Here is a 70,965-nt window from a genome sequence, read left to right as displayed (position 1 = left end):
ACTAGAGCCTATGCAAATGAGTGACTGTTTATTTAGAGGCTTTTCTCCATGGTGTACAGCTGCAAGGTTGGAGACAACTCATTTGGAGATTTAGTTTCAATAGAATAACAACATTTTTTTTAAAAATAGCTTTTGATTTTTAAAGTATTTTCCACTGAGCCGAGGCTGGGGTGAGGAATCATTGGCTTGCTGGTGTAGTGTGGGCAAGAAGGGGGACAGGAGAAGCCTTGGTCTGGGTTCCCTTGTGATTTGGACTCGCTAAACTCAGCCCAGCCTCCCCTGGCTCATATCCAGGCCTTGCGGGAAGGAGATCGGGGAGCCCTGGTGCCCGGTTTGTGGGGTGAAGATGGAGAGACCGGGTAGAAGAAAGGGAGTGACCTCTCCCGAGCCTGGCTGTGTTCGGGGCACTGTCTGGACCTGAGTGCAGGTGACCTCATTTCATCCACACAGCAGCCCCAAGGAGGTTTGTGCTGCCGCCGCTGATCACATGAGAAGACTGAGGCTCAGGAGAAGCCTTAACAAACCTTTTCTAGGAAAAGCCAGATAGTAAATAGTTTAGGCTTTGCAGGCAACTGCTCGATTCTGTCCCTTGTACTGTGAAAACAGTCATAGATGATGTGTAAACAGATGGGCACGACTGTGTTCCAGTCAAGCTTTATTCACAAGAACAGGCGTCGGGTTAGATTTGACGCGTGAATGTTCAGGATGATTGACTTGCCATCTTCAGGTTTAACGGAGGAAACATTGTGGTGCAAAAGAACAAGGAGATGGCACTTGGATTTGACTCCTGTCTCCCCCACTTATCAGCTGACCCTGGGCAGGTTTCAGAACGTCTTTGTGCCTCAGTTTCTTCATCTGCAGAATGGGGAGGATGTCCATCATACCCACCGCACAGAGTGAGTCAGTGTGGAATGAGCAAGGCCAGCAAGGTGTCTGGCGTGAAGTTGGCACTCTCCGACCCTCCCGGATTTGAGCCCGGGCAGTCCGACTGCAAAGCCAGAGCTCTTCTTCCTACAGATGGGTGGGGCAGCAGCCCTGCCTCACTGCCCCTTCGAAGAAGCTCCTGTCCAGCTTGGAGGGACTTCCTGGTCACCGGCTCCTAAAGGAGGTAGGAGGTGGGGGAGCAAAGCAGGAGACTCACCCCCAGCCTCCAGGTCACTCCCCTCAGCCCCCTCCCCCAGGGACCTGCCCTCAATGACCTCCACCCTCGCCTGCAATTCGTCTTCAAAAGTGTATGTGCTTCTGTTGAACCCTCTAGCTCATCTCTGATTTCTCTTGGTGAGGATGCGGCATGGGGAGTGCGGCTGGGGTCTGTACTAAAATGTATCCGGGTCTTGCCTCCCAGGCCATAGTATGTTTTCCCACACTGCCCATCCCCCTTCTCCAGGGGACCCCTTTAGTCTGGCGGGACCTTCCGCTTTCTGAGACGGAGGAACCAGGCAACGGGCAGTCCCCACCCAGTTGCCGCTGTGTCATTGGGCCGTTGGCAGGTGGGTGTGCTCGGGGCACCTGCAACACAAGGATTTATGGGGTGGAGTGAGGGGGAGCCGGGCTCGTGGACTAGCTGCGTGCGGCGCCATTTAGCACAGGGAGGAGGAAAAGAAAATCACGAATGGAATGCCGTCCTGGAGACTCGCTACCACACCCCCATATATTTCTGCCTAAAAGAGTTTTTATACAGCTAGGCTCTTGCTCAGCAGGGCCGTTGTGTGTTTACAGATGGGAGTTTAAAGGAACGCCTATTATAAAGTCTCAATTAGCCGAACCCTAATTTACGAGCATAATTTGCTTTTGCCATTAGAGCAGAGCTGCCCTGGCTTGCTGGAAGCTGTGAGCATCTGGAGTGCACTAGCAGGGGGATGCTGGGCTCCCACTGACAACGGGGTGGTGGGGGGATGGTGCGGGGCGGGGGGAGGTTTCTTGGGAGCAGACAGGGTCCCGAGGGTATCCCCAACCTGGGGAGGTTACCTGGTGCGAAACTTCACACTAGTTTTCAGATCCTTATGACAGCCTTGGGGATAGCTTCTGATAGTCCCTCCAATTTGCAAGTGAGGAAACTGAGGATCAGAGACATTAAATAACTTGTATGTGATCACACAGCCCGTAGGTGATATAGCTAGGGCCTGAGTCCAGAGCTGGGGACCAGAAGTGTAAAGTCTTAGCCCAGTTCTCGGCACTGTTAGGGACTCAGAAGTATGATAGACCTGGGCCCCAGTCCCAGCCTCCCCGCTCACGGCTGTGTGACCTTAGGAAAGTTACTTAACCACTCTGAACCTCATTTTCCCTATCTGTTAGATGGGGATGATTGTAGAGACTATCTCATCAGACAAGTGATGGGTAGAAAGGGCTTAGCCACGTATTAGTTTCCTAGGGCTGCCAAAACAAATGACCACTAACTGGGTGGCTTAAACAGAAATGTATTGTCTTACAGTTCTGAAGTCCAGGAGTTTGGAATCGAGGTGTCAGCAGGGTTGGTTCCTTCTGGAGGCTCTGAGGGACAATCTGTTCTGTGCTTCTGTCCTAGCTTATGGTGGCTGCCGGCTATCCTCGTGTTCCTGGGCTTGTAGAAACGTGGCCTGGATCTCGGCCTCCAGCCTCACATCACCTTCACCTCCGAGTGCCCGTGCATCTCTTCTGTCTCTTATAAGGACATGTGTCATTGGATGTAGGGCCACCCAGTTAAGCTAGGACCATGACATCTCAAGCTTCTTAGTTTAGTTACATCAGTCAAGAGCCTTTTTCCAAATAAGTTCATATTCATGGGTTCCAGGTGGACATATTTTGGGGAGGCCACAATTCAACGCCACTACAGCCCATAAAAGGGCCTGTTAGGAACCGGGCCGCACAGCAGGAGGTGAGCGGCGGGGCGAGTGAGCGAAGCTTCGTCTGTACTTACAGCTGCTCCCCACTGCTCGCATTTCCCCCTGAGCTCCGCCTCCTGTCAGCATTATGGTGAGTGGTATAATTATTTCATTATCTATTACAACATAATAATAATAGAAATAAAGTGAACGTAATGAAGAAATAAAATAAACGTAATGCGCTTGAATCATCCCGAAGCCATCCCCGCACCCCACCCTGGTCCGTGGAAAAACTGTCTTCCACGAAACCAGTCCCTGGTGCCAAAAATGTTGGGGACCACTGGTTTCTCTGGGGCCTCCAGGCACAAGGTCTCAGGCCAGCTGGGCGGGTTGAGGGGCAGTGCCTCCGAAAGCCGGCCTGAACAGCATTCCCCGGCCAACTGGGAGCCCAGGCACAGGGCTGGAGCCCCTGTCACCACCATCAGACCTCCTCATCTCCCAGCATCTTTATCTTCATTTCTGACAGATCTGTGGCGGGCCCGGGCCCTGACACTTGCTCTTCATGTCTCTCACTCCTGGATCCTCTCATGAACTGCAAACAGACACTCTCGTGCTCCAGGGGAGCCCTCGAAGGAGGTCACAGGCGCTGTGTCCATGCAGCAAAGAAGGTTTCGGGAAGGCAGATAATATCCATCCCGCATCAGCCCCCCTCGAGCCCAGGAGCCGGTGTCCCTGCCTGTGCTCTCCCCTGGGGAACAGTGGAGGGACTCCCCAGACAGCCTCGGCCCTCCCCCTCCTTTGCTCGTTGCTTTGGAAACTTCAGGGGGTCCCTGCCCCACCTCTCCCCATCCCCAGCTCAGCTGTCTCCAAACCTGGTTCATGACTCACCAGGAGGGCTTATGGAAAATGCAGGTTCCCAGGCCCCCCATCCTAAGCACTGGAACTCAGCAGGTAGGGTGGACTCCCCTTGATTGGATTATCAGGCTGCTTTGGGAATTGCTGGGTTAGGCTGGGACCACCCCCCAAAGCTCTGCTCACCAGCTCTGTCCTCGTCTCCTGCCCTGACATCACTCCCCTCTGGGAGACGTGTGTCCTCCACGCTCTGTCTTGAAAACGACTGATCTGATCCAATTCCTTCACTTTACAACTCAGTGAATTTAGTCCAGAGAGAGGAAGGGACTCGTGCAAGGTCACTGGGGTGGAGCTGAACTAGAACACGGCTCCCCCATCCCCTAATTCATGGCCCCGTGTCCCTGGAGGCTCATGACCTCCACTCCTATTTGCTGCTGCTCCAGCCCTAGTTGGGCTGTGTTTCAGGACGGAGATGGAGGGAGCCCCCCGCTTCTTCCCACCTCCTGCACTGTTCAGTTGACTCCCCCGTCCCCCTGTCTATCCACAGCCAAGCTAATAAAATCCTGCACTTTCCATAGACGGTTGGGTCCCGCCAAGCCCTCTGGCTGCTTTAGTTTCTTCTTGGTTCTGCAAGGAGGCAGGAAAAAGGCAAATGCTGATCCCTCTGTTGGTGAAGGGAGAAAATGAATAGCAGCTCTCGTCTCTGAGGTCTTTTTCATGCTCGAAAATCCCTGATCTTGTCCTAGATCCACCTGCAGGGATTCAAGATGGGCTCTTCCACCCCTGCGCTGATTTGCTGACGCCATCAGGTTTGTGGCAGGCACAGGACCAGGTCCCTCAGGGGAGGTGGGGACACCGGACTGGGGGGCATGAAGGAGCAAGGGGTGCCCTTCCTGGTGAGGGGGTGGATGGTCCTTCTGTGGCCCGTGAGAAGGGATTGAAGGTGTGGGCTTGGCTCACAGAGGGCCCAGAGCCCGTCACAGAACGTGCGTGGCATGTGCGGGGGTGGGGTGGGGGAGGACTTTGGGCAAAGGGGCTGTCAGCTCAGGGTCCGTGTGTCCAGGGCCTTTGGTCCAGGGCCTTCTCAAAGCAGAGAGGTGTGAAGCGGGCCTAGGGAAGGAAGGGATGGCAGCTTAGGGGGCTGAGGGCCTGAAATGAAATATGAACGAGCCTTTTCATTCTAGTAACTCGGTAGCTGGCATTGAGGGCAGTGCTGGCTGGAGGCCACAGGGTTTGTCCAATCTGATAATGACCATTTTCAGTGACACTCTCTCCGTCACCTCTGGTCTCTCATTTTGTGAGTTTCCTGCAGGGAGACAGGGGGATGGGGTAGAGGCCCTGAAGACAACTGGGTCCCTGGAGAAGAGGCCTGGGAGCGAGTAAGTTCTGCTCGGAGATTTGGCAGGGGTGTCCTGACGTCAGACCAGGGAAGGATGGGGACAGTTCCTGCCCTGTTTACCTGTATCCTGGTGCCCATCACAGTGCCTGGCATGCAGGCTCAACCAGGATTTGCCAAGTGGAAGAATGAATAACGGTTATACATGATTTCTTAAAAAACCTGCTCTCTGCCAGGATCTAACTTATCCTATGCATTCGTATTAGTGGGCACCAGTTTAATTCAATCAGCCTGTAGTTATTGAGCACCACTATGTACCAGGCAAAGTTTCTGCGGTCGAAAGCTCACACCCCGGTGCTGAAGGTTCTCTGCTCACAGGGGATGTTTCAGAGGCAATTTCTTTTTTTTAAAAAAATTTATTTATTTACTTACTTACTTAATTGGCCGCATCGGGTCTTAGTTGCAGCATGCGGGATCTTTTGTTGCGGTGCGTGGGCTTCTCCCTAGTTGTGGCGTGCGGGCTCCAGAGTGCGCAGGCTTAGTAGTTGCGACATGTGGGATCTTAGTTCCCCAGCCAGGGATCGAACACACATCTCCTGCATTGGAAGGCGGGTTCTTAACCACTGGACCACCAGGGAAGTCCAGGAGGCAATTTCTTAAAGCAAAGAAACTAGTGGAGTGGAAGCAAGTGGAGTGTGTTGGATGCTGAGGTAGGTGGGTGGGGAAGAGATCTCTAGCTGAGGAAGGGGGAAGAGAGACTTCCAAAGTGCTACCTTGGTTGAGCCTCACCTGGATCTGGACCAGGCAGGGCTGGCTGATGAGACCCCAGTGACTCATTCCAATTTGCACTTGGAGTTGGCGACAGGGCCAGCGCCCCGACTGTTGAGTTGAGATGAAAAACATCACCAGGCTGTTTCCCAGTGTTCTAGGCCTGGTGCTGCAAATGGCCTGGGCTGGGAGAAGCAAACCCTTTTTCTTCTCACTTACCCCACCTCCAACTCTGTGATTTGCTGCAGTCCCTGGAGGATTGGAATTGGGGTAATGTATAATAAATGTCAAGTCAGTAATGCTGATGCTGCTAGAAAGAAGAGAGATACTAGCCACTGAGGGACCTTATCACACGAATAGGGATGTGACAGGACAGAAAGGATTCACCTGGGAGAGTCCTCAGCTTGTCCCTGCCCTGCTCTCTAAAGAGGGTTCTGTCGTCGTCTACTGGGTTTTTTCTACCCCAGTTAGTCCCCGTCCCTACTCTGGGGAAGGTCCTAGTGTTATCAGACTGGCTCGTTGGCTTTTGGGGATATAGAATCATGGAGAATAGGGAGGAGTAGCTAGAAAATCTGCAGCTCAGGAGTTGGGGGCAGGGCCGGGGGGATTTGGGAGGAAAGAGGCACAAGGGGAATCAAAGGCACTAGGGATGCAGGGGTGTAGGTGGGAAAGACAAGGAAACAGGGAACCCTTTCTGACATATGTCTACTTCAAAAGGTCTGAGATATGTAACTGAAGAACTTCAAATAATTTAAAACAATTTTTGGTTGCTGGACTGTGTGTCTTCATCATGGTGACACTGACCGTTTGGATGAGAGCTTGAGTAGGGTATGTGTCATAAGGACAAAGAAAACATAATACCTAACATGTACCCAAGGTTATTATGGGCTATGTATGAATTAAAATTATCAAGTGCTGCGTTTCATTTAATAACACTATTCTTTTTCTCTTTCATATTCAAAGTTTTGACCTCCTCAAGCCTGCTTTTTTTTTTTCCCTCCAGGCTGACTAATAGAATTCCAATATTGGGTCTTGAAACTGTATGTCTTATAACTACTGGTGAAAGAAATCTCAGCAAGGTAAGATGTAAAAAAAAAAAAAAAAAAAAAAAAACCCACAAAAACCTTTCCACTTTCCCTGCAGCTATAGGAGAGCAGACTCTCGTCTGCATCACAAGCCCATCCTTGCAAATGTTACTTCTAACCAGAGAGTTTTATGTGGCACCCTGACTTCCGAGATGGTTGCAATACTCCATGGTAAACAGTTTTTCTCTATCTATTTATTTATTGAAGTATAGTTGATTTACAACGTTGTGTTAATTTCTGCTATACGGCAAAGTGAAAGGGTGAAAGGGAAAGGGACCACAAGGTCAATGCCACTGATGTGCCATAACTGAGGGGCACCATTTACAAGAAAGATGAGGTGAGTGGTAAACCCTAGACTTGGGCAGCATGGAGACCCTGCTTGGGGACACTTTGCTTAGAGGAGCAGCCAATTCACTGGACAGAAAAAGACGAGGATATACAGAAGAGCCTAATAAATGCTTTAACACTGTCAGGCTAACTGGGTAATGTGAGGCTCAGTACCTGGAATGCACCAACGTGTGCGTTGCCTGTGTCTAGTGAAAATGGTGGGCACCATGGGCAGTCCTGCAGGTGTTAGATATACTGCTTGTTTGTCTACCATGCTTGCCCATCCCCCTTATTCTAATTCCTGTGAGAAACAACCACCTCAACACGCGCCTGCGCGCACACACACACACACACACACACACACACTTGTTCTAGTTATCTTTTTCTGCATAACCCATTACCACCAGACTTAGTGACTTAAAACAATTGTTTTTTGTTTTTCTTAGCTGGTTAAAATGACACATATTTTTATCTTACAATTTGGGAGGTTAGAAGTTCCACATAGGTCTTACTGAGCTAAAATCAAGGAGTCCTCCAGGTGGCATTCTTTCCTGAAAACTGTACTGGAGAATCCATTTCCTTGCCTTTTGCAACCTCTAGAGGGCAGCCACATTCCTTAGGCGGTGACCCTTTCCTCCATCTTCAAAGTCAGCCAAGGCCAGTTGAGTCCTTCTCGTCACCACACTCGGACCCTCCAGAGTCACGTTTCCCTCTGAGTCGTCTCCTGCCTCTCTCTTCCTCTTTTAAGGACACTTGTGATTACATTGGGCCCACCCAGATAATCCAGGATATACTCCCTATTTAAGATCAACGATGGGGATTCCCTGGTGGCGCAGTGGTTGAGAGTCCGCCTGCCGATGCAGGGGACACGGGTTCGTGCCCCGGTCCACGAAGATCCCACATGCCGCGGAGCGGCTGGGCCTGTGAGCCATGGCCGCTGAGCCTGCGTGTCCGGAGCCTGTGCTCCGCAGAGGGAGAGGCCACAACAGTGAGAGGCCTGCGTACTGCAAAAAAAAAAAAAAAAAAAAAAAGATCAGCAATAAGCAACCTTAAAACAATTGTTTTATTACGATTACAGATTCTTTGGGTCAGAAATTGGGAAAGGACACAGGAGGATGGCTTGTCTCTGCTTACGTGATGTCTGGGGTCTCACGTACGAGGACTCAGTCTAGGGGCAGGAATCTCCTCCAAGCCTCACCACTCACGTGTCTCTGGTTGATGTGGGCTGTCCACTTAGACTCCTCCTGGGGCAGTCAGAACACCTGCTCTTGGCCTCTCCACATGACCTGGGCTTCCTCATAACATGGCGGCCTTGAACTTCTCTAATGGGGGTCTAGGGCTTCAGAGGTGAGTGTCTCAAGAGGCAAGAAGTGGAAGCTGCCAGTCTCTAAGGGCTGGACCTGGAAATGAGGACAGTGTCACTTTTGCCATATTCTACTGGTCAAGGCAGCCACAAAGTATGCCCAGATTCAAGGGGAAGGGACATAAACCCGACCCTAAGATAGAAGGAGTGTCAATATCACATTCTAAAAGAGTGTGTGGGATGGGAGACATTGCAAGGGCCATATATAGGAAAACACAATACATATACACTCAGTCTTCATGTGCCGATTATGGTGTCCCTTTTGTCCCCCCAGGAGTGGTCACCATGTCTATGCTGGTCAGTCAGATATCCCATCCCTCTGGCAACAGTGAAATGTTCAGGGGTTAATATGCGACCCAGGCAGAGCCATTAGAGTTCCCCCAGGTGTTGATCTATGGATTTGGGAGAGGAATTTTCTGGAAGGATGAGATTGTAGAGCTGTGCTGACCTTGTCTGCTGCCAGCTGGGGCAAGCCTACTTGCAGAATGATTCCAAGAACACAGCTGCAGAGCTTAGAGCTGGAGAGAGACAGAGTTCTCACAACATTGCCTGAGCTATGAGTAGAGTCGTGCCCCCAACCAGGTCTTGTCCAGGATTTTCATGTTTCTGACACAACCAAAAGAATTCTTAATAATAGAGCAGCGGAGAGAGGGATGACTGTACCCCAAAGGTATAGTAGCCAAGATTTTGAGCCCCCAGTCTCATTCTGTGGGGGAGAAACTTCCTCCAGAGAGGGACAGTCATCTTCCAGGGAAGAAATAGTGGGAGACTGGGAGACTGCTTTGGGGGGGTCCCCACCCTCCATGGAGTATATCACCTCCATTCCTTCCTCTCCTTCCACCATGATTTTATCCCAAAGAATCCAAGAATCATGGAGATGACCTAGAAGTTGGGTAATTAAACGTAGCTCCTTTCCATTCCTGTGATTTTTAAAACAATCCACTTAGATCTCTCCTCGCCCCAGTATTCTCAACTAAAATATGGAGATCATGGGGTTATTGTGAGGATTAAATGAAATGGTACATGGGAAACCCTGAGCACAGTGCTGGGCACGTTGCAAACTCTTGATGACTGAAAACTGACATGAGCTCTGAGCTCTTTGGGTGGTCAAGATTTCTCTGACGTTAGTATAAGGATGGAGGTCTCAAAATCTCCAAAATAGCCTCAGCTCTGCCCAGGCTTCTCTCAGTGCAGCTTGTGGAACTATTAGAAATGACAAGAGGCTCTCTTGCAGATTTACACGTATGGGTGAGTGGTAATTTCCATAACAAACACAGGCACACGGAGATTCCTCCAAGGCTCTGGAGCTGCAAAGGGAACACCTACTAAATCAGGACCGGTGGATAAAACCGAGTGTGTCTTCCTCCCCTTCCCCATGCTAATGAGCTGACAGATTACAGTCATGGTCCAGTGGAAGGGCTTGGCCATGATGGGATTTGCTGATGGCCTCGAAATTGAAACAGCAATACATACAGAGAGGCCGTGTGGAGCACAGGCATCTTTGTAGTCCCAGCACACCTCCTGATGATGACCGGTGAGATTGCAGGAGAGCCAGGGCCTAACGGGGGCTTGAAGGGGCTGTGTGTGGGGGTAAGAGGGTACCTGGAGAGTGGGGGAGTAAGCCCTTGCAGAATACGTTTCTGGAAGAGTTAAGATTTACCTGAGTGAGTTGTAATGGAATCTGACTCCCTCTAGCTCAATTTGTAAATTTGTCATTAGTCCTTGTGATCTTGAGGTCTCAGTTTTCCCATCCTGAAAAGTGGGCACAGTCTATGGCCATACCACCCTGAGTGTGCCCGATCTCATCTGAAAAGTGGGCACAATGATATGTATTTTCTCTACTTTTGGGGGGTTTTGGGAGGACCAAAGGAGATACAGAAAACGTGGGAAATGCAGGTCCTAGGCCATTTACAGATTTACAGACTGCTGGAGCCAGAGGATCATGGAGTTCAAACAAACGCCCTCATTTTACAGTTGAGAAAAACGAGACCCAGGGAGAGGAAGAGATTTGCCTGACATCCTTGAGTGAGTTAATGAATGAGATGAGACCAAGTACCAGGGGCTATGGTGCTAAGCCAAGTGACCCTTGTTTTTCCCCTCATTTTTCATCTAGGTCATATAGGTACAAATTCCCAAGGCACTTATGGCTAGTGAGCCTAGTTGGGTAGCAAATGGTCTTGCCCACTATGCATTTGTGGTCTCTGTGCGTCTTCCGGCTAGTCTGGGAAGGGGTGTCCCTGTTGTAGTAATGCTTTAAATATCATACACGTTGATGCTTTTGTTCACTGCACAATTCATAGTGTATAGTCTCCCCCATTGACATCCCATCAGGTGAGGTTTGTTTCTGGGATGATGGGCCATGAGGAGTGGATTAAGTGCTCTGCGTGCCATTCCTCCCCAAGTGGTAGTCCATTAATTGAAAGAGTTTGAGAAGAATTGGCATAAAAGAAGCAATAGATTCCATTTCTAGATGAGCCAAGTGGCTCTGAAGTCATCATTTCATCCATTCTTTCAGCAGTAAATAGGACATAACATGTGACCCTGTGCCTATTCTCTCATAATATCTCACAAATGTATGGCATCGGTTAGAGGAGGGACCAGAGGAAGGGAGCATGGATGACTCAGAGAACTGCATCCTTAAGTTGAGAGATAAAATTACATGTGGAGGGAGGTAAGGAGAGGCTACCATCACCATCATCTCTCAGGGGACCATTGTAGCAGCTTAACTTGGTCTTCCAGCTTCTCCTCCCAATCTCTCGCTAGTCCATTCTCCACATGGCAGCTAAAAAACCAGGTTGTTTTAAACATAAATCATATCATATCACTCCTTTGCTTGAAACCCAAACTCCTTATTAGACCTACAAGGCCCACGTGATCTGGTCCCCTCCTACTTCCCCAGGCTTGTTTCCTCCACGTCTTCCCCTCGTGCTCTATACCCCAGCCACACTGGCCTCCTTTCCATCCTTTGAACGCGTCCCATTTGTTTCCACCTCAGCACTTTGCAGATGCCACACCGTTTTCCTGGAATGCAGTTCTGTTAGATCTGCACAAGTCTGGCTCCTCCTCATTGTTCAAGTTTCAGCTCAAACACCGTCTCTTCAAAGCGGCCTTTCCTGGCCATTCTCGCTAAAGTAGTTCTCACCCACTCACTATACAGCCTGTTACTCTACTTGCTTTCTTCATAGAACTTACCACAAACTGAAATGATCCTAGTTATTGATATGTTTATGTGTCTATTGTTGTTCCCTCACACTAGAATGTAGACTCCACAAGGGCAGGGAATTTATTCGGTTCATCATTGTATTTCCAGCGCTTAGCACAAGGCCTGGCACACAGTAGGCTTTCCACAAGTATTAGCATTTCCACAAGAATGAGCTCATGGTGCCCGTATTTTGAAGAAAAGATTTCTAAATAACCTCCCTTTTCACTCTCTCAGAGTGGATGGTATTCTTGCATCTAGGTTTCAGAGGAAAATAAGCTGGGTCCCAGGGGTTCTGTTCTACTCTGGCACTCCACTGACAATTCTAAATATGAGAAACTCCATTTACCTGGGCATTCCCTGAAGTTCAGGTCCGTTGGGGAACGCCTGGATTGGAGGAAGGAGGTGGAGGTAGAAAGGAGGTAAATGTGGCGTGTTTTCCAAAACAATCTTCTCATCACACATACGTTTTTAATGCTGTCAGAATTTAATTTGTTATACAAAGCTGGAAGCAATAGTGTTGTGTGTAAAGAGCAAACCGTGAGAAGATTGCTTTCCACAAATACGTTTTGCTCTCCCAGTCTATTTCTATGCCCATTTAATGCATGAGCCGCTGTCCCTGGTGCTGAAACAATAGAATCAGCCGGGAGCCTGAGCTTCACGCAGGGGCATCTCTGTCCGAGGTGTTGAAACAGCCTCTGGGAGCTGCCCGGCAGTACGTGGTCACCGTGTCCTGCCATAGTTGGGTCACATTGCAATAACAGCTGCTGGAAACCACAAGGCTGGTCTCTAATTCAATTTTCATTTGGCATCTCTTGAAGTTCATCCTGGAGCTGCTGCAATAACCATCCTATTCTGCTCTAGGGAGAGTGGCAGGGCTATGGGATGATGAGCCCTTTTGGTAACTTGGAGGGGCGTGTCCAGCCTCAGGCGTTGCGAACCACATCAATAATGCCACGAGAAATGATAGGGGTGCCACAGATCACGGATAACAGTCTGCACCCACCATGACACCTGTCTGTCCAACCTTAGACAGCATGGTCTGTAATGGTGCCTCTACCTGGACATTCCATGCCTCAGTATCCTCATTTGCGCTATGGGCAGGTATGTTTCCATTTTCCTCAAGACAGAAAGTAAAGCACAAACTGTGTGCATATCGTGGCCCTCAAAAAGTGAATGACACACGATGATTTAAATTTTGGAGTGACAGCTTAAAAATATGTGTTAAAAATTTTGAGTTATATCATATAAAGTACACAAATCTGAAGTATACAACTTAAAAGTGTGTGTGTGCGTGCGTGCGTGCGCGTGTGTGTGTGTAACCACCATCCAGGTGAAAATACATAACATTTCCAGCACCACCTCCTTGTGCCACCTCCCACCAAGGGTAACCACTTTTCTGACAGCTGTCAGCATAGACCAGTTTTTCTTGTTCTTGAACGTCATATAAATTGGATCATTCAGTAGGCACTCTACTGTCTCTAGTTTCTTTCATTCAGCATTGTGTCTTGGGATTCATCCATGTTGTTGCGTGTCAGTAGTTCATTCTTCTTTATGGCTTATAGTAATCTTTTGTGTGAATAAAACACCACTTATTGATCCATTCTACTGCTGATGGACATTTGGATTGTTTCCAGTTTGAGGCTGTTATGAATAAAGCCATGAATTTTCTTGTGCACGTCCTTTGAGGACAAAGCACTCAGTGTGTTGGGTATGTACCCAGGAGTGGAACTGCTGGCCATAATGTATGCACATGTTTCCAAAGTGGTTGTTTCACTTTACAGTCATTTTTAAAAGAAATTAATCCCTCCTTCCTGTTTTTGCCTTTTCTGCATTCTCTGGATCAACAGAGATGTTCCGGGGAGGGTCTGTTTAAGTAATGTGGCTTTAGATTTTTCTGGGACACTTTATTGATCAATATTGATTAGATGACTATTCCTGACTAATCTCTTTCTAGAAACGAGAGACATTCTTCCCTCAGACCTTTCTTCTTTTTGGTTATCACCATGACTGATTCCTGTAATGGAATCTGAATGAGATGATGCAGAGTTTAGAATGAATAATCTTCCCTCCCTCCACACCCCAGGCTGCAACACGTCTGAGAGAAGAATCTGGCCAAGGAGAGCTAGGAGCATGGTATTTACCCCCAGTGCCAGTGGAGGAATCCTGGGAGTGCCACACATTCAAAGCCCAGTTGAAAATCTGCAAGGAGTTTTGTGCTCCAAGAATAGGAGGGGGACAGGGAGCAGGGAAAAGAGCAGGCTCCTTATGCTTTGTTCTTCTCCTCTCTTGCCTTTTCCCAACTTTATGAGTTTTTATGAGATTTTAGAGCATTATATCTACTGCTAATATATAGTGTTTAGATAATTTAGGGTTCACATTTGGACTGTATTATAGACAGCTCAACAACCTCGAGGGCACACATGGAGCACTTTACAGATTGTTCTAAACATTGATCCATCCATTAGCAGACTAAGTGCCCACAGTCTGTTCACCCTCCTGACTGTTCTCTCTGACTCTGGGGTCATGAGATTTCCCAATCCACACTTACTCCCCTGTAAAATCAATTTCTCTCTCTCTCTCTCTGTCTCTTTCTCCTCCAACCTCCACTTGTTTGGCATACTCTTTGGAGACAAGGTCTCTGGATTCAGAACAGTGTTCTTTGGAGATTGAGTCAAAGCTTCTCATGGCCCCTTTAGGGACAGCAGTAGAGATGGGTAATGGTTTGTGCCTCATGAAATGACAGCAGTCAGGGCTATGCCAACAAGAATTGAAGACCCTCCACCCTGCCTTTCTGAGTTGGGGTTGGGGAGCTCTGGGTTGGGCTGAGGGTTAAAGGACTTGATACTTGGAATGAAGAGGGAAAGTAGAACACATTTGTGGTTGCACCTTGGCTTGAATTCCCTTGGCCTGGGGAATTGGGAGTCAGATAGGCATGGTGGGACAAGAGAGGGTGCAGTGTTCACCTTGGAGCTCTAGGAATCTTGGAGGGTCACATAGATTCTTCACATGACTTTAGGGAGTCCCTGCAGGACTGGGATTGAGAGCTCTGTCTGTCTCAAGTTTACTTAACATTCCCGTCAGCCATCTAGGCTACCTGCAAGTCATACAGGAAGGGATCTCCAAATCTGTCACAGCTGCAGGATTTTGCCATGGCCCACTCCACCCTTCTGGCCTGAAGATGGTCACTGTCAGCACTCTCCTTCTTTATGTAGATCAATAGGGCCCTTGAATATGACCTCAAGTTCAACTATGGCTTCAGTTATGGAATAAAGAGGCTGTTACTGCACACCTACCTCTTATTAAAAACACTGCACTGGGGGCTGGCAGAGACTGGACCTGGGGGAAATCATTGGCCTACTAATTTGAAATCAATTTAAAGTGCATTTGCTTAATGGTGTGAGCATTGTGAATTATCTATAAATTGTTAATTTAGTTGAATGTCACACTAGATTTTCATTTTATAAATTGCATTTTGGGGTTGGCAAATGTGTGTATCCTTCCTCCTCCCTCCCCTCCTTGCTTCCTCTCTTTTTCTAAAACAAAGCTTAATAATCCTCTCTTCTGGGATTCGACCCATAGCAGGAGGGTTGAACACAATTCAAGTCATAACGGGAGGCCTTGGGCATGACCACTCATCCTCCAGGAAGCTGACGCTGCCTCGTGAACAAGCCTGGTGAGTGACACATGGCCCTGCGACCCTTGTTCCCTCAGCCTGACAGCCAGCCCAGCCCCCAAAGCAAAACCACTCAGCTAACCCACAGCTGACAGCGCACACATGTCGTAGCCCTCTAGGATCAGAAGAACCACCCAGCTGAGCCCAGCCTAATTTAATTAGCGCACAGACTCGTGAGCTAAATTAACTGTTGTTGTTTTAAGCCACTAGACTTTGAAGTGGTTTATTAGGTGGCAAAAAATAACTGGTATATTGAGGCTCAGAGGGATCGTGTGGCTTGCACAAGGTCGCACAGCAGCTGTAGGTGGCACCCAGGCAGGCTGATGGTCTGATTACCACACCACGGGGAAAGGATGTGTCGTAAGGTGTCAGATTCCTCAAAGTCTCCCTGGGACAAGGGCCCCACTGGGTGGGACCTCTGGAATTCAGTGACCCAGGAGACAAGGTGGGAGGAGTCTTACAACAGCTATACCATTGGCTTTGAGACCCTGGGAGAAGTCACTTCACCCTGCTGAGCCTCGGTTTTCTACTCTGTAAAATGTGGTGGTAATGAGCCTGCCTTGCAAAGTTGCGAGGAACCCATGAGATTCTGTGCGTTGCATAGGGTTGTACACATTTTGGGGGGTCTCTCTTTTTACTGTAATAATGTCATTGATGCTCTCTGTCCCCTCTGATACCACCTGCAACACCGAGGTGCTCGGGATCATTGCTCCCTGTGGAGGCAGTTACAAGTAGTAGAAATTGACCTTGGAGGTCAGCCAGCCTGGGTTAGACTCCCAATGCCGGATGAAGGTGGGCAAGTCACTTTCTCTTCTGAGAAATGGGGATACACCTTCCTTCCAAGGTGGGTGGTGGGGTTGAAGTGAGCTCATGGGTGGAGAGAAAGCATGTGGAAGAGACCCAGTTACATCTCAGCTTCCTTCCCTCCATCCTTCCCTCCCCTGCCCCGCTTCTGCCTGCCCTCACCAGGACAAGGCAGGTCAGTCCTGAAGGCACTCAAGTAGGCAGAAGGGAGTGAGTGGGCACAGCCCAGTCAGAAACCCATCTCCTCTCCCTGAGCAAGCCAAGTGAGTACAGGCAGCATCTCTGTCAGGTAGATAGACTTGTGCAGAACAAAGGCTGCATTGATCTTCTGCTGACAAAACACGTCTTTCACCTCGAGTCCCTTTGAGAAGAGGCAGGGGAAGAGTCTAAAAGCAAGGAGGGGATGCAGGTGGCTGGAGAGTGTGAGGTACCTGCTAACTCCTTCCCTGCAGTGAAACAAGGCACAGGCATCACTCTGCCCCAGTTCTGATGTGATTATCCCCATTTAACAGGTGGGCGGATCGAGACTTGAAGGGGTAGGAAGTCCATTCAGCCAATAAGCATCTACAGTGAACACACTGTACGCCAGGAACTGGGGGCACCCGGGCTTTGCCTTCACGGGGTGTGCCCTCGTGGGGAGAGAGACAAGTAGGAGGTCATTAAACATACAGGGCACAGGATGGAATGAACAATGCTTCCATCAGCTATTGCTGCCATAATGCTGCATAACAAATCTCCCCAAACTCAGTGGCTTAAAACAATCATTAAGCGATGTCAGCTGAGAGTCCAGTGGGCTTGGTCCAGGCTACCGTGTGGGTCAAGTCTGCTCCATGTGTCTCTCAACCCCCTGGAACCAGTGGGCTCCCTGGGGCATGCTCTTCCCATGGCGAGGACGAAGCTCAGAGGGCAAGTCCCCTTGGGCAGGCACATTTCAAGCCTAGGTCTGCTGCACTCTTGCTGCCATCCCAGTGGACAACGCAGGTCACACGGCGAGACCCAACATCGATGGGACGCGAAGACATATGCCACCCGTGGTCAGAAAGAAACTAGTCAGAGAGGGAGTCGTTCCTATTTATTGAAGCGCTTTGCTACTCCAAGCACCTAAATGCTATCCTGAGTTAGGAGAACAACAATGATAACAGGAATTATGATGGTTTAGTAGCTCTCGCTATGGCCAAGCCCTTGGCATATATTACCTCATTTATTAATAAAACACAACAACCAGGGACTTCCCTGGCGGTCCAGTGGTTAAGACGCCGTGCCTCCACCGTAGGGGGTGCGGGTTCGATCCCTGGTCAGAGAACTAAGATCCCGCAGGTTGCGCGGTGCGGCCGAAAAAACAAAACAAAAAAGCCAACAGACAAAAAAACACAACAACCATTCATGATAGATATTGTTATTCTATTTAACAGACAAGAAAACAGGTTAAAATAGAGAAAATGACTTGCCCTAATTCACAGTTAATGGAGGCAGAGTAAGGAGGCTAACCCCCAATTTCTGGAACTCCACACCAGGAGGGTCACAGAGCCCAACTGCAGCCTCTTTCTTTGTTGTTTTTTTTTTTGCGGTACGCGGGCCTCTCATTGTTGTGGCCTCTCCCGTTGCGGAGCACAGGCTCCGGACGCGCAGGCTCAGCGGCCATGGCTCACGGGCCCAGCTGCTCTGCGGCATGTGGGATCTTCCCGGACCGGGGCACGAACCCGTGTCCCCTGCATCGGCAGGCGGACTCCCAACCACTGCGCCCCCAGGGAAGCCCTGCAGCCTCTTTCTATTACCCTGTTCCAAGCGTGCCCTCTGCCTGCTCAACTACAAAGAGGCGAGGGAGCGGCATGGAGCAATGCCACACTCCTGATCCCTCCAAAGGCTCTTGGTCTCTTTGGCTCCAGAGCGGGTGATGGTCCACACCTCTACTCAGACACGGCGGAAGGGAGGCTGTTGCTAGCCCCATAGGATGCTGGCAGCGCCTGGGTTTAGAGCACTTCAGATGATGTTTGTTGATGCCTTCTCGGGGTGGGGGCACCCCTTCCGTCCTTCCTCACTGCTGTCCCTGCCCCACTCCATATCCTCCTGAGTGCATCCTCTGCCCCGCAGCCAGAGTGAACTTTCTAAGGAGTAAACAAAAACCATGTCTCGTTTCTGCTTTAAAAAAAAAAACCATCCAGATAATATATTCCTGCTGTCAAAAAATGCAAGAGTGTGAGAAGACTTGTAATAAAAGTCTTCCTCCCGTGGCTGTCTGCCATCGGCCTAGTCGCCCCCACCCCCTGCCCCTAATTCCCACAGGTAACTACTGCCTTAGTTTTTCTTGCATTCCCTTCAGTTTCTTTATGCATATACAAGCAAAATGAGCATACATCCTCTCTCCCACCCATTTTTTCAACATATTTTGCACACACTTTTGCAACTTTCCTCTCTTTTAATATAGCTTGGTGGTTTTTCGCATATCAGCACTTAGAGATCTCCCTTATTTTTCGTTTATAGCCACAGAGTATCCTATTGTCTGAATGGACTGGTCATAACTTATTTCATTTGTCACTGCGCTGATGGACGTTTAGGAGCTCCCAATCCTTTGATATACTAGACAAGGCTTCAGTGAATAACTTGCCCTGTGGAACTTTATCCGCAGGATAAATTCTCAGCAGTGGCACTGCTGAATCAAAAAGATCGTGCCATTGTGATATTTACTGCCAAATTCCCCTCCACGATGGTTGAACCAGTTTAAACTCCTACCAGCAATGCATATGAGAGCCTGTTTGCATATGTAGCCTTGTCAACAGAGTGTGTTACCGAACGTTTAGATTTTTACCACTGAACAGGCATAAGATGGTCTTCTGCTTTAAAAACCCTTCACTGTATCCCCATCCCCCTTGCATAGAGTCCAGCTTCCTTGGACAGTGTAGGGGTGAGCACAGCCCTGTCCTTTCTCGAGGGCTCTTTCCCAGCCAGGGAGATGGATGTAGACACAGCTCAACCAGAGCATGGGACTCGGTGTTCCAGTCAAAGAGCAGTGAGAAAAAAGATGGCGGCTTCAGGGAGGAGGTAGCATCTAAGCATCTAAGCCTTCAGGGACAGGTCAGAGTTTGACAGGTGTCAGTGGGGGAAAAGAGAGGGGGATTGTGTGGGTGTAGACCACAAGGGAGATGGGGAATGTCTGGGGAGGGTGAAGAGCCCAGGATGGCTGGAGGACCTAGAAGGAGATGAGCCTGGAGAGGGGTTGGGGACAGGTCACGATGGACCTTGAATGTCACGTGAGAGAGAGTTGGGGATTTAACCTGTAAGTGATAGGAGCACAATGAAGGCTTTTGAGAGGGTGTGTGAAGTGGGTGGGTGGAGGGAGTGTTTAGCTAGGACTTTTGACTTAAAGTCAGAGAGAATATTACTCAAAGTGGCTTAAGGAGAAGGGGAATTTATTGCCTTATTTATGAAAATAATCTAGGGATACATTAGCTTCAGGCATGGTTGGATCTAGGGGCTTAAGTGATGTCATCAGAAATCTGTCTTTCACCCTTGGTTCTGCTTTCCTCTGTGTTGCCTCGTCCCCAGGCAGGCTCCAGTCTTTCCTCCCACAGCCTAGAAATATAGATCAAAAGAGAGTGTATCTTTCCCAAGAAGATGCTCGTGGGACTGATTTGGGTCAGGTGTCAATTCCTCAACCAATCACTATGGCCAGGAGGATGGAATGCACTGATTGGCTGGGTCTGGGGCACATGCCTACCCACCTGGTGGAGGAGGCGGGTAGGGATAATGTAAGGGGGTAACAGGAGGAGTGTGTATGGCGAGTTTGCCTCAGCTTCACCCGCATCACAAGGTCTGGATTGGGGGAGGATTCCCAAAGAAAAATCAAGGTGCAGTGTCCAGAAAAGGGAAGGATGGGCTTATGTCGGAGACAATTAAAGGTGGGGAAACCCAAGCAGAGGCTGTAGAGCTCAGGAAGAGGAAGAAGGAACTAGAAGAGGTTCCTTTTGAGCTCCTCCCTTGGAGGTGTGGTGCGGGGCCCTGAGCGCCTCCTTGTGGCCGGGAGGCGCACCCCACCCGCTGCTGCAACCGGGTCACAAGGTGAAAACGGCAGAGCTAGTCTCAGGCAGAGCCAGGCAGCCTTGGCGGGCAGGGCTGGGCAAAGACATCAGGCCCTATGCCAGCCCGAGACCTCCAGGCACGGTGGTGTGTGGACCCAGGGCCTCCAGATGCTGGGCTCCTATTTTAAGTCCGTTTGGAGTGGCTGGGTTTTCACATGACTCCACTGAGCCTTGAATGCCAAAGGCAGTGGTATTTAGCCTGCTGGAGAGGACACGAATGCCACTCTGAACTCCTCTGGAGGCCCCAGGAGGAAAAGGAGACTCGGTTCTATCTGGGTAACTTTCTCTGTGGTGACCGAGGCAGGACTGAGAACTGTGCAGGCCATTCCATGCCTCTCTCTCGAGTCACCGGGTGGGGTGTGTGTGTGACACTGAGCTTCTAGAACAGCCAGATGTTCTCTCCTGACCCAGTGTGTTGCCGCTTTCCCTGTCCGCTGCCCCCAGAAGCTCCAGCCTCGTCCCCTAAGATACAACGGAATCCCTCCTTTTATGCCTTAGCATCAGCCTGCGGTAGGCTGTCCTGTAGCTCAAGAAGGCCTGTGTCTGGTAGGACCAACCCCCAGAGGCAAGGGAACTGGTCCTTATCCTTTATTTTATTTATTTATTTTAAGGCATTAACCTTCTGTTTATTTTTTTTATACATCTTTATTGGAGTATAATTGCTTTACAATGTTGTGTTAGTTTCTGCTGTACAACAAAGTGAATCAGCTCTACATGTACGTGGTCCTCATCCCTTCAATCCAGGGCAGGGACCCCTCTGCCAGCCCCAGACACAGGGCTTTGTGCCCCTACCCCTCACTCTTCTCCCTCACAGCTCTCTGGTTTGTGGTTAAATATCTGAGGGGTTCTTTTATTAAAGATTTCCCCCACCTCGACTGTAAGGTCCGTGTGGTCAGGTCTGGGTCTGTTTTTGCGTTTTCTTGGATGGCTGAGGCCTGGAACAGTGACTGGCACATAGTAGGTGTTCAATAAATTGTTGTTGAGCAGACGACAGCTCCAGTGGGCATCCTCCTGCTTATTGGATGTGAACGTGATGAGGACAAGAGAGACTCACAGGAGAAGACGGCCACCGACAGTGGGCACTGGGGCAGCTTGATTTAAGGAGACTCAAATCCTGGTAGCATAGCACTGGAAGGAGGCAGAGCCCCGGACACCACGCTGTCCCCTGCCCCACTTTCCAGGGCATTGAATCAGTGTGCAGTGGCTTGCTGTAGGTCACCCAGGCAGGGCTGGAACCTAGACTTGGATGCTGGACTCTCCCCTCTAGGCCTGGACTCTCCCTTCTCCAAGTAGCACACAGGTGGGTGACTGTGAAGGAGGGAGGACCCTGGTGGCCCAGTTGGCCTGGGGCTGGCTGCTTCTGTGAGTCAAATCTGCTTGCAGGAGAGGCTGTATCAGAGAGCGAGCACATACTCAGGAGCCATCAGCCTTGGGTGGGAATTCCAACTCTATCTCGCACAAGCTGTGTGACCTCAGGCCAGTTACTTCACGTCTCTGGGTTTCAGTTTTGTTAGCAGTGAAATGGGACAGAAACACTCCCTGTGAGAATTCCCAAGAATGCATGGATGGGGCCTGGGACACGGCCGGCACTTCAAAGCACCCGGCTCTCAGTGATTTCCTGGCTTCCAAGTGAAGGAGAAAGAAGCAAGGGCTCAGGGAACCTTTGCAGGTGACAGGGGTCCCTCTCCATGGGCTCCTCTCATTGTCCTCTGCCCCTCCTTAGCCCACCAAATGCCTGCACACCCTCACAGACCCCAAGCTAACTGCTGTGCCTGAGCTAATGAAGGGCATCTTGTTAACGCTTGGCAAAAGCTCATTAAGACCATGAGCTGTGGACTTCCCTGGTGGCGCAGTGGTTAAGAATCCGCCTGCCACTGCAGGGGACATGGGTTTGAGTCCTGGTTCGGGAAGATCCAGGTTGCCATGGAGCATCTAAGCCTGTGTGCCACAACTACTGAGCCTGCCCTCTAGAGCCCGCAAGCCACAACTACTGAGCCCGCGTGCCTAGAGCCCGTGTTCCGCAACAAGAGAAGTCACCGCAATGAGAAGCCCGTGCACCGCAACGAAGAGTAGCCCCTGCTCGCCACAACTAGAGAAAGCCCACACGCAGCAACGAAGACCCAACCCAGCCATAAATGAATAAATGAAGAGAGAAAGAAAGGAAGGAAGAAAGAAAGAAAGACCAACCTCCAGAAGGACCCACGCTGCCAACACCTTGCTTTGGAATTCCAGCCTCCAGAAGTGTGAGAGAAAAAAAACCTGTTATAAGCCACCAAGTTTAGGGCACTCTGTTTTGACAGCCCAAGCAGACTAACACAAACCCTGAGAAGGGCGTCTGGCACAGTCAGTGCTGTGTCAACTTGTACCATTAATCGCGTTTGGTGTCTGTCTGATGCTCCCTCAGCAAATACTGAGCACCTGCTGGGCGCCAGGCATGCACCGGGTGGGGACACGGTGCTGTGTGTCTGTCGTGCACGCCCAGCACCCCCCGACCCCGGTCAAACTTCACAGATGACCAGGTGAGCTGACCTGGAGACAACCCTCAGGGATGTCTACCCCGCCCTAAGGGTTTAGTCCCAGCTCAGTCTGTGTCCACCTTCCGAAAGCCCAGGGGCCAACGTCTGTCCCAAGGCAGAAGGTCACAGCACAATACCAGACGCGCTGAAGGGGCCGACGGACGTCCCTGTGGGGAGCCAGACAGGCCCCCTCCCACGGTGCTCCCCCAGTGGTACCCAGCCTCCTGAGCCTGCACAGCACGCTGTGACCCTGCTCCCCAGAGGGTCTGGCACCTTCCACCCCACCTCCATCTCTTTCCAGGCCCGGCCCCACCCCTCGTGCCAGGTTCCGGCCGGGCGGCATGCGGACACTTAGTGATTTCCATTTTAAGAACACGATGGAGCCAACGATCTTACAACGCTCGTGTTAACGGCAGCGGTCTGCAGTTTCATTTCACTTTAATAAGAACCATCTGCTGTAAGCAGGCGGCAGGCACGGCCAGCTCCCCCTCCCGGGGCTGCCCCCCTCCCCGAAATCCACCCCCAGAGTCAGGTGGGGGAGGTAGGGGCTCAGATCTGTAAGGAAGGCTGTGCTGGGGCCCCATGGCTTCCAAAGGGCAGGAGCCCCTTGAGGCTGGGGCCAGGGGTGGGACATGCAGTACCCCAGGCCGGTCCCTCTGTGCTCCCCGGCCAGGACTAAAAGCCCTGGGGAAGATCACAGGACCACCCAGCACCGGCCGCTGTAAAACTGATGGGGAGGCGGGGGCAGGGAGCGCGAGGCCCTGCCCTTGTGCCCACTGTGTTCTTCCTGCAAAGTCCCCGAAGGAGGCAGCTCTGGCTGTGCCGCCACAGGTCAGTCGCTTTGCCTCCTGATGCCTCAGTTTTCACATCTGTAGAATGGGGGAACTGTAACACCCACATCAGAAAGTTCTTGTGAGCACTGAGGCAGTGTGCGAGGGAAGCCCCCTGCAAAAATCACCTGACCCTCATGGTGACCAGGCACAGGGGGAAGGCTGGTCTCTTCCGCCGCCGGGCATAGTCCAGGGCGGCTGCCAGCTTGACCACCCAGCGGTGGATGGCACTGAGATGAAGGCAGTGTGGGTCACACAGGTGAGTGTCGCCTGGCCCAGGCCTGGGAACATAACTAGCTGTAGCCAAGCTGGGAACAAAGTGCCCCTGGGGTCAGAGAACGAGCATCTCGTCCCCGCCCCACTGGACCAAAGGTGTGCAAGGCCGGACGTAGTGCCAGGGCTACAGGGAGGTCCCATCGGGCAGGGGGATCTTATAGCCGCTCTGGAGGAGCAGCAGGCAGGCGCCCAGCCCCAGGGCCCCTGCCAGGAGCACGGCACCCAGGGCTTTGAGGAAGGAAGTCCTGGTCCGGGTGAAGGAGCTGGGCGCCATGATGCCGAGCAGGGCTGTGCTGACCGTGAGCGTGTAGAGGATGGAGACTCCAGTGTTGAGTGCAACGATCTTGCCAAACTTGGCAAACGGGGCGATGATGCAGAAGAAGAGGGGCACCGTGGCGATGACTGTGGTGAGGGCGCTGGAGACGATGGCCACGCCCACATGCCGCACAGCCTCCAGCGTCCGCCACTGGCGCTGCGAGTGGGCATCCTGGGTGTGGGTGAGAGAAAGCTGGGGCCCCAGATGCAGGAGGGGGTGCCTCCCTGCCTGGGGCTTTGGAGTGGGGGCTTGGACCCGGGATGAACACGCATCGCTGTCCAAGGCCAGCCTTGCTCTCACGGGCTCCCCATTCCACCTCCGTGAACGGGGGTGATAAGAGCACCTGCTCCCTGGGGTTGGCGTGAAGCTGAAGCGGCTCCCCTGCAGCAGCTCACGGTGCACAGCACACAGTAGGGGCGCGTTAAATGTGGCTATGACAACCAGAGCACTGATGATCTGCACAGCAGGTCCTCAAACATGTGAGCCGTGATTGGAACTGATTTCCTTCTGACCAAGAGCAGCTAAATGTATAACCGATTTAATTTACATATTTATGAATGTTTCACACCAACACAATTCCAAACTAAGAAAAGCCAAAAACTTTACGAGACCCAGAGCTAGTTTTGGCACTGGTACACGGGCATGTCCTCCCTAAGCCACGAGGTCCAGTGGGGGCAGGGGTTGGTGGCCTCAGGGTCACGACTAGAAGGGCTCAGACTTGCTTCCCGGGCTCCAGAGTGAGACTTAGACTCAGGGAACCGAGAAGCAGGAAGGGCCCTTGAACATCACCTGGTTCAACCCCTCACGCTCACTCAGGGAGACAGAGGCTGGGGGTAGTGGGCCCGCCCACCACCCACCACCCACCACCCACCACCCACAGCGATGCTTGGGTGGAGCTGCTTTAGAACTTGAGTCTCCTGGATGTGGAGAATGGCCCTGGAAACTGAGCCTCCTGGAACACATCCTGGCTGGGCATTGGCACCAGGGGTGTCCAGCTACGCTTGGGGGTCCTCACTGGCACCGAGAGGGGAGAAGATTTGCTGGGGAGCGGTGGGGCAGGCAGGGTGCTCACCTCGGCCTGGTGCGGGGGCAGGTTCTCTCCGGCCAGCAGATAGCCCTCGACCAGATGCACGCAGTAATCCACGGAGGAGCCGACGAGGATGGACAGGGAGATGGCTTCCACGGCGCCCATCTCCCAGCCGCACCAGTACATGACGGTCACCACGAGGCAGACGCTGCCTGCGGGGCGCGGGAGGCGGCGGGGAGGCAGCTTGGACCTGGTCCCACCCATACAGTCCTGGAGGGTTGCTGGACAAATTCTAAGGGCCCCTGGGGAAGGTGGTAACGTCTACGGTGGAGCCCCCAGCTCTGGTGACAGGTGTGATGAGTAGGGCCAGGGCCAGAGAGAGCTGGGTTCGGGGGTGGTGCTGAAAGAGGGGACAAGTGCAGCAACACGTCCCTGGGACGAGAGCTACCACCTGGTGACACCTGGCTCCCCCCGGGGAGCACACGGTCCTATGAACGACTGTGACAGAGGTTCTTTTTGCTTGGGGTGGGGAGTCGGGAAACCTGCGCTGAAAAGACGGGACCGTTAAGGGTGGAGAGAAACCTGCTGACCGGAAGCCACCAGCGAGCCCCCTGCCCACTCCTGACCCCCGGGCCACTTACCCAGGATGCTCAGGAGTACGGGCAACAGGAGCAGCACGTGGGTGGTGAACACGGTCACCGCAGCCACGCAGATGAGCAAGGAGAGGGCCAGGCCGTACAGGGCGCTCTGCACCCCTGGAAGGGAGGGGAGGGGGCCCTCAGCTGGGCCACACTGGGGGCACCCCCAGTCCCCTCACCCTCATGGACCAGAGGTACTGGGGTTATGCAGGTGGGCACCGTCACAGCTAGCTGTGCCGCTCTGGGTGAGCCACTTGACTTCTCTGAGCCCCCATTTCTTCATCTGTAAAATGGGGTAATGATAGTACCTACCCCCTAGGCCTCGTTTGGAGTTTAAAGAGATAACATAGGTCAGGCCTCAGCCAGGGCTTGGCATCAAGAAGGGCTCCAAATGAGAGACCACTGCCATGAGGGTCATTACTTTTTAGGTGGCCAAGGTCAGGATCAGAGAATGTGGCCCCCCAAGCAGGAGGGGACCCAAACTCTGGTCTCTGATCAGCGCTCCCAGCCACTGTGTCATCCCAGTTTCTCCAGGGCTCTCGGCCAGAATTGAGACCAGTGTGGCTCAGACAGGCCAGGTCGTGCCCTTCCTGCTCTAGGTCACCTCCCCGTGTCCCTGCCGCCACCACCCACCCCACCGGGACCCTGTGGGCGGCGGGCTGGGCTGCCGCTTGCCTATGATCTCCATGAAGATCCGCTTCCAGTGCTCACACGTCTGGAAGCCGCGGTGCAGGGCTGAGCCCTCGGGGAGCGTCTTCAGCTGCTGCTGCAGGAAGCTCTCCCAGCGCAGGTAGTCCGAGTAGGTCTGGAAGGAGGACTTGCCCTTGTACGTGGTCTGCGGGGACATGAGCCAGTGAGACAGGCGGGCAGCTGTGGCCCACGCTGCTGCCCTGGTGATAGCTGGTCTGCTCTGTGACAGCTGCAGCTGGCCTCTGGCCACTTGCAAAGAGAGTGTGCTGTGTGAAGGGTGAGCCCATCTGAGATCACTTCCCACCAGCCTCTGGGTGCACGTGTGACTCTCACAGCAGCGGCAGGTCCCCATTCAAGCAAAGTCCCCGTCCCTTTCCAACAGAACCACCTCCAACTTCCAGATCCCCCCAGCTCCGTGTCCCACCCTCGGCCCACGCTGTCCCTCTGCCCTCTGCACAGCTTGCTCCCACCCCTCCTTCAAGCCTCGTGAGGTTTCCGTCTCCTCTAGGAAGCCTTCCTTGATGCCCCAAGATGGTCATCTTCTGGGCTCTGCGAGTCCTCGGTGCTTCCCCATCACAGTTCTTGTCACTGCCCGGCAACCTGGCCCTCCTCTCCTGGCTGAACTGTGAGTCCGGGAGGGCAGGTGACCTGTCTGGTTCACGGCGCCCAGCTCTGGAACGTTTATATATGTTACCTCGCTGGTCCAGTCCTGCTCTCCCTGAGCACAAACCAGTGTACGGCGTGTCTGTGTGCACGTGTGTGTCTGCGTGCTGGTGGGGGAGGCTGAGCAGGGATTCTCTCCTCCAACTGTCTGCGGCTTCGGCCTTTTTGAAAAAGGAGGGAAATTCAGACGCCGGCCACAACATGGATGGATGTGAAGAACGCTGTGCTAAGTGAAACGAACCAAACACGAAAAGAACAGCGCTGTGGGATTCCGCCGCTGTAGTCAAATCCATGGGGGCAGAAAGCAGAGTGGTGGCTGAAGGGGGTGCCTGGGGAGTCCGTGTTTCATGGGGACAGTTTCAGTGTTGCAAGATAAGAAGTTTTACAGATGGATGGTGGTGACAGTCGTACAATGCTGTGACTATGCTTAGTATTACTGAACTATACACTTGAAGATGGCTTAAATGGCCAATTTTATCATGTATATTTTACCACAATTTTAAAAAACTACGTGGGGCTTTGAAGGGGTGTCTGCATTAGCCTGGGGCTCACTGAGGGCTTGGAGGGGGTCTGGGTCCTCCTCGTGGTGGCCAGGGGTTTGGCTGCTCGCGCAGTGAGTGGCACAGGTGGTGGGACAGAAAGTAGGGCTGGGGCCGAAGAACAAGAATCGCCCTTGTCACATGAATTCTCGTTCCCCAACACCTTCACGTGACTGACCTACCCTAGCTTCTCGATGACTGCCAGAGGGCGGGCAGGGAGCCGTAACCCTAATCTTTAGAGGAGGAACTGGAGGCTAGAGGGGATGAGTGCTTTGCTCAAGGACACAGAGCGCAGCAGGATCAGAGCCAGGACTGGACCCCGGGGCTCAGCACGGAGACAACAGGGGCAGACCTGGCAAGTCTCACAGTGCCAAGTGCTAGGGCCAGGCCCGCAATGCCCAGGTCGGGGACGTGCGTGTGTGCAAGTGTGTATATGTGTGTGCACATGTGTGTCCATGGGTGTCTCCTTGGCAGAGCCTAGGGGGTGAGAGAGGAAGCAGTGAGGTGTCGAATGGCTGGTCCCCTGTCTTCCAATCTCTCCTGGGGGCACCCAGCACGGGGGCTCTGTGGTCCCAAACCTGCCCCCTCACAGTGGCAGAGGGGAGCGTCCTGGACTGTCACCTGTCCCCGGAAAACGATGTGGACCTCGGGCTGTCGGGGAAGGAGGGTGGTGGGGGGTGGGTGGCGTCCCGTGTGGCAGAAACGCCGAGCTTGGCAGTCAGACGGCTGGTTTAGCACTTGCTGCCGACGCTCACCAACCCCGTGGCCTTGGGCAAAGCAATTTCACCCCTCTTGGCCTCAGCCGGCCCTCTGCTCTGGTCTGGGACGAGGTCCGGGGATCCGTGGTGACACTGCGCTCTGTGAGGTCAGCACACCGCCCTGCACCCGGCGGCCCACCCGGGGCTCACCGACTCGAAGGCCATGGAGACCCACTGCACTCGGCCATCCTTGACGCCCACGGCCCCGTGTGACAGCTGCCCTGGGAGCAGGTGGGGCTCAGGCAGCTGCTTGCACTCGGGGTGCAACATCTGCAGGAAGGAGGAGATGCTGTAGCCTGCGGGGAGAGGGGAGAGGTGGGTCGGGGCGGGGACCCGGGAAGGGAGCACCTCTTCCCCCCATCCTGCCTGCGCAGGTGTACTTACCCATCTGGGTGTGTACGCACAGGGGCGCGCACCCTTCCCCCAACCTCCTAGTTTAAAAAGCGTCTGGAACCACTGGCAATGCCATCGGGAAACCTACAACACCCATTAGCCGTCAGGGCAGAAACTGACATCTCGTGCCTTCTCAGGAAGAGCCCCGGCCGGACCCAGGTCATCGTCTGTGCCGGCTCCCAGCCTCGCTCCCAGTTCCGGAAAAGCTCCTCCTGCAGGTGCGCCCTGCACACCGCACACCTCCCCACGTCCGTGCGGCTCTGCGCCGGTTCACCTTTAGGCACGAGCCCACTCTCATCTGGAAGATTCGCACACCCCCCACCCTAGTGTGGACACACATAAGCTTGGACGCATGTCTGCAGACGCCCTCACGCCAGGCACATGCGCCCTCGGGGCTGTCCACCCTCGGGTCCCCCACACGCACCTGAGGGCAGGCACTGGGCCCCACCCGGCTTCACCAGCTCTGAGTTCCCCGCGATGGCCTTGCAGAGGCGACACAGGTGCCCGATTTCTTTGAAGAGGTCAAAGCTGCTGTCGTAGATGACGCTGCCCTTTCCCAAGGAGACACAAGCCAGTGCGACTGCTCAGTGAGTCGGGAACTCAATCCTGGGCCCCACCCCCGGGGAGGAACCTCGGGCAGCTCCTGCTACCGTCGTCGCCAGCACTTGGAGCCCTCTGCCTGGTCACCCGCGGTCCTGCCCGAGCCTGCTCTGCCCTGCCCCCGGCAGCACCTCTGCTGCCACTGCTGCCCACCCGCACGGGCCCCCTCAGCCTCCCCTCCTTGATCTTATTCACCACGCGCTCACCTGGGCTCCCTGCCTTCCCCTCTCCCTTGTCCTCCAGCGCAGGCCTCCTCTCCTCCCCGCCTCCCCACCCCTCCTCTGAACACCTGCGGACTCCCGGTCCAGACTGGACAGATCTCCTCTGACCCCACCTGGCTCCCGAATTACCTTCTGTCTGAAACCCTGTACACCCAGCCAGGCTGACTTCCCAAGGCAGGGGTCATGACCAAGGGTACCGACGTCCACGGTCCTTCCCACCATGTCTCAGTACCCAGCAAGTGCCAGGCACAGACCTAGTCACACCTCCGTGTCAGTTCCTCTCCCGTCCAACGCCCAAGAGCCCAGCCCTGGCACAAACATGTACAAGTGGGGGAGACCACCCCAAGCGAGGGCACCATGGCCGAGGCACGCAGCAAGGGCTGTGGCACAGGGAGGTTCCCGTGCAGGAGGAGGAGGGCAGGGAGGCTTTGCACACCCGTACTGCCCTCCCCTCTGTGCCACCCCTAATGATGTGGGGCCGCTGGCTCAGGCCCCACTGTACCCAGATTCCTGGGCGATCCTAAGAGCTCAACGCTGCTCAGTCCTCAAGAGAAACGGTGCCGCGTAGCAGAGCCTGTGGGCCAGGTGAGCAGCCAGGGAGCCGAGAGGGGGTGTGCGGAGCCGGGCCGGCGGGCCCTGGGCTGGCGCTAGCTTGCAAGCCTGGTGTGGCCGGGCCCTCTGGCATCTGCCCAACGTGGGCACGCGTACCGGGTCTCCGATGACATGGTTGTCCACCTGCCGTGTGCGGTTGATGCCAACGATGCCAAAGACCACGAAGACCATGGCCCCTGTGTCCACGAGCGGCCGCACCGCCGGCTTCCCGCAGCCCGTGTTCACGCAGGGGTTGAAGCCGAAGGTTGCAGAGGGGCGGGCCTTGGGCGCTGTGGAGGGAGTCACAGCTGTATGGGAAGGCGGGGCCCAGCCTCCCAAGGCCCCGCCGCGGCCTCCCCGCGTGTACCTTTCTCGCTGGGCACGTAGAAGAAGCCTTTGGTCGGCCCATCGGGGCTGGAGCCGAGCAGGCAGCCAGGAGGGGCCGCACACACACGCCCGTGGAAAGGGGGCTTGTGGGACTGGGCAAAGTACAGTTTCCTGTGGAGGCAAAGGAGGCGAGGCCAGGACTGAGGCCAGGAAGGCCAGGAGCAGTGGGGGAGGGGAGGCACAGGCGGCCGTGCGCAGGGGCTGGAAGAGCGCAGGGGACGGACTCGGGCTCCCCCAGCACAGGGATTTAATCTTAGGTTCAGCCCTGGGGTTTGGACACCTGTTCTAGTCCCGCCCCTGCCAAGGCCCACCCTGTGGTCCTGCTCAAGGCACTTCCCCTCTCTGCATGTGTCTCCTCGCCTGTGGCAGGAGGGGTGGAAGAGACCAGTAGCTTCCAAACGGTCCTCAAGGGGCCCCAGGGCTAGCCCTGGGGGTCGGTGCTCAGAAGCCCCCTGCCCCACTTTAATCTGAACAGTGACAGAGCCTCAAGATTCTGTTTGAAGAAAGGATTCCACGGTTAGCTTATTCACCACTGGACTTGATGTAGCTCAAGGCTCTTTCTGGAATGTTCTAAGCTCAGCCAGGCAGCCTGACCCCAGTGGCTACTGTATATATATGTGCAGCGTGAGCCCGACCATGGAGGGGAGGCGGAGGGACCCCCTCATGCCCCGAGCCGAGGTGTGCCAGGCCAGAAGGGCCCAGGGAGCCCACCTTGGTCATCCCCCTGCCCCAGGCATCAGCCTCGTGTGGGCGTTCAATGTCCTGAGGCCAGGCCCTGTCAGAGACCACGGGCCCCTGGTGTCACCAGTGCAGGCCCCACGCTGCTGCTCTCTGGACCACAGCAGCGGTGCGCTCTTCCTTTCAGAGCACGTATCGTAATTTGCAATGACTCTGTGCTGTTTCCCGAGGGCAGGAGCCACATCTGTCTTGTTTCCCATCCGCAGCACTAGCCCCGTGCCTGTTCACAGTCGGTGCTCAGTGTTAAATGAATGAATGGATGAGAGACAGGCCCTCGGCTGACACAGCCTCAATGGTCAGAACGTGGCGGGGGGAACCTGGGAAAAGATGGCCCCAGCTGGCTCAGAGACCCCCGGGGCACGGAGTGCAGTTGATCATTAGGTGATCACGGGCACTTACTTCATGCCAGGCACCAGGTAGGGCGTGCGTGTTCAGTAGGTAAAGACAACAGACATGGGCTCTCTCCCATCACCTTACAGTCCGAGGGAGGGGGGACATTCAATAATTGTTTTCTGAATTAACTGTAGGTATTGCGAGTGTGGATAGTGCCTCGGAGAGGAAGGCAGAGTGCACTCACTCACTCATTCATTCACTCAGCAAGTGTTTCCTGAGCACCCGCTACATAGCACTAGGTGAGGGGACACAGCGCAGAACAGTAAGCTGCTCACGCGGGATGCCTGCGTGCTCCTGAGCAAGGACAGGTAATAAGCCAGCAGGTCAGTATGATTCCAGGTGGTGGCAGAAGCCAGAACGAGAGCAGCGGGGTGATGTATGGGGAGAGGCGGGTGCGGCTATTTTCGCCGGGGAGGGAAACCTTGTTGGGGGTGGGTAGGCATCTGGGTAAGGACCTGAATCTTGAGAACAAGTCGATCCCGGGAGGAGCTAGGGGAAAGCAGCCTAGGCCCAGGGAACAGCAAACGCAAAGGCTCTGAGTTGGGAACTGCTTGGGTGCTGAGGGGCCAGACAGCCGCTGCGCCTCCTGCGGGAGCCATGCAGAGGGAAGGCCGCAGGTGGGGGAGCGAACTGCGGGCCTGGCGTCTTGGTGTCCCCCGATCCCCAGTCCTGGGCAAGAAGCGTCTGAACAGATGGGTAGAAACGGACTGGGGTTTCTGAAAGGTGTGGGAGGGGCAAACGGGTGGGCCGGGCTGGTGGAAACCAACTTATCTGCGAGGCTGTTACCGGGTGTGCTGGTGCTCCTTGGCGGCCACGTAGAAGCTAAAGTCAAACTTCCAGCCCCGCTTGGTGTCGCAGGCCAAGGTCGTCACCATCCACCTGCCGGAGGGGCTCGCCGCCTGGAGCAGCCCTACTGTAGACATACAAGCGGTCAGCTTCTTGGTGAAGTTACCAAAAGGCGCTCTATACACCTAAGCAGTGGATTGACAGAGACAAGACAGGTGACTCTGGGAGGCTGCCTTGGCCTGGGCCCAGCCTCAGGCTCGGTCCCCTCCCTCCTTGGAGAGCTCGCTGCCCCCTGCCCCCATTCCAGCCCCCAGAGTCGGGGGGTAGAGCCCTGGGCAGAGGCGCAGGAGGCCTGGGTTCAAATTTAAAGACAGAGCAAATCCATCCCTACCTCTCTGAGCCTCAGTCCTTCCTTCAACTGAGGATCTACTCCAGGCCAGGCCCTGAGCTGGGCTCTGAGGGTGTGGCTGTGAGCCAGACGGGCTTGGTCCCTGCCCTCCTGGACCTGCCAATTACGATGGCTTCAGATTCTTTGAAGGGCCTTGAATTAACTATTAGGCCGATAAGGCACAGAACGAATGCGGCAGTGGAAGAGGAGGCCAAACTGGTAAGGATGGCCAGGATAGGGTCCCAGGAGGAGGTGACATTTAGGCTGAACGGCGAGCCAGCCACGCATGAAGCTGGAAGGAAAGCCCTCCAGGCAGCGAGAACCGCAGTGCAAAGGTCAGAGCCAGGGAACGCCTCACACACCCCATCTTTCGAATGGAGATATAAACCCCGAACAAATGAGGTGACATGTGTAACTGTCACCCTGGAGGTGTGACATGTTAAAGAAACACAAATGATTCCTGAGAGGGAAAAATCAGAGGCCTGGGTTGGCCCTGGGAGCCCCTTTTCTGGGGCGCTAGAACAGACGGCTGAGAACAACAACCTAACTAACAGCTCCCATTTTACTGGGCACTTACTACGTTCCAGATGTTACAGAACGCACAGGCCTTGCCTCACGTACCTCCAACATCCCTGGCTGGTACCTTTCATGTCCCCGTATCACAGATGAGGAAACTGAGGCTCAGAGAGACTACATAATCTTCCCAAAGACGTACAGGTTATAAATGGCAGAGCCAGGACTCGAACCCAGGCCTGGCTGACTCGGCAGCCCGTGCTCTCACCACTCTGCAGGTCCCTGCCGCAGGCCTGGCTGACGGCGGGAGAGGGTTCTCACCTGCCTGGAGCAGCTCCATCCTCACAGGCCCTGCCCCCACCCCCATGTGGCCAGTGCCCACCAGTGTGGCACTGAGGGCCCCCTCCCCTGGTAGTGGCAGCTCACTTAACGACAGTCAGGCTTACCTGGAAGGAGGGCACCTCCCCGTCCCCAGAGGACACGGTCTGCCAAGGGCCAGGCAGGCTGGCGTTGAGGGAGAACCTGTAGACAGCCGGGTGGCCTTTGCTCTTCACCTTGGAGACGTACACAGTGCCCGGGGAGTCTAAGGACAAATGAGGGGAGGAGGAGGGACAATCACCTCGACTGGCTTCCCCTAACCCTACAACAGCCCAGCCTCTGCTCTGTTGACTGAGGAGCTGGGCCTGACCTTGGGGTCATCTCTGAATGGTGGCTCTGTTCCTCTCTACCGGACCGAGCCCATGGCAATGACGGGGGACTGGTTGTTGGCGGTGGACACTGGATGGGGTGGAGGTATAGATGGAGGGGAGGTGGTGGTGGACACTGGATGGGGTGGAGGTATAGATGGAGGGGAGGTGGTGGTGGATACTGGATGGGGTGGAGGTATAGATGGAGGGGAGGTAGTGGTGGACACTGGATGGGGTGGAGGTATAGATGGAGGGGAGGTGGTGGTGGACACTGGATTGGGTGGAGGTATAGATGGAGGGGAGGTGGTGGTGGATACTGGATGGGGTGGAGGTATAGATGGAGGGGAGGTGGTGGTGGATACTGGATGGGGTGGCAGCACGGGTAGAGGGAATGACAGTGATGGTGGGAGCCATGGTGTGATGTGCCAGTAGGAACTAGGGTAGTGGAAGTGACGCCAACAACGATGCCCCAGGCATGGCGTGAACGGTGGGGGTGTGTTGCTGGTGAGGATGGTGGGCACAGAGGGGTGACAATGGCCGTGTGATGACAAGGACACGCAGAACTGCCCCATGTGGGGGGTTTATTCCCACATGCACCCTGGCATCCCACATCTGATGGAGACCCCAGCAGGGATAAGCCAGCCTCCAGTGTTCAGGACACCCCTGCCCTCCCCCAGACACTCAGAATGGATCTGGCACACAAGGCAGGTTCACAGTGCACCACAAGCCAGGCTGGGGTGGTGGCAAGAAGGGATCGCCCCGTTCTGGCTGAAGAGAGCTGGTGGGACGAAGGACAAGGGCCTCAGGTTCACCCCCGCACCGACCCTTCCACGGTGACCCAAGAACACAGGCTTTTGTTCCCGAAGGGGAATCAAACCATGGATTTAATGTGCTCTCCCCACAGGGCCCCTGCACCCTTGTACCAGGACCCCCCACTGTCCCACCCAGCCAGTGCACACTCCCCACTGACCCTGTAGGGCGGCCTCAGGCCGGCCGGCCCAGGACACCCCCGAGCCCCGCTTCTTCTCCAGGGACGTCCGGATGTTCTGCAGGCTGTGGGGCTTCTCCTGGAACAGACCTACCCATCCCCCCCAACCCCCGCACCGTGTCAGACAGCAGGGCCTCCCTGACGGGGCCTGGCCAAGGCTGGGAGACAGACGACCTGAGGGACATGGGCCCCAGGGCCCTCAGCTTGGGAAGGGGGTGGTATCAGGGGTCTGAAAGAAACTAGATGGAACTGAAGAAAGGCCAAATGCTGAATTTACAAGAATCTTGAGGCAAAGGAAAGGAACCTGCCAGCCCCATCCAGGGAAGGACACTCGCAGCCTACCCTACTCATCCTCACCACGCCTCACTTCCCTCCTCTGTCAAGTGGGATGACACCCAGAGGGTACCTCCAGAGGGTGGGTGAGGGACAAAAGGGGATGCTGCATCTCCTGCACTTAGCAACGTGTCTGGCTTGTGATGAATGCTTGATAAATAGGGATAATTAGAAATGGCATGTTATCAACTAGCAGAGATAGGGGAGACCTCCTGTTTCGCCCCAAGCAAGCAGAGGTTCAGGGAGGTTACATGACCTTCAGGGGAAGTGAGAGCCCCATCAGGATCGGTCTTGTCTGCCCCTAAAGCCGAAAATCTTTTTGCTACAGCCTGAAGGGCCCCTTTAAGAGGCAGTTCAGAGGCTAAGAGATAGAGAGGGGCTGGGGCTGGACTCTGGCTGGGGTCCTGGCCCTTCTCCAGATGTTTCCAGGAACTTCGGGACCATCCCAGGGTTTGTCCATCTGTGAAGTGGGAGCAGACAGGCCCTGAGGGACAGTGGGAGGCCTTGCAGCGGCAGTGACATTGGAGCGAAATTCGATGCCCAGGCAGGTGGGAGAGGAGCAGGGATGTGGCCAATTTAGGAGGGGCTCCTCGGGCACCTCTCTGAGCTGCAGCCAATTATCATGCATTCGGCTAATGCCATTTACCAAGGGGAAGGCCAGGTTAATCTGAACACCACCCTAATTACATGAAGGCAATTACAGCAGTCAGCAGGTCTTCCCCCGGGAGCTGGAAGCAGTCACCCAAGCGTCTTCTCATTTGGTTTCTAACCACTCGGCAAAGCTGTATGACCTTGGGTCGACTTCCCCCGCCCCAACTCCAACCTCAGGCTCCCCTCTGTAAGACGAGAGCCTGGATCAGACTAACTGTAAGGCAAGCAGACATCTTTATCTCACCTCTTAGCTCATCCCCGGCACGCGCTCCATCACCAAGTCCTGTGGGTTTCACCTCCTAAAAACCTCGTGTCTTCACTGTCACCATCGGCCACACCGGCTCCAGCCCCCACTGTCTCTTGTCTAGATGACTGCACGAGACTCCCACCTGGGTTCCCAGCCACGCTCCACGCTGGCCCTTCTCTGCTTAAAGCCCTCCACTGGCTTCCAGTGCCAATTACGATACAATCCAGACTCCTCACTGTACCCCAGCAGGCCCTGGCCCAGCCCGCCTGGCTAGCCTTAGCTCCTGCAACTACCTCCTTCAAACTTGGCCCTGGTCTCTCCCATTCTGGTGCTCGCCTCTGCCTAGACCGCTTCTCTCCTCTCCTCTCCCAGCTTGGTCAACTCCTTCCCTCCCTCCCTGCCACCCAGGCAGGCTCAGTCTTGCCTTAGACATTCCCTCCTCCAGGAAGAAGCCTTCCATGATGCTGAGCTCCCCAGTCACCCTCCTTTTAGTCCACCACAGCTCAGATCTACTATTATATGGCCTGCCCCAGCAGTGGAATGAACTCCCTGAGCTCGAGAAGCCTGTCCTGCCCACTGCGGCCTCCCCAGCACCAGCACAGCTGGCACCCAGTAAGTATTCGTTTAATGAAACGTGAAAACACTGAGGCTTAGAGGTGGGGTGATTTGCCTGAGGTCATACTGTGATGGGGAGCCTGGATCTCACATCTCTTGTCTTGGAGACGTGGACTCCAAAAGGGTCAGGGGCCCACAGGGGACACCCTGGCAGGAAACCCTCACCTGAACAGGTGATGCAGGAGATGCCCTCGGCGCTCAAGTTGTACTTGAGGTCTAGCAGCACCTGGATGTTGGTATCCGGCCGGAAGAGCAGCGGGGCCCGGCTGGCGGGGCGGAGCCGGCTGGCGAACACCAGGGACAGGATGAGGATGGAGACAAAGAGCCCTGCGAGGAAAGGATGCTGCGCTAGGCAGGGCTGGGGCCAGGGGTGGGGTGGGGTGTGGGCATTCGCAGCCGGGGCTTCCAGAGCCCTGGGAAAGAGCTGCTCCCTCTATGGGGACGGGAGGGGGAAGCGGGGGACAGGTATCCCAAGGGAGCAGGCAAAGGCCCAGCGTGCCAACCTGTGGGTGAGGCTGCTAGGGGTCCGTCCCTTGGAGGTAGGGTTGTTACACGTGTAATTGGTGGTCAGACTGTAAGCTATAAGCTCACATTCCTGGACAAGAACCAGCCACTATCTTAGAGCCCTTAACAGTTTATAAACAGCCAGCATATCCACTCGATCTTACACAGACCTGAATACAGTCAGTGATGATAACAATGATAATAATAGTAATAGGAGCACTTAACTTTCATTGAGCACTTACTACATGCCTTGCACTGGGCTAAGTTCTTTACATACACTGTGGCTTTCCTCACAACTGCCTTAGTAGATAGATACTATTCTTATCCTCACTTATAGGACAGGGAACAGAGGCTCAGACTAACTGGCACAGTCAAGGTGACACTGCTAGTACACAGCAGAATTAGGATTCCAACTTAGCCAAGCTGGTCTAAGTCCAGAGCCCAAGCACTGGGCGCTCTGCTCTGCTGCCCAGCCTCACGACTGGCACACAGTAGGTGCTCAATAAGCAACAGCTATCGTGGAACCAGCTTTATTCTACACAGGAAGTGGGGTAAAGCTCCGAGAGTGAGGGACACCAGCCCAGGTTTCTGACCTCTAGCTCATTTGGGGAACAGGAGTGGGCTCCCAATGCCTGCACGTTCTTTGCATGGGGTGGGGTCTGTCCCCCACGCCTCAGGCACTGGGAGAAGCTGCAAGATGGGAGAAAGGAGAGTGGAGAGCCCACTTACCCACAATCACCCAACGGCTCTTGACGGCCGACCACAGGACCCAGTGGTGCAGCAGCTCCTGCAGCTGGGCGATGAGCTGCCCCCGGCTGCCCCCATCGGGGGCTGGCTGCAGGCCCTTGGGGGGCACAGACACCAGGGATGCGTCTCCCAGCTCCAGCGACACTGCCGGGGCAGAGCAGCGGCCTGTCAGAGGGCCAGCCCAGAAGCGGGTCAGAGCCCACCCTGGTCCCTGCCCTCTCCAGGGAAGCCCAAATGCTCGATGGGGATCTCGTCCTGCCCCGCCCTCAGGACAAGCCTGTCCTCATACCAGCTCGCCAAGGGCTACTTCCCCTGGCCGAGGCAGCCCCTGGGTCCCAGCAGGCTCAGCGGGAGGCCCGCACCAGCTCTCACCTGGCTCCTCCTCCACATTGAGCAAGGGGATGTCATCATCCAGGTAGGGCATGGGGCCCTGAGCAGGGCTGCCCCCAGCCCACTCAGCAGCAGCAAACACGTCCCCGGGGAAGTGCAGGGAGCTCCTGCAGCCACACTTCTGGTGGCAGCTGTGGAGACAGTGGGAGGAGGGGGTGAGTCCTGGGTGTCCAGGGAAGGAGGCGAAGGTCCCGGCTACATGTGAACCCAGGTATCACACCGCTGCTGACAGCTCACAGAGGACACTCATCACAGGTTTCCAGGAGCCTGCACCTGAGTTCTCTCTAGCACCATCTCTCCTGGGGCCCTTGGGTGCCACTCTTCCTCTGGGGACACAAATGGTGACAGCAGCCATTACCCAGGGAGAGGGGATGGTGACTCGCAGCCCAAGCATCAAGGTGACCAAAGCAGGGGAATCGTGTCTCCCCCATCGTGTGCCCAGGGACCTGACACCAGGAGGACGGGGAAGCGGGGCTGGGCTGAGGACACAGCTGAGGCCTCGGCTGGAGTGAATGTGAAGGAGACAAGGCTCACCCTAGGGACTGCGGACAAGAACAATGCACACGGTGAATGTGCCAGGAATACTACATGCCAGGCAGTGAGGAAGATTCTCTCACTAATCCTCACGGGGTTACATGTACCCATTATATAGAACAGGAAGCTGAGATGCAGAGAGGTTAGGTAACATGTTCAAGGGTCCGCAGCCGCCAGGCAAAGAGGCTGAGCCTGGAGCCCAGGACTGGGAAGACTGCTGCGTCCACTGCCCCAGACTGGGGGGCGGGACAGGGCGAGCTTAGTTGCTGTCTCTGTAGAGATTAGAAACAAGCAGCCCTTTACCCAAGACACTTTGCTTCTATGTCACAAAACTGTCATAGAAATAGTCAAATCTGAATGTCTATAGTGCAGACCGCTATGCCTCGGCCAGAGTGCCCTTGTCCAGTGCCCAACCCGTACCACCATACATGGTGGCCCTGAAGCAGGGGGTATGTGTGGGAGAGCTGAGTGTGTCCCAGGCCTGAGTCTGAGCTCTTCGCTGCCCCTCCTTGGCTCGCCATGGTCAGGAGGACACTGTCATGGACCCCTGACAGTCCTGCCCTTGCATGCCCTGCCCCAAGCCCAGACCCTCCATCATTCCTCAGGACTCCCAACCCAGGCAGCCACCCAGGCTGGATTCCATTTGGTCACTGTCTCCGCCACCGCCCCCGCCCCCCACCGCCACTGACCACCTGGCCCACGAGACCCCTAAACCCCTAGAAACTTCAGCAGCAGCTCCGGGCTGATCCATTCAACTCTGCACACCACTCACTGCACCTAAATATCGTTCCTCTCCCAAGATGAGAACCTTGAGGACATTTAACGTGGCGGCTAAGAGCATGGGATCCAGAGTCAGATTATGTGGTCTAAATCTCAGCTCCACTGCCTATTAAATGGGTAACCTTGAGAAAGTTGCCCAACTGCTCCAAGCCTCTGTTTCCTTGTCTATAAAATGGGTGAAATAAGAGGACCCAGCTGCCAGGGTCCTTGGGGAGGGTGGCAATAAGATCTCGTACGAAAGCTCATTGCCCACTTCCTGGCACATAGCAGGTGGTCAGATGTAACTACTGGACAGGCTTCTCTTCTTCCTCTGCTCCCCCAGTAGAGCCCAGCATAGGACTGGGCATACAGAAGGCGCTCAATGGTGAATCACGAGGCTCTTGGGAGATAGGAGGGTGTGCTGAATGGCCCCCCAAGGGCCTGCTATGGATATTCTGTGAGAGGAGGACACGTCCCCCTGCCTGGCTCACCTGGTCTGGCAGGCGCTCTCCAGCGGTGCCATATAAAGGCTCCAGATGCCCAGGGCAGCAGGCATGGTGAAGAGCACAGCCAGCCAGCAGCAGGACACGATGAGAGACATGAACAGGCCAAAGTCGTGGACGGCCGGGATCTGGCAATGGGGAAGTAGAGGAGGGATGTGGGACTACCAGGCCTGGAGCCCAGGGAGCCTGGGGACTCTGCAGCGAGGCACTCAGGACCCCCAACCACCCTCAGACTGAGGCAGGATGAGGAGGCCGGGGCTGCTGGAACAGAGGCACTGGCCTAGGAGGTGGTCAGAGGGCCGGGCTGGTGCCAGGGGCAGGGCAGGGGAGGAAGAGTCCCACCTCTGGTCCACACTGCAGCCCTCTGCCCGGAACAGTACTCAGCACAGAGCAAGCGCTCCATAACAGTTATTACATGAAGGACAGAGGAAGACGTGCCCTGTTGGAGCGGGCCACGTGTCAGCGAGGGGGAAGGGAGGGAAAGCTGCTGTGATGGGAATAGGGAGGCTGGGTGTGCTCCCTGCGCAGGGTCACAGGGACCTGCACGGGGTGTGGCAGTCAGAAGGAAACTGTAGCCCACAAGCAGACAGGCCTTCACTGTTTGTGAAACACTTTCACAATCATCTCATGTCAGACCCTGATGATCCACACGTGAGGAAAGTGAGGCTCAGAGAGGTTAAACAACCTGCTGAAGGCCACACAGCCAGAAAATGGCAGAGGTGGGATGTGAACCCAGCTCTGCCTGTTTTCTGGATGTGGTTCTCTAGGAAGGCCTGGAGAATCCCAAAGCACCTAGTGGTTTCTAGACAGGATCCTCAGCCCAGGTCATAAAACCTCTCAGATTCAGGCAGGCTCACTGTCCTCTAGGCTCTGTTGGCACCAAGGACCTGGCCTAAGATCCTTCCCCTGAGCCCAGCTCAGACGTGAAGGAGCGTGGGGTCCGCGAGAGAAAAGTGAGTGTGAGGCGTGACCATGTGGCGTGAAGCCAGTGGGTGGAGAGGGCCCTGGACCCCGGTCAGGAGACATGGGCAGGCTCACCACTTACCAGCCGGGGGCCTCTGGAAACCGCCAAACGCCCTTCAGGACAGAGGTTGTTTCAGTAAGAAACACTATTTGTATTATTATAATTCTCCCATTTGTTAAGTTCTGGTAATGACGACGAGTAGCAAAAATGGACTCTAAGCGGGGGAGGGGTAAATTGGGAGATTGGGATTGACGTATACACGCTACTATATAGAAAATAGATAACTAATAAGGACCTACTGTAGAGCACAGGGAACTCCACTCAATACTCTGAAATGGCCTATATGGGAAAAGAATCTGAAAAAGAGTGGCTATGTGTAAATGTATAACTGATTCACTTTGCTGTATACCAGCAACTAACACAACACTCTAAATCAACTATACTCCATTAAAATTTTTTTAAAAAATGAGAAAAGAATGGACTCTAGGGACATGGCAGGAGCCTTGAGGCAGAGGCTGCGTGGCCCCAAGAGAAGGTGCGGGTAGGAAGAGCAGAGACCAGGGGCCAGGTGTGCACGGGAGGGACGGGGAGGTCAGGTCGGGGGGGGGAGGGCGGGCTCCCACCTGGGAGAAGACGTTAGCTGCATAGGCGGCAGCCGTGGTCAGGGAGGTGAAGAAGGTGGCCTTGCCCGCCGTCTGGATGGTATGGATCATCCGCAGCTGCGGGTCTTCCAGGTGGGTGGCCTGGCGGTAGGTGTTGATGAATACAAAGACGTCGTCCACGCCTGTGGGAGGGAGCCCCGGGCCAGCAGGGCTCAGGATCACTCTGCTGTGTCCACGGTCAGACCCAGCCTGGGCCAGGAACCCAAGCCCCACCCTCCATGCTCCTTGCTCCTCACCCCCGTCCCCACCAGCACCAGGCCCTTTCCTCCAAACCTCAGCCCCCTTCCCACCTTTCCCACCATTCTTAACCTCCACCCAGAAAAGCTACCCATTCCTTCCACCCCGTGGGGGCTCCACCTATCCTATGCCAAGGATCACCCACCACTCATATTCTACCCACCCACCACCCCAATTCCAAGGCTCCGAGGTCTGGAAGGGGACTTTTTGGATCCCCCATGGAAGCCAGGCTTTGCCTCCTGGAGGAAGGCCCTTTTGGGGACAGAGTTCCCAAGTTCCCAAGGCCCATTACCATGGCAACAGAGGCAACTCACCAATGCCCACTATCACGAAGGCAGCCACCCCATTGAGGATGCCCAGGTACTGGATACCAAAGACCACATGGTACAGGAAGAGTGCCACCAGGCAACTGAGGCCGATGCTGGCAATTCCGAAGAAGGACAGGAACACTGGGCAGGGCAAGAGGCACAGGGGACGGATAGAGTGGGTGGACCCAGAGGAACGCACCTCTTCAGTGTCCCTGGCCCCTGCTGGGTCCTGCCTCACACCCCCCCAACCCCAGGGAGTACCTCTACCACCCCACCTGAGCCCAGCACAGTTTTCTGCACCCAGAGAAGGGGCTGGGCAGGAGGGCTGAGGGGCAAATGAAGCCATTTTTGAGTAGGTCCATCTTTGCAGAACTTGTCTCAAGTGCTAGTGGGGAATTATTATATATTTACATCTGTCACCCCAGTAGACTAGAGGTTCCATGGGGGTAGGAAGTGTGTCTGTGATGTTCACCATGTGTCTGGATCCCTGGCACCTTAGAGCATCTGGCACATAGTTGGTGCCCAGTTAATATCTGTTACATGGATGAATGAATGTCTTTTCCATTTTTGAAGGTATGACCAATCTCTCATTCACTTGAGCAACTGAGAGTACCTACTGTATATGCAGAAAGAAGCAGCTAGGGTATATGGGGAGATGGTGGTGGAAAAGTAAACTGGGGGACTAAGGGCAGCTGACTGGGACTATAGAACAGGCTACAGAATAATTCATAAGGTGTCCGATACTCCAGACTCCCCAACACTTATCAGCAAGTTTATCGGCAAGAAAAAGATGGTCAAAGGGAAAAAGGTTCAACTGTGGGAGGTCATGGGGATGGGGGCCCTTGGGCATGGCCCAACCTGCCTCTGAACCTCAGTCTACCTGCCTGGGGTTAGAAGGTGATGTCTGAGCACCCCTCCCCCCACCAGTTCTGACATAGTGGATTCAAGACCATTTCTGGCATTCCTGAGCAGGAAGGCTTTGTCCAGAGAGAAGCACACTGGTAGAAGAGAAGGGGCTGGCTCCACGCGGGGCTTTTGAAGAAACCCTACCTGAGCAGGAGGTGAGAATGTAGACGAGGGCGGCAATGCAGCTGCTGCTGATGAAGGCCAGGAGCATGTCATTGTTGAAGGTTCTGCGAACCTCGTAATCAAAGAGGTCCGTCCCCCCATACAGAACCTGCACTTTGCTGAAGGAGAGAGGACACAGAGAGAGGAAAGACGGAGTGGATCAGAGACAGAGGACGTCTGGGAGCCATCCATCTCACCAGTGTCTCTTTACCTTGGCCGTACATTATGATCACCTGGGGGACTTCCAAAACTCCTGATGTCCAGGCCATACTCTAGACAAATGAAATCAGAATGTCTGGGGTGGGACTGAATTATCAGTGAGGTTGAGGCCACTGCTCTACACAAATAATAATCAATTATAGCCAAATTCTATGTCACCTTCCAATTCTCAATTATCCACAGCAAAATTCTAAATTCAAACCAGCTTCCAGATGCTGTTTTACACCGCAAGTGTGCATTTAACAGCAGTTGTTCTTAATAAGTAAAACTTAACTGAGCTGGTCAAGTTGGGCTTTAAAATACAAACAGGAGTGAGATCTGCTTCTGGCCAAGATGGAGTAACAAGGTGAAATCTAGATTTACCCTCCCAGTGAAACTAGTGAAAACCATAAGAAAATACATGAGACATGAGATAACAAAGAATGGTGATCTCTGAGAGGTGAGAAGCAAAATGGACCCTATGCTTACCCTGACTTACTGGCTTGAGAGAGTTTCCAGGCTTCACTGCAGCCTAATATATGGCTTAGTGACTTCTCAAAAGAGGCTGAAAGTTTTCCAAACTTGATGAAAACTATAAACCCATTGATTCAAAAGGCTCAAGCAATGGACCCCAAGCCCCCCAAAACGATGAATAAAACAACAACAATGCACATCATGATCAAATTGCTCAAAATCAGTGACCAAGATAAAATCTAAAAAGCAGCCTGAGGAAAAAGATGCATTACACACAGGGGAACAAAAGTAAGGATAACAGCAGATTTCTCTTCAGAAACAATGCAAGTGAGAAGACGATAGAGCAAGGTCCTTTACCAACTGGGGAAAAAGTCAACCCAGAATTCTATACCCAGAATTCTATATCTTGAAAAATATATTTCAAAAACAAAGGCAAAATAAAGACTTTTTCAGTATACAAAAGCTGAAAGGGGGCTTCCCTGGTGGCACAGTGGTTAAGAATCTGCCTGTCGATGCAGGGGACACAGGTTCAGCCCCTGGTCCTGGAAGATCCCACATGCTGTGGAGCAACTAAGCCCGTGCACCACAACTACTGAGCCTGCACTCTAGAGCCCGGGAGCCACAACTACTGAGCCCGCATGCCACAACTACTGAAGCCTGCACACCTAGAGCCTGTGCTCTGCAACAAGAGAAGCCACTGCAATGAGAAGCCTGCGCACCACAACAAAGAACAGCCCTCACTTGCCACAACTAGACAAAGCCTGCACACAGCAACTAAGACCCAACGCAGCCAAAAATAAATAATTTTTTTTAAAAGCTGAAAGAATTCATTTCCAGTATACCTACACTACAAGAGATGTTAAAGGAAGTCCTTCAGGCAGAAGGAAAATGATTACAGATGGAAATATACATCTACACAAAGGAATAAAAAGGACTGGAAATGGTAACAACATGAATAAATGTACAAAATTTTCTTATTCTTATGTAAATCTTTTAAAAAGATAACTGACTGTTTAAACAGAAATAATAATAATGTGGCATGGGGTTTATAACATATATGAAAATAAAATATATGACAACAATAGCATAAAGGCCAGGAAGAAGGAAATGGTGGTATACTATTCATATATAGTATACACTATACATGAAGTGGTTTAGCATCATTTGAAGATACACTGATAATTTAAGGATGTATACTATAAACCTTAAAGCAACCACTAAACTAAATATTTAGAGCTAAAAAAACCAAAGGAAATAAAATGGAATAATAAAAAATTCTCAGTCTAAAAGAAGGCAGAAGAGAGGAAAAAGGGAACTGAGAATATATGGGACAAAGAGAATAAAATAAAACAGTCTTAGGTCTAACCATATTAACAATGCATTAACTGTAAATGGTCTAAACACCCCAATTAAAAGGCAGAGACAGTCAGATTAGATTTTAAAAAATCAAGACCCAGCTGCCTACAAGAAACTCACTTTAAATATAGACACAAATAGTTAAAAACAAAAGTGCAGAAAAAAATATACCACGTTGACATGAATCAAAAGAAAGCTGGAGTGGTTACATTAATAACAAATGAAATCAATTTCAGAGCAAAGAATATTACTAGGGATAAAGAAAGTAATTTAAAAATGATAAAGGGCTCAGTTCATTAAAAGAATACAACAATACTACATGCTTTGGACCTAACAACAGAGCTTTAAAATACATGAAGCAAAAACTGATAGAAATAATAAAAGAAATAGACAAACCTGCAATTATAGTTGAACATTTCAAAACCCCTTTTCTCAATGATTGCTAGAACAATTAGACAGAAGATCAGTAAGGATATAGAAGACTTGAACAACATAATCAACCAACTTGACTTAATTGACATTTATAGAATACCCCACCGAACAACAGCAAAATACACATTCTTTTCAAGTGCACAGGGAACATTTAGCAAGACAGACCATACTCTGGACCATAAAACAAAACTCAATAAATTTAGAATAACTTAAGTCATACAAAGCATGTTCTCTGACCATGATAGAATTAAATTCAAAATGAGCAACAAAACACTATCTGGGAAATTCATAAATATTTGGAGTCTAACACATTTTTAAATAATACAAGGGTCAAAGAAGAGATCAAAAGGGAAAATTGAAAGTATTCTGAATTGAATGAAAACGAAAGCATATGTCAAAAAGTGTGAGATGAGCTAAAACAATGCTCAAAGGTAATTCTATAGCAATAAACACCGATATTAGAAAAGGAGAAAGCTTTCAAATCAATGACCTCAGCTTCTACTGCAAGAAAGAAGAACAAGAGGAAATTATATATAAAGTAGGTGTAAGAAAGGAAATAATGAAGATCAGAGCATAAATATATAAATAAACAAACAGAAAGATACTAAAGAAAAATCAATGAAACCAAAAGCTAGTTCTTTGAGAAGATCAATGAGATTGATAAACTTCTAGCCAGACTGATCACGAGAAAAGGAGATAAAACACACATGAAAGAAGGGACATCACTACAGTTTTTATAAATATTCAAAGATAATAAGGGAATATTATGAATCACTTTGACATTTTAATGAAATGTCATTTGACAAGTTCATTTGACAATTTCAATGAAATGGACAAATTTCATGAAATATACTACCAAAGCTTGTACAAGAATATAGAAATAACTTTAACAGCCCTATATGTATACTTAAGAATTGAATTTGTAGTTAAAACCTTCCCATAAAGAAAACTCCAGATCCAGACAGTTTCACTGGTGAATTCTATCAAACGTTTAAGGAAGAATAATACCAGTTCTATACAAACTCTCCAGACAACTGAAGAGAGGAGAATACTTTCCACCTCATTCTGTAAAACATTTTGATACCAAAATCAAACAGCGATATTACAAGAAAACTACAGCCTAGTATCCATCATGAACATATACCAATGAACAAAGAATACAAATAGAATCTAACACTATATAAAAAGGATGATAGATCATGACCAAGGGGGATTTACCCTAAGAATGCAAGGATGGCTTAAAATTAAAAACTCAATCAATGTAATTCACCATATTAAACTAAAAAAGAAATACTGTATGATCTCTCTCTAGATGCAGAAAAAACATTTGAGAAAACTGAATATTTCTTACTGATTAAAAAAAAAAAAGACATCAGCAAATTAGGAATAGAAGGGAACTTCCTTAACCTGACAAAGGACATGTACAAAAAACCTACATAATTCGGTCAGGGATAATACAGCGTTCTCCATTCTCATCACTTATTCAACATTGTACTGGATGGTCTAGCCAGTGCATTCAGGCAAGAGAAAGAAATAAAAGGCATCCAAATTGGAAAGCAAGAAGTAAAACTGTCTTTATTAGCAAAAGACATAATTAACTATGTAGAAAATCAAATGTAATCTACCAAAAATCTTCTAGAACTTATAAGGGAGCTTAGCAAGGTTGCAGGACCCAAAGTCAATTATATTTCTATATGCTAGCACCTAACAATTGTCAAATGAAATTTTTTTTAAAATACCATTTACAATAGCATAAGAATATGAAATAGGGATAAATCTGATGAAAGACATCATATACACCACATTCATTAGTCATAAGACTAATATTGTTAAGATGTCAGTTCCCCTCAAACTGATCTGTGTGTTTGACACAATCATAATCAAGATCCCAGCAGACTTTTATTTGGAGAAATGGACGAGCTGATTCTAAAATTCATAGGGAAATGCAAAGGACCTAGAATAACTAAAACAACTTTGAAAAAGAACAACAAAGCTGGAAGACTAACACCTGGACAAGACATGGTATAAAGCCACCATAATCAAGACAGCGTAATACTGGTGTGCAAATAAAAAATAGAGCAATGGAACAGAGCAGAGCATCCAGAAACAGACTCACATATATACGGACAAAAGATTTTTGTCCAAGATGCAAAGGCAATTCAGTGAAGAAAGAATGATCTTTTCAACAAATGATGCTGGAACAACTGGATAGTCATATAAAAATAATAAATAAATATCGGCATGTTACAATATATACAAAGTGTTTATAGTGTATGCCTTGCACCATATACAAAGATTAATTGAAAATGGAATATCACAGATCTAAATGTAAAACCAGTTTTAGAGTGATCAAAAGATCTAAATAGTCACCAGTGAAGATAAATGGATGTCAAATAAGCATGTGAACATCACTGGTAATTAGGGAAATTCAAATTCAAACTGCAATGAGATATCACCACACACCTAGTAGAATGGCTAAAATTTTTTACACTGACCATACCAAGTGTTAGAGAGGCTGTGGAGGAACTGGAGTTCTTATACACTGGGTGGGAATGCAAAATGGTACAACCAATCTGGAAAACAACTTGACAGTTTCTTAAAAAGTTAAACACACACCTACCATATGATCTAGTCATTTCACTCCTAGGTATTTATCTAAGACATATGAAAGCACTTGTTCACACAAAGGCTTGTTCATAGCAGCTCTATCTGCAGTAGCCAAACCTGGCAACAACCCAAATACCCACAAACAGGTGAGTGGATGAACAAAAGGTGGCATCTCCACACAATGGATACTACTCAGCATTTAAAAAGAATAAACCATCTACACATGCAACAACATGGATACAATTCAAAATAATTAGGCTGAGTGAAAGAGAGCAATCAAAAGTGTGCATACTATATGATGCCACGTATATAAAACTCTAGAAAATGAAAATGAATATACAGTGATAAAAAACAGAAAGTGGTCCTGGGGTGGCAGTGGGAAGGCAAGGTGAGGCAGGATGGAGTGATTATCAAGGGGACATGAAGAAACTTCTGGGGGTGACGGGTCTCTTCATTATCTTGATTGTGGTGAAGGTTTCATGGTATATACATGGGTCAAAACTAATCAAATTGTAAACTTTAAGTATATGCAACTGGTTGTATATCAATTATACCTCAATAAAGCTGTTTAAAAAACCAAACAGGACATTTAAAAACCAAGTAGAAAAGATCTTTGGATTATCTACTTTGTTGAACTAAATGGATTAATTGATCTTTCATTAGAGTAGAAAACTGCAAGTTCAATCAATTGTTTATTCATTCATTCATTTGTATAGCTTTTATAGAATGCCTTCTAGGTTCCAGGTCCTGTCTTAGTTACTGGCTATAAAAAGACATGGGCCCAGGCTTCCCTGGTGGCGCAGTTGTTGGGAGTCCGCCTGCCGATGCGGGGGACACGGGTTCATGCCCCGGTCCAGGAGGATCCCACATGCCGCGGAGCGGATGGGCCCGTGAGCCATGGCCGCTGAGCCTGCGCGTCCGGAGCCTGTGCTCCGCAATGGGAGAGGCCACAACAGTGAGAGGCCCACATACTGCAAAAAAAAAAAAAAAAAAAAAAGACATGGGCCCAAACTTTTACTCTCAAGTAGAAAGGAATAGCTCATGCAAGAACAATATTCTTGCCTAGAACTACTAAAAAGTCAGATAAAATTGAGGAATCATCTGTTTAATGACATTAGAGACTTCCTGAAGCAATGAGAACTAGAGGGCTAAGACTCCAGAAAGCAAAGAACCTACAAAAGGTAAGCTTCCCTTCTACAGCTGCATTTACCCTAGAGGTATTTGCTGATTCTGAACACAGGCATGAGGCTAAAAATCTAGGCGGGGAGTCAGAAAAACTAGCAGAGCTTTGGGCAGAGACTTGCAGACCAGCATAGCATAAAGCCAGTTTCTTCCTCAGCACTTCTGCCAAATACTGGGGCTGTGTGGAGTATGAGGTTACAAAGCTAAGCAGAAAGGCTCTGAAAAACCAGAGTGGAGATATTTTTAGCAGTTTCGAGAGACAGAGATTAGGGTCTGAAACCTGTCAGGGGAAGGGGCTCTGCAGAATACTCCAGGCTCTCAGTTGAACATCTTAGAGAACCAAGGGCAAACTAGAGGTAGGCTGAGAATTTTCAGTATTGCAAACCTGCCTCGACTTTGTGTAACTGCTGACTAAAAAGGTGATCAGTCACAACTCCATCTGCCTAGTGGAGGGAAGGATAAACTTTCTCCGGAAGAAATAACATCATCTGGACCTCTATGTTTTTATATATAATGTTCATCACTCAGTAAAAATTACCAGGCATACTCACAGGCAGGACCACATGACCAAAAACCAAGTGAAAGAACAGACCACAGAAACAAATCCACAAGTTACCCATAATAACCTAATAACTTAAGACGCTTGTGGTGTGTATAAGGGGCTCAGAACAGTGTGTGGCACACGGTAAGCACTCAATAAATGTTAGCTCTGATTATTACAGTAGTTGCTCAATAAAGAAACGAGGGTATTTCAGTCAGATTCATTCCTCCTGTGCTGGGGGATGACTTGTCAGGGCAGAGGACCAAGAGGCACTGGAGTTACTGCCCTGCAGGACTGACAGATGAGCTATCCAATGGTCTTTCCTGGTGGCGAGAGGCCCAGTTGTATTCTCAGACACACATCCCAAGGGCTGGAGGACGATCAAAGCACCCACTGCCCAAAAGCTCTTTCATATCTCTTAGTTCGTCTCCTCCTAATGACTGCAGAAGGGTAGCAGGAGTCATCATCCCCGTTTTACCAGTATCAGAGGCCCAGAGAAGTGAAGTGACTTGCCCACTATCTCCCTGGATAGTAGAAGCAGAGAGGAACTCCTTATGCCCTGGTCAATACTCTTTCCAGAAAGCCTTCTAGCACCACCTCAGGAGAAAATCAATACCAAAGACCTCCAGGGCAGAAGTTCCTCCAAAGCTGTCATGTTCACTAAACCAACAGCACTGATCAGGAAAAGTGTCCTTTCATCTGTCAGAGTGATGATGAGGATGTATCTGGCTCCGCCCCTGATCTGAAAAGAAAGATCTCCTAGGGAAAAGGTTGCAGGTAAGGGGATCTGGGGTTTATGAGAAAAGAACCACCTGGAAACCAATTCCCTATGCTGATACAGCCCTTTCCTGGTACAAACAAGGACAGGCCAGGCACACACCGGGTGCAGCTGGACTGCCTACCTAGTGGACTGCTTGGCCAGCATGGCCACATAGGTGACCACAAAGCTCTGAAACTTAGCCCGCTGCTCCTCCCAGCGATCATCCACCGAGTGGTAGCTGGGCAGGGGTGCGCCAAAGAGGATCTCGCTGCGCAGGAGGGAGCTCTTGAGGTTTTCTGCAGAGAGGCCTTCGTCCACATACCAGTAGAACTCCGGGTGAGTCATGGCCAGCTCTAGGGAGCCTGCAGGGGCAGAGGTCAAGGAGTCCAAGGAGCTCAGTGGGTCAGCTCCCAACAACCCTCCATCAGGGTCATCCTGCCCTCCTCAACACCTCACCCCCTTTCTGAGGAAATGGAAAACTGTCCCAGCTTGGGCTACCTCCAACTGTCTCTAACAGAACGATGGTTTAGAGAAATCACAGCTGTCTGAGGGGAGCAGCCCCCCAGATATGCTCAGGCGACTCCCACTAAGTTTACACCTCCATTTCAGTTTGAACCTCACCTAATTCCAAGGCTCAGACTCTGCAGTCCTGTAACTCCTTCCCATGCCAGTCCCACCTCCACCTGCTTAGAACCCCGCCCATGTGCCCCTTAAAAGGCAAACCCAAGCCCCGCCTCCACAGCCAGCCTCTGGCCCCTCCCCATCCTTTCTCAAGTCCCACCCCTAACGTACTTCAAACTAATGCACCTTGGTCTTCCTTCAACCCCAGCCTCTCTCCAGATGCCCAGTTCTCTGTAACCACACCCCACCTTCCCTCTAACCAACCTCACGCCCAAGCCCCACCCCAAGCCTAACTCTGGTCACAGCATAACTCCCAGTCTCCCTCAATCCAGATGTGCACACAAACCTCCTTCCTTGCCTCCCTCAGATCCCATCTTACACCCAACCCCAACTCCCTGCCCCTCCTCAATGATGGCCCCCAGGCCTGCCCAGCACTCAGCTCCAGCCTGACTCCACCTCACAGCCAATTCCGACCCCATCCTCCGACCAGTCTGTAAAGTACTGAGTCAAGAATCAAGCCTTCCCTTAACCTCCAAGCCCTGCTCCCAGCCTCATTAACCACCCACTTCCCTTACAAGCCCCACCTACCCTCAGCCGCCACCCCTTACAAGCCCCGCCTCCAACCTCCTTCAGACCTGGTCCCTACAGGCCCCGCCCCACCCACACCCAGGGCTGCTCACCCCGGATGTCGGCCAGGTCCTGGCCCATGCCATCATAGTAAATCTTGCCACCCCTCTCAGTGGGGAAGAAGTAGGTCATGAGCGAGCTGGGCGGGGAGCAGTAAGAGTAGGAGCCGAGCGGCAGGTCTTTCAGCACTTCATGGGGCTTCCAGCAGAACTCCCGGAAGCCCGGGTGGTCCATGATCTTGCGCTCTATCTCGTGGATTGTGACCAGCCGCTCACTCGTGAAAATGTTGCGCTCTGCGTCGCCACGCGCCAGGAAAATGAGCTCGATGCGCCAGTGAGCGTGCGTCTGGGTGTTGGCGCTCACATAGGAGCGTGAGTAGTCCCAACGCGAGGCGCCGCGGCGGGCACGGCTCTGATTGGCCGCAGCCGCCGTGGGGGGAGGGGCGCTGGGTTGGCGCCGCCCATTCCTGTCCAGCCCCTGGTGCACCTGGGTTTCACTCTGGTTGGCTGCCAGGCTCCCCAGGGGTGGAGTCGCTCGCCGAAGACGCCCGCTCCGATTGGCTGCTGGCTTCTGAGCGGTGGAGGTGTCCCACAGTCCTGGGCCAAGCTTCAGCGCGGCAGGGACCTGGTACGGGGCCCGGGCGGCCGGCCGCGAGCGATTGCCTGGATGTAGCTGCTGCAACTGCTCTGTGATGAGGCGTTGGAGCGTCTCAGAAGTGAAGTCGGCCAGGTCGCGCCGGTTGCGCCCCCAGGACCCAAACTGGGATTTGAGCGCCAGCGCGAGGGCGTCGAAACGCTGGGAGGCCTCATGGTTGCGGATCTCAAAGGCATTGTAGGAGATGTCAATGTCCAGCGGCGGGTAGTAGAGGAACATGAAGGCTGAAAGAGCCATGGGGATGCTGCAGCCGAGGAAGAGCACCAGCCCCGCACAGCACGGATTGGTGAAGGCCCAGCCCAGTGTATTCCAGAAGCCTGACGCTGGGGGCCGGGAGGGCAAGGTCCAGTGCCACCAGCAACACTGCCCCCCTGCCCCAGCTTGGGGCCCCGGCTTCTGGGCCCTCCTAAAGGCCTCACCCGTTGCTTCCTCCTCCTCTTCCTGCGCCTCCTCTAGCCACACATCCTGCAGCAAAGGGTCATCCTCCGAGTCCATAGCCTACAGGAGAGGGAGAGGGTCAGCAGGCTGCAGAGAAGGAGAGGATGGTGCCCTGTAGCTGCAGTCGCCCACCCTGAGCGTTAACCCTGCCCACTCATAACCAAGACAAATACTACAATGGAATTGCATCAAGCAGGCACTTAACTGAATTCAACCACATGTGTACAAAACAGAAAGAAAAATCCTATTATTTGCCCATCACGTCTCCCAACTAGATCAGGGCTTTCAAGGTCACAGAAAAAGGAGAATCACAGCCCAGTTGCAAACAGAAGAGAAATTCCTCCCCGTGTAAGGGATATTCGAGGGCAATTTTGACGATGTATGATTTCCCAATTTTTGCTGCATCCTCTGATTTTAGAACTCAAAGCCAATGTGAGGTGTGACTTTGCTGCAATCACTTTTATTTAACGAGCAACTGTAAAGGCATCCAAAAGTATCAGGGTAGAAGGGAACGAGCGTGCTCTTCGGAGTCAGACCCTAGTTTGCATCCTGAACCTCAGTCTTCATCTGTAAAACAGAGGTGGCCATTCCTGCCTCACGTGGCTGTGGGGCGTGTCAAGGGTGGAAGCACTTTCAGTCTGTGTAGTATATTATCTGTCGCTTGAGCAGATTTCTTTGCTCCTCTCTGGGGACTGTAATGTGCTCAGCCAGTGCCCATGCGGCTCTGCCAGGGCTAGATGCCTGTCATAGTTCTGCTCAAGAACTCTCAATAGCTCTCCACCCCCTCTTTGGGACACTGCAGCTGTGGCCACTGTTTGTCGGGCTCAGACCACTTAATATGCAGCTCCAGGGACGTCAAACCTTTAGGCACAGACAGGGGCCGGGCATCTGTCTCCCCAAGACGTGGGCACAAGCAGCAGGAGGGCCTGGCAGGAGAGGGCAGCCTGAGGACTCCAGCAGGGTGGTCCAAAGGCAAGAGGCCTTCCGGCATCCCCGGGCATGGCCTGTCCCCTTGTCCTGCCTGCCCTCTGTTTGGACGGAGAGAGACTCATTATCCAGTTAGAGGCCAGGCAGTGAGAAGGGGAAGCTAATTATGCCAGCGCTGGCTAATTAATGCTGTCTTTCCTATTAACATTCTCTAGAATGCTCCATTTCAATTAGACTGTCTGTCCGGGAAGAGAGGGGGCTGCCCTCAGCCCAAAGAAAGTGAAGGAGAGAGGGCAAGGAGAAGGAGGGAAACAGAGACTGAGAGATGGGACATGGGAGAGATGCGAGACAGAGAAAGATGAAAACTGGAGAGGGACAGGAGAGTGGAGTTAGGGAACGGAAGAGGAGGGAGGGGGTGCCGAGGGTGGGTGGGAGAGGAAAACTTGAAAGGGAGAGAGGCCTGGAAGGGGCGGGAACTGCTTCTGTAATATTCGAGATTCCTATGGATGCAAACATTTAACTTCCCATTTCTGAGGCCCTAACACAAGCCAAGGGGATGGCTACCTGCACTGAGGCCCAATTTGCTTTAGCAGAAACTTGTGGAAGTGAACCAGAGGCAGCTCAGACTCACCCCATCTCCAAAGGGCAAACCCAGGTCTGCATGTGGAGGTGGGGGATTTGGGGAACCTCCACCCCATTCCCAGCCACTGAAGGAGGAAGCTGATGGTAATATGGTGCAAAGGGACAGGGGCCAATTTTGCATTTTTTTTCTGGGGACTAAGTTCATCCACTGGCCGCCAGCCTCAGCCTGCCTTGCCCAGGGTACAGTTTACAATGTGTTGGTGTGTGAGCGGGTCTAAGACCAGGATTCCGAGTCATGTCAGCACTCCCTGGGTGATCCCTCTATCCCATTGCTACTCCATCAGGAATGCTACTCCCGTCCCCAGATGTCCAAGTTTAAAACATCTTTCAAGGCCTTGCTCAAGTGTCACCTCTGCCAAGAAGCCTTCCCAGATCTGAACACCCCGCACCCCCCACCCCCAAGCTACTTGTCTAAGCTTCTCACCACACTTTGGGGGTAAAAACTACTTAGGGACAGGGAGGGAGAGGCAGTGTAGCAGATTGTTAAGAGCCATGGTTTTGGAGGCAGACAGATTTGGGTGCAAATCCCAGCTGTATGACTTAGGGCAGACAGTGTAGCATTTCTGAGCCTCAGTTTTTCCATCTGCAAAACGGGGCTAACAGTACTCACCATCGAGGTTGCTAGATGATATACAGAGCAGGCTGACCACAGTGCCTGGTAGGTATACGTGCTTAGGAAATGCCAGCTACTATTCTGTAACACTCTGCTTCTCCCCAAAGGCTGTGAACTCCTAAAACACCCACGGGGCCCATTGTATTTGCCAAAGATGGCCACAACAATATCTCCCACCTCACATGTGCTTCTCATGATGTGACTTTAAGACTTCTCCCATCAAGAAGTAATGTCTGCACTCCTTGCCTTGAATCTGGGTGGGCTGTGGCCACAGCAGAGATGCTCTGTGACTTCTGAGGCTAGCTAAAAAGGGAGATGCAGCTTCCACCTGGCTGTCTTGGGACACTCATCCTTGAACCCCGCCACCATGCTGAGGAAGCCCAAATTAGCCCATGCAGAGACCACATGTGGGAGCTCCTGCTGACAACCTGGCTGCCAGCCAGCCTCAACCACCAGGCATATGAATGAAGATGCCTCCAGTGATTCTGGGCCCCCTGCCATCAAGCTTCCCCCAGCCTTCTAGTCTTCCCAGCTGAGGACCAGGTGCTGTGGAGTCGAGCTAAGCCACCCTCTCCTGTGCCTGCCCTATCCTGACCCACAGGATCCACGAACATAACATATCAGCTGTCATACATCACTAAGTGTTGGGATAGTTTGCTCCATGGCAACAGTAACTGAACAGTTGCAGTGGAGCCCTGTCGCGTATGTATGACTCTGTGCCCTGCAGACTACTTGCTAGATTTAAGTGACCCATTCTGCCTCCCAGTGAGAGCCCCACAGCTCAGTGGACATGAGCTCCAAGGGAGCAGGGACTTGGCTGTCATGTTCCCTGCTGTGTTCCTGTGGCCTAAAATACTCTGGGGAGGGAGGTTAGTGCCTAGCAGGTATTTGTTAAAGGAAGGAAGGAAAGGGAGTCTCTGAAGAAGCTGGGTTTGATATTAGGTAGAACTTTCCCCTGGACAGAGGACAGTCAGACACCAAACAGTATTAGCATAGGGCAGAGAGTACGGTTTCTTCTGCCTGGGGTGGGAAGGATCTTGGAGAGGATGAGATGGAAGAGGAGGAAGTGGACCTGATGAGTTGTCTAGCACGCCCCTCCCCGCCTCCACCACCATGCCCGCCTTCTCAGTCTACCCCTGAAAAGGAAAGTTGCAAGGTGGGAAATTACACATGGCTCCAGACCCAGCTCAGCCTCCAATTGTCTGTGTGGCCCTGGGCATGTCCCATCCCTTCTCGGTACCCTGTCTCTCCCATCTGGCAGTGGGATGGTAAAAGCCCAGGTCCCTCCAGCTGTGACACCTCCAGACTCTCTGAGAAGCCCTAGTCTGCAGGCCAAGGGGAGGTGGGTACAATCTGAGAGATTCCACCAAACCAAGGGAGGCCCGGCTGGCAGCTGGGGTCCGACTCCAATGCCTCAGCTGGCAACCCTGTCCTCAGCGGCCCCTCCCAGGATGGGCAGCAGATCGCAGATGTGTTTGCCTTTCTCAAATTATGGGAATTGATTAGCTTAGTGAAGAGCTCCAGCTGCACCATGCTGGAGCTCTTCACAAAGCTGACGGTGCCTTCAATACCTCTCATTGACTCAGACAAAGAGCCCAAAATAGGGCTGTGATCACGGGGGACTGTCACCCTGCCCTCGTGATCTCCCCTTAGGGTGCCCCTGCTCAGTGACTGACAGGTTTGCTCTCTCCCTCCGTCTCCATCTGTCTCTGACAAACACACACACACTCAGAGACAGTCAAAACTCTGGGCCTCCCGGGGGCCCATGAACCAAGGTGGACACACATCCATGGAACATGGTTTCCCTCCTCTTGAGAAAAGCAAATGAGACAGCAGCCTACAAGGGAAGAGCAGACCCTAAGGAGTCTCAGAAGAAAGAACATGGCCCAATTTCAAGGGCCAGGCTTGGGGCAACCCAAGGCCACATTTGCAGCATTATCCCAATTTTATAACAGGAAAAAAAATCTACATATATATGCATTAAAAAACCCCATTAATAGGGCTTCCCTGGTGGCGCAGTGGTTGAGAGTCCACCTGCCGATGCAGGGGACACGGGTTCGTGCCCCGGTCCAGGAAGATCCCACATGCCGCGGAGCCGCTGGGCCCGTGAGCCATGGCCGCTGAGCCTGCGCGTCCGGAGCCTGTGCTCCGCAATGGGAGAGGCCGCAGCAGCGAGAGGCCCGCATACCGCAAAAAAACAAACAAACAAACAAACAAAAAAACCCCATTGATAGTGGTTATCTCTCTGTCTGGGAGGATTATGGGTGATTTTTATTTTCTTCTTTATACTTGTCTATTTCCAATTTTTCTACAAGGATCAGGTACAGCTGGACTTCTAGAATCAGAAACAAACGTTATTTAAAAATAGAACATGCGTGTATGTGTGTAGAAGGGATTTTGTTAACAGCCTTCAACTCTTTGAGGAGTTACTATAACAGGCACGGGAGGGTGGAGGGTTCTGTCCTCCAAGGAGAGGCAACATGGAGAGTTGCAGCAAGAGAGATCCTGGTTAGAAAGCAGAAGGACCTGGGGAGAGCAGGAGATGGCAAATGCCCAATGAGTGAGTGAGTGTGGGATCTTCTATTCCCCTGAGATGGACAGAGGAGTCTTTAAAATGACCAGGAAGTAGATCCTGTCTTATCAGACTCAGAAGGGCCATCAGAGCACACCTGATCCCACTCCTTCATTTCACCGCTTAGAAACTAAGCCCAGCAAGGGGTCTTACCCAAGGTCATATTTCAATGGCAGAGCCGGGACACGTGGCTCAAAGGAGTGCTCTATCTGCTCCGTCATCAGATTCTGGAGGCAGTTTTTGGCAGCCCTAGGGAATAACCAGGCCTGGGGAAGATGACATGGGGACCCAAAGAGCCAACATAGGGAAGCTATTCTTAAAGTCGAGGAAAGAGGCATTCTTCAAGTCACAAGCCAGATGGACTTCCCCATCCAGACAGAACGGGGCTTTGGTGGGAGGCGGTATTGTCTCAGACATCCTCAGCCCCTCACGAGGCCCTGCTCCTCTCCAGAAAGCCTCCAAGGGATGTGGCCCCATGCCTGAGCCGCCTGTATCCCTGTTTACAACTTCCCTCCTTCTGACGAAGGGTAACAGAACCCTTCCTTCTTCATTTCCCCATCCCAGCCAGACTATTAAAATGTAATAAAAGAATCACATTAGCCTTGCAGATTCGGCTTAAAGCATGTATATATAATTTAATGGTAATTAGGAGCTAATCAGCGTTTTCTTCCAGTCTAGGTGTGTTTTGCCTCCCTGGTTCAGCTCTGGTTCTTGGAAACATCTTGGGGTCTTTGATTTTCCTACTCTTGGGCTGAGAGATTTGGGCAGAAATTCAAAATGAGATATTTTGAGTGAAACAGCTCCATTTCCTCCTGATGAGCTGCAGTAGGGACATTGTGCCCTTCTCCACTCTCTGGTTATGGATCTACCCCTTTGGTGAATTTAGCTCATCAGAGGTAGAGAAGAGAGGAAAGGAAAGATGAGGGCTTGGTCCCTACTAGGCGTCACTGTTCTAAATCCTAATACCCCATCTTCTAAGAGTCTGGCAGCCTCCATATGCCCCAGCTATGTGCCTGCTATCCAGAATTCCAAATTCTTCTTGGATACCTGAGTACTCCATCTCAGGCCAGGAGGCTGCAGATACATTGGAGACATGGTGATAAAACTGGGTCAAGGGGCTTCCCTGGTGGTGCAGTGGTTGAGAGTCCGCCTGCCGATGCAGGGGACGTGGGTTCGTGCCCTGGTCCGGGAAGATCCCATGTGCCGCGGAGCAGCTAGGCCCGTGAGTCATGGCCGCTGAGCCTGCGCGTCCAGAGCCTGTGCTCCGCAACGGGAGAGGCCACAACAGTGAGAGGCCCGCGTACCGCAAAAAACAAAACAAAACAAAACTGGGTCAAAATCACACAGATGGGATGAAGCCAGAAACCCAAGTAGCTCAATGCAGAAACTGACACCCAGGAAGAGAATCATAACATAATTAGCTGTGCACCTACCATGTGCAAGTACCTTCCCTCATATATCAGCCCTGCAAGGGAGGCTTTATAAGCATCCCCACCTTACAGAGTAATAAACAATCAGAGAGGTTAAGGGACTCTCTTGTGGTCACACAGCTAATAAGGCATGGAACTAGCGTTTGAACCTCAGGTCTACTAATCCCGAAGCCTATGTTCTTTTCACCATTCCAAGCAGCCTTTGAGTTCCTTGAGAGCTGAGATGTAAATACTCACTGAGGAAACCCACTGCCCTTTAGCAAGCCTGTGGCATCCCCGTAAGACCTGAAAGCATGCAGGTCTCAGCAATTTTGCTTTTAGTAGGTGACAGGCAGCTCAGGGCATGATGCAAAGGAAGTCTCCACCAGCCTTGGATGCTTGGCCTTCCCTTCAAGGAAAGCATGGACGTGATGGTTAATAGTATGTGTCAGCTTGACTGGCCCATGGCATGCCAGACATTTGACCAAACATGATTTTGGATGTGCAGACTGAGTAAAGCAGATGGCCTCCCCTAGTGTGGGTGGGCCTCATCCAATCAGTTGAAGACTTGAATGGAACAAAAAGGCTGAGTAAGAGGGAATGCTTTCTGCTGACTGCCTGAGCTGGAACATTGGTCTTTTCCAATCTTCAGACTCGGACTGAAACACTGGCTCTTCCTGGGTCTCGAGTCTGCTGGCTTTCAGACAGGAACTTACATAATCAGCTCTCCTGAATCTCAGGCCTTTGGACACAGACTGGAGCTACACCATTAGCTCTCCTGGGTCCCAGCTTGCCAACTGCAGATGTCGGGATGCCTCAACTCTTCTCAATCTCTCTCTCTCTCTCTCTCTCTCTCTCTCTCTTTCTCTCTTCTTCTCTACCTAATCAACATCCTATTGGTTCTGTTTCTCTGGAGGACCCCCACTAATATAATTTCCCCAGAGGGAAAGTGGGGGTGAAGCAGGGAACCCCATCCCAGCAGCTGGATCCTAGGATCCTCCTGGACTCTTCTCTCAAGAAGCCCCAAGTCCTATCCAGAATCTCAGATGAAAATGGCAACAGAGACAGGGAATGCCCTTCAAATCCACAAAGGAAGGAGTGTAGCTGGGTGGCTTTCTGAGCCTTTTCCCCAACAAGAAGACCCTAAATCTATCACCCCCATCCTCCCTGCCCCAGCCCTGAAGAAACCTGGCTTCACAGCTGCAGCTGAAGCAAACACCTGCACCCACTCCCCATTAGACCTCCTGCCCCCTAAGAAATACCATTCTATCGGCTAAATCTGCCAACAGAAGGCAGGAAGAGGGATATACACAACCACTTCTCCCCCCAGAGAAAGTCTGGGCTTATTTATTGGGAGCCCAGGTCGGGTGGGAGAGGGAAGGGATCTGGGAGAGGGGCTCTGTGGTGAGCCCATCCAGGCGCCTCATTTCTCAGAGAAGGGCAGGCTGCGGAGATGGATCACATGAAGGACGGTTGGCCTCCCCAGGTTGACAGCCGGCCAGGAAACTGTGGGCACTGACTTGGAAGCCCAACAGCTCGATATATATCAGGCAAACCAGCTTTGATCTCATCAATATATCACCCGGGGAAACATCCCAGCCAGCACCAGAGGAACCCAACATTAATGGTCACAACGGCCTAAGCTTCCCCCTTTCTGTGTGTTCTCTCTCTGGTGGGCTCTGTGGAACAGAACTGGTCCCCAAACACTAAGAGGGATGTCAGGTATTAAGAGCACCAGGGCCTGATTTGGGGGGGAAGGGGGAGAGACAGCCCTGGGTTCAAACCCTGGCTCTGCCACTAACTGGGTACCTTGGGCAAGTCTCAGTTTCCTGATCTGAAAAATGGGGTGGTGACACCCTGCTGGCTGAGTCACAGCAGCTGGTATGGTCATGATGAGCTTCAAAGATGGGAAGAGCCCCAAACCTGGCCCCTGCTCGTGGCCAGGTCTGCAGGTCGGCTGGAGCTGACTTTTCTATTCTCTGCTACATCGGCCCTCACACTTTAATATGGATCAGTCACCAGGTGCACTTGTTAAAAGGCAAACTCCTGGGCCAGACACTAGATCCCATCAATCAGATGCTCAGGGGATGGGGCCCAGGAATCTGTATTTACACCACCTCCCCAGGTGATTCTTTTGCAGGTACTCCAGGACTATTCTGTGAAAGACCCTGCTGCCCTGGCCACCCTCCCCTATTCCCAGTGGCTTCCTCCAGCAGGTGACCTTGCCTTTGGCCTTCCCCTTGCTGGGGCTCACACTAGCCTCTCCTCAGGCTTGTCCTACCCCCGGCTCTAGGGATGGACTCAGGCTCCTGGATTTCTGGCCAGGGCTCACTCCTCCAAGCACCCCTTTCTTCAGCCATGAGGAGGGGAGAAATGATGCCATTTGGGCCAGGAATAGTACTTTATGTCCAGAGAAAGGACACACACGGGCCATCCAGATCTGCCATCCAGCTCTTTCTGGTGGGACAGGCAGCGAAAGAAAATAGAAGGCCCTACGCAAGGGGCTTCCCATCCACCGAGCACTGCTGTGTGTCGTCACTGGTGCTTTACTTGTTTATGCCTTGTCTGATCCAGCCTCAGCTCTACAAGGCAGCAGGAGTGGGGCTGGGATCTGAGCCTCTGCAGGCCTGAATCAGAGCCCATCCTTTTAGCCACTGTGCTCCACTGCCCAAGGGAATTCCACTCACTGACCCACTCTTGTCCCCTCTCTCCCCACCCTGTCCCACCTGCACAACTCAGGCCTCACAGCCCATACCCATCAGGCCTGCCCGCCAAGCAGTCCTGCATTTCTGAGAAAAAGGCAATAAAAGCTTAATAGGGGACTTCCCTGGTGGCGCAGTGGTTAAGAATCCGCCTGCCGGGCTTCCCTGGTGGCGCAGTGGTTGAGAATCTGCCTGCTAATGCAGGGGACACGGGTTCGAGCCCTGGTCTGGGATGATCCCACATGCCGCGGAGTGACTAGGCCCGTGAGCCACAACTACTGAGCCTGCGCGTCTGGAGCCTGTGCTCCTCAACAAGAGAGGCCGTGATAATGAGAGGCCCGCGCACCGCGATGAAGAGTGGCCCCCGCTTGCCACAACTAGAGAAGGCCCTCGCACAGAAACGAAGACCCAACACAGCAAAAATAAATAAATTAATAAACTCCTACCCCCAACATCTTAAAAAAAAAAAAAAGAAGAATCCGCCTGCCAATGCAGGGGACACTGGTTCGAGCCCTGGTCCGGGAAGATCCCACGTGCCGCGGAGCAACTAAGCCTGTGCACCAAAACTACTGAGCCTGCGCTCTAGAGCACAAGCCACAACTACTGAGCCCACGTGCCGCACCTGCTGAAGCCCGTGTGCCTAGCGCCCGTGCTCCGCAACAAGAGAAACCACCGAAATGAGAAGCCCGCGCACCGCAACGAAGAGTAGCCTCCGCTCACCGCAACTGGAGAAAGCCCACGTGAAGCAATGAAGACCCAACACAGCCAAAAGTAAATAAATTAATATTTAAAAAAAAAAGCTTAATAAACCCAGCGATGCTTACAGAGCCTGTGAAATACAGCCAGGGACCCAGACACCCCTCGCCCAAAGGATCAGAAGATTCCTGAAAACCCTCACTGCATACCTTGGTCAACCTGTCCAGGCCGCCCCTTCCCACCACCTCTCCCCCACCCCCAGTCCCAAGTCCTGGCTGCTGCCTGGAATTCGTGGGAGCAGGAGGGCCCACGGGGCCCAGCAGCCGGTCAGCTCCCCAGCCCCCAGACCGCTGGATTAATAAAAAATAAAAAGATCTCCACGAAATACAACTAATAACAATGGCCATAAAAGCCAAATGGGATTCCTTCCTGGCTGACCAGCTCAGAGCCCTTCTCTCTCCCTGAGACCCAATTAACAAATATGTAAAACAACTCCCCTTGCATCTCCTCTCCGGCCCTAGCCGGCTCCTCCTGCGAGCTCAAGCTCAGGGACAAGAGAGGAGGCGTCAGTGGGGGAGGGGTCCTGGGGCAGCAGCAGTGGCCCTGGAGGCTGGGAGTAGGGACCTGCCCTGCCACCAGCCTGCTGTGTTACCTAGAGCAAGTCACTTAACATCTCTGGGTGGGTGGTTCCCCATCTGTCAGACCGTGGGTTGGGAGAGATGCTCTCTAAGCTCTCCACCTCTGATTGTTAGCTGCTGCCCAAGACGGGGAGGCAGAGGAAGGGGAGGGGTTCCCCTTCATCCCTATTCAGAAGCTAACATACAACTGGATGGGGGTGGGGACACCCAGGCTGGGTCCTGTATCATCAAGCCAAGAAGCAGGAACAGCCAGATAAAGTGTGCTGGTTGGGTGCCATCTGCTTCGCTGGGACATAGCAGGTGGTAACCTGCCAGTCCTTAGCTCTGAGGAAAGCTTTGGAGACCATTACCCCTCCTCTCCCCCCACATACCCAGACCACATCTGTGGGTCTGGGGACGTTCCAAGACTCTTCTTGGCCCCATACCACAAAAGCGAAGCTCGAGGGCTAATTGGAAGCTGAAAGATAGAAAGCAGACATGCAAAGTGCTCAGACACACCGACGGGCCACCACGACTGGTTTGGGATGGAGCTGTAGAAAGGGGCTGTATCCCCACCCTCACTGCCCAGAAAGAAAATGAGAAGGCTTAGGACAGATCTCCCCTTCCGAGAACCTGGGGCTCCCCCAGCCCCTGCTGCCTGGGCTCGTGGAAGGCCAAGGAGGCTAGCCCCAGATGGAAGCAGCTCAGCAAAGATGTTGGCGACTGCTGGGGCTCTTGCGTCCCTAAGCCATAGCCTTGATCCTATCCTTGATCCTCTCATCCTGAGGGACTGAATGATGCTTCATCTCTGTAGCAACTTACAGCTTGTAGGTGATCTTCATATAGGTTTTCTAGTCTTAGGAATTATTTCCAATTTGCAAGCAAGAAAACTGAGGCTAAAAGAAGTAAAGGGATTTATTTGAAACTGACTTCTGATAAGCTCAGTACTCGTCTCATTATACTAGGTTTTATTTGAGTCTCATGTGTTGGAAAATTCTCACAGTGCTAGAGTCTGCCTTCCCAATCCCCACTGGTGTGTGCACATGTTGCCCCCCATCCCCCCGCCCAGCCTCTGCCCCCAGGAGTCATTCTGGCCACAGGCACAACCCTGGCTCCTGGGAAGGGAGGAGAAAAAGCACCAGGGGGTGACATCCAACTTCATCATCTTGGTTGGCTGGGTAGAAACGCACCTTCCGTTCCTGTACGGGGAAGTGCTTCCTGGCTACCCTGCTGATTGGCAGTGCAGGTGCGTATAGTTGGGAGGGAGGGGTCAGTCCAGGAGTTGCACTCAGAGCCCTTCCACAGCCGGGGCCAGCAGAGAGGCCCCTGGCAGGGTGGGGAGTCTGACCCTGGCCCTCAGCCCACCCTCCATGATGGTGTAGCTGCCTACAGAGACAGGAACAGAGGGCTGGAGCTCAGCTGCCGGAGCAGAGGGTCCAAGATGAAGAACAGACCCCAAGTAGCACCCCTCCCCAACTCTGCTGCCTTTCCCATGAAATGCTTGGGAGATTCAAGGCCCCAGGAACTCAGAACTGTTGCTCCTGGCCCTGCTTCAGAGGCCAGGAAAGACCCAATGAAGCCACCTGGGCTCCAGAATGTCAGGCCCCTTCTGTCCCACCCCCACCCTGCTCTGTGATGCAGTGTTATCCAAGGCCTCATAGGAACTTCCCTCAAATCTTCCTACAATGATAGGGCTCAGTCTCCTATTTGCTCATGACCTTGGGCTAGTCTTTCTTCCTTCCTGGACCTCAGTTTGCCCTTCTGTAAAATGGGAGGGCTGGACTCAATGAGATTTCAGGTATTTCCTAGTTCTGTCATTTGGAGCCCTCAAAAAGCCAGGACACAGAAGTGTGATAAAAGAGAAGACGGGGTGGCTTAGGGCTAGGGAAGCAGCTGGGAAGGTGAAGAGGGTTGCAGATTTTTCAGGGTGCTGGGGCTGCAGCCTCCATCAGCTTTGCGGTCTCCTGGGTTCCAATCCCTGCCACGGCCAGGGGCCAGAGGAGCCCAGTGACCAGAGGGCCCTGCACAATGGGGTGGGGATGGGATATGCAGTGAGAGGGCCAGGTTCAAGGATTCAGACTGTCTCCCTGACTCTGAGCTGAAGGGGGTTCCAGCGGACAAGAACAGAATCCTTTGCCTTGTCAGTACTTGGGGTCAGGTGTGGCCAAATCCAGGTCCTGGCTGTCAAAGTCTCTTGGCCCCATTCACCAATTCTACGTTTATGCATTCATTCACTCATCGTCTTCATTCATTCACTTGTTGGTGCTTGCTATATAAAATAAGGGCTTTGTGGTGTCTTGAACTCCTTTCCTCTGTAAGGCTCCATGAACCTTCACATCCCAGATCTATTCTCATGAGCACTAATGCCCAAGAGTGCCTCTTGGCTGACTCGTCCCTGTTTATCACAAATTTCTGGCTCTGTTACTCTGGGATCATCCACTCAAAGCCCCTGGAAGACCAGGTCACCAAGTCAGGAACCCTTGCAGGGAACATGCAGCAGCTACTAACCTACAAGGCTCTTTACCACCCACAGCCTCTTCCCAGCTTCTCCGGTTGGAGAAGGGAAGGGGGTTACTTTTCTTCTGGCTGCTGAGAGACCAAAGCCTGATTTCTCTCTAGCTTAGCTGAATGTCTCCCAGGCCTGGGTTGCAGAGAGGAACCAAAACCAGCATCCTGCCTTTGTCAAGTCACAAGGTGATATTATAAAACCAGCAAATAACATTTCAAACAGAAAGTTCTCACACGCAATCGTGTCCAGAGGTATGCATGTCCCAGCTGTATCTACGTGGGATGCAAAGGGGAAACTTCTGGATGAAAGCCAGAAAAGCCCTGCCAGTCTGCCAGATGTTGCCCACATCTGGATATCCAAAAAGTGATCCGTTCGGTGGCTTGGTAGTCAAGGAGCAAATGGTCAATCCACGTCACCCTGTCAACCAGGACGCAGACCGAGCCCATATGTACAAATTACCCAGATTACTGAAGGATCCAAAGGGTCGTTTGACTTCAATCATACTCATCTGTAAGGACCCAAATCAAGTTGATATAAAGGCCACAAAGCACGAGCCACAACCGTCACATGGTGGTCATGATCGTGCACTGAGGCCAGCTTGCCTGGGTTTGGGTCCTGTTTCCGCGGCTTACTGGCAAGCTGTTCAGTCTGTGTTTCACATTTCTCATCCTTGAAATGGAACAATAATGGGAACTCTCTCACAGAGCAGGTATGAAGATGCAATAAGATGATACCTATAAAGCCCTAAGCCCAGTGCCTAGCAGGTAGTAAACAGTCAAAATACGTTGGCCACTAGGATAATCATCGTTATCATTGGGGTGATCACCCCGCAGACCCTCCCGACTAAGAACACGAGAAATCCTCCAGGACAGTGCAAAGGCCGATACAGTGGGAAGAGGGGTGGGGGTGAAACACATACTCCTCCCCAAACACCCCAGGAACTCCAGTTTGCCACAGCTGTTCCAACTCCGACCCCATTTAAGCTGCCTTCCTCCGAGACAAGATCGCCATTCTCCTTCATGACAGGAGTGGCTTCCAGCGGGCAGTCATGTCTCCTCTATTAACAAGGTTTGGCAAAGGACGCATCGTCCAGGTGCTAGTATGTGTGTTGGATGCCTCAAGCAGATGGCTGGGCGGAAATGAGCCTTCCCTACCATACCCCCTCTCCCACCAAGACATCGAGCTGGGGAGGGAACCCGAGTGTACTGCAGGCACCACCCACAGGAAATTCCCTTCTCACTGTGAAATGACCACTGGCCTGGATCATGTTATCCTGCCCCAGAGGGCACCTGGGTCCCTCTTCTACTTCCGGTGGGGGACCTGGGTGAGCTATTACTTACCATCCATCACCTCTGGTCCAGGTAGGCGGTGCTGGGGCAGGGATGGGAGACTCTGGTGAGCTCTACAAGGACAGAGACTGAGGCTTTCCCACTTCTGCATGTCTGGCACACAGTGGGGCTGCGCAGGCACACTCATGCGATGGGGGATTAAGGAGAAGGCTTTTTCTGGTAGAGGAGATTTAAGCCTCTGGACACTGTATCCCAGGACAGCATTCCCTAGTTCCAGGGAGTGTCCCCTATAAGAGACCCGGATGGCACCTGCTGGTATCTAAATCCAAGCCAGTCCTTCCCACTGTCACCACTACTTCCTAATTCCCAGTGGTCAAGTTCAAATCTTCCACCTAACGGCCCTTTCCAAACTGCCCAGATTCCCAGTCTAGTTCCCTCAGAGGGAGGAACAAAGAGAAAGCAAGATGCCAGGACTAAGGGCATCTCTGGGAGTCCCACATGCCTAGCGGGTTCTTTCCCTTGAGTTCAGGAAGAAACATACCCAGACCCTACGCTTCGTTAACGTCCCCCAGGGGCTGGTCCCAGGACCCTGCGCTGGGCTTCTTCCTTCCAGGTTTTGGCAGAGGGTCAGCCTCTGCTGGCACCGATGCCAGCAAGTGTGACGAGGCCTAAAGGTGTGATATAAATAGGCTGCTACTGCCCACGAGCTCCTCCGTCCCCTTGGCTTTGGTTCCAAACCTCCTCCCTCCTCACCCCCAGAGTAAACCTGCTAGCAGGGGCTCTGCGGGGCTCCACATGCCTCTTTCCTAGCTGTGTGGCCTTGGGCAAGTGAGTCAACCTCTCAAGCCTGGGTCCTTCAATTGCAAAGTGGAATAAGTACACGCTTACCTTGCAGGGTTGCTGTGGGGGTTACATCAATTAGCCCGCGTCAAGCTTTTAGCACTGTGCCTGGAACACGGCAAATGTTCTGTATCTGTTAGTGCTGTTGTTCACAGTGACGAACGGGGGGGACCTGGGCAGGTCAGCAGGGTCAGTCTTGATATCAGGGGGGATGCGGAAAAGAGGGCTTGGCAGTGAAAACCAGCTGCATCTCACCTCTGTGCTTGGAAGGGGAGTGTTAGATTTACTGCCTGCACCCGTTCAATCCCCTTCACTGGGGCCATGTGGACGCTTCCCACATACTCAAGGAGGCCAGCCTGGCCACATGGCACACCAGCCTGGGATTCTGAGATTCTGGCTCTGCCACCAACATGCTGTGTGATGCTGGGCAACTCACTTGCCCTCTCTGAAGTAACTTCCCCATCTGCAGAGGCCTCTCGCAGCCCTAACCTCTTATGGAGTGAAATTGTTTTTCATAGTCCAGGCTTCACAGCGGGACTCCCATCTGAGCCCATCCCCCCAGGCAGACAGGTCTGGGCTCTCATGGTTGGGGACACAGCCCAAGATGCAGAGGTAAGACACCCAGTTCCAGCCCCAGCCTGGAAGCCTGGAGTACTGATCCTGGGATGGCCAGAGCTAAAGCCTGCCCTTTCCCCCTGGCCCAGCCGGCAGATGAATTTACATTCTTTTGAAAACCATCACATAAGTGTGTTTCTTGAAAAAAAAAATGTATTGAATAAATGAATGAATGAATGGCAGAAACAATGCAGAGCACTGGGCAAAATAGGGGCTCTTGCTTCATTCAGATGAAAATCTGACCCCAACTTGGCCCCTTCTAGCTGTGTGGCCTTGGGCAGACCTCTTGACTTCTTCGAACCTTGGTTTCCCCTCATATTAAATGGGGTAAAAATCCACATGCCATGAGATGGTTGCGAGGTTAAGTGACCCCTTCCATTTACACGTGTAAATGCTTGGCACCTGGCACATAGTAGGTCCTCAACAAATGACAGCTATTATTATCAGGATTGTAATTACAAGCCTGCTGCCCCCATTGTAAGGCAGAGGAACCAAGGCCATCAGCCTTGTTTGGTGCCCATTTCGAAAGAGCTCTGACTACCAGAGACACATTATCTCAGTCCTCCCACCTGTGTACCTTCCAGCTGGTGAGGAACAGAGCGCCGTCCGGTCTCCCAGGGCCAGGCAGGGAGTGAGCTCGCGGGGGAGGCTCTGCCACCTTCCCTGGACCAGGCCTGGCAGCATACTTGCTTCCGGCCTTAGTCGAGCAGCTGGAGCGTGAGCCACGCTGTCTTGCCCGTGAAATGCAACTTTTGGAAAACATGCATATTTGTGAGTTGGTGCGTGTTTCTATTTCGGGCCAACACTGCCCTCTTTACTTATTTTCCCTGGGCTTTGCATCTGGAACCCAGCTTGCAAGGGTGTTCTGACAGACTTTGACGCTGCTCCAGGCTTCTCTGGCTGGAAACATGCTCAGGTGTGGGAAGGGTGGGCAAGAGAAGGAAGATTTCAGATGACAAGCCCTCTTCCTTGGCTAAGAGTGACAGATGATCAGACACCCCTGCCTCCCTGCCCAAGCTCTCGGTTTCTCCAAGTATAGGTGGGGGAAGAATATAAGCGGTTCGGGTGGGGAGCAATTTCAACGAGGGGGAAGGGAACCAAAGAGGCAAATCACTGAGTTTCCAGCCATCATAATGCTCCATCATGCTCAATACCAATAACACCATTACCAACCACTGCTGCCGCCACCACCACCCTTTGGGGGCACTTTTTTTTTTTTTTTTTGCTGTACGCGGGCCTCTCACTGTCGTGGCCTCTCCCATTGTGGAGCACGGGCTCCGGACGCGCAGGCTCAGCGGCCATGGCTCACAGGCCCAGCCGCTCCGCGGCATGTGGGATCTTCCCGAACCGGGGCACGAACCCGCGTCCCCTGCATCGGCAGGCGGACTCTCAATCACTGCGCCACCAGGGAAGCCCTGGGGCACCTATTTTTATGACTGAGAGCGGGCTGGCTGATTACCCTCAGGGAAAGCACCTCATCTTTCAGCATCTCGCTTCGCTCATCTGTAGAGGTGATTTTCGCAGTACCCAGCTCGTGGGGTTGTGAGAAGTGGTTGCTTAGCCAAATGGTAGCGATGAGTGTCTTCCCACCCGGCTGCAGATCCTGGCCAACTGCCCGTGGACAGCCTACTCGGTAGAGTCTTCGGGACTTGGAGTTGACTGCCAAGCCTCTACCCACCAGGCATGGCCTCTAAAGCTGCTCTCAGCTAGCCCCTTCTCTGTGGTCATCTGCAACCAGCCCAGAGTCTGCCTTAAGGGGGGAAGGGACTCAGACAATTCCATCCACCTTTGAATGACCAGGTGAGTGGAAGGGGAAATGAGGAGACAAGGGAAACATGTCTAAACTATCAGAGAAAAGGGCTTAAACCATAATTCCAAGATTCCGAGGGTCAGGGGAT

General features: G+C 52.4%; 1 protein-coding gene across 1 annotated transcript; it reads right to left on the bottom strand.

Moving 5' to 3' along the window:
- Window positions 1-24,033: 24,033 nt before the first annotated feature.
- Window positions 24,034-53,693, bottom strand: DISP3 (dispatched RND transporter family member 3). The gene is made up of 20 exons (XM_065883267.1): window positions 52,598-53,693; window positions 51,439-51,658; window positions 43,729-43,865; window positions 42,685-42,819; window positions 42,095-42,255; window positions 40,496-40,635; window positions 38,694-38,842; window positions 38,304-38,465; window positions 37,236-37,397; window positions 35,207-35,314; window positions 33,997-34,133; window positions 32,650-32,834; window positions 30,713-30,843; window positions 30,463-30,635; window positions 29,358-29,484; window positions 28,691-28,836; window positions 26,566-26,725; window positions 25,894-26,007; window positions 25,298-25,464; window positions 24,034-24,396 (listed from the first exon to the last, which is right to left on the bottom strand). The coding sequence occupies exons 1-20, from the start codon at window positions 53,691-53,693 to the stop codon at window positions 24,034-24,036; spliced, it is 4,173 nt and encodes a 1,390-aa protein (XP_065739339.1).
- Window positions 53,694-70,965: the final 17,272 nt, after the last annotated feature.

This window comes from Phocoena phocoena, chromosome 1 (genome assembly GCF_963924675.1).
Source record: "Phocoena phocoena chromosome 1, mPhoPho1.1, whole genome shotgun sequence".
Taxonomy (NCBI): Eukaryota; Metazoa; Chordata; class Mammalia; order Artiodactyla; family Phocoenidae; genus Phocoena; species Phocoena phocoena.
This window is presented reverse-complemented; position numbering and strand designations above follow the sequence as displayed.

What these genes read in the sequence shown, in the direction of transcription:
- DISP3 (XM_065883267.1), bottom strand. Translation starts at nt 53,693, where the DNA reads ATGGACTCGGAGGATGACCCTTTGCTGCAGGATGTGTGGCTAGAGGAG. An exon ending in GGGAGGTGCCCTCCTTCCAG is followed by an intron (nt 32,835 to 33,996) that starts GTAAGCCTGACT and finishes TCCACTGCTTAG; the next exon opens with GTGTATAGAGCGCCTTTTGG. An exon ending in GGCCCAGTGCCTGCCCTCAG is followed by an intron (nt 28,837 to 29,357) that starts GTGCGTGTGGGG and finishes CTCTCCCCGCAG; the next exon opens with GCTACAGCATCTCCTCCTTC.